This window comes from Physcomitrium patens, chromosome 11 (assembly GCF_059467195.1).
Source record: "Physcomitrium patens ecotype Gransden chromosome 11, ASM5946719v1, whole genome shotgun sequence".
Lineage (NCBI taxonomy): Eukaryota > Viridiplantae > Streptophyta > Bryopsida > Funariales > Funariaceae > Physcomitrium > Physcomitrium patens.
The window spans coordinates 1,303,758-1,375,846 of NC_143420.1; the positions used below are offsets into that span (position 1 = coordinate 1,303,758).

At 32.6% G+C, this 72,089-nt stretch overlaps 4 protein-coding genes and 1 long non-coding RNA gene across 8 annotated transcripts; 2 read left to right on the plus strand and 3 right to left on the minus strand.

The window, feature by feature from the left end:
- Positions 1 to 12,731: 12,731 nt before the first annotated feature.
- On the minus strand, positions 12,732 to 13,992 carry LOC112289015 (uncharacterized). 3 transcript variants are annotated; one of them, XR_016505362.1, is made up of 4 exons: positions 13,661 to 13,992; positions 13,450 to 13,528; positions 13,082 to 13,159; positions 12,732 to 12,957 (listed from the first exon to the last, which is right to left on the minus strand). It is a non-coding gene; the product is annotated as an uncharacterized LOC112289015 (long non-coding RNA). The 3 variants fall into 3 exon arrangements; XR_016505364.1 differs by having other exon boundaries at positions 13,679 to 13,867; XR_016505363.1 differs by having other exon boundaries at positions 13,460 to 13,729.
- A 425-nt stretch (positions 13,993 to 14,417) lies between these two features.
- On the minus strand, positions 14,418 to 15,179 carry LOC141044367 (uncharacterized). The gene has a single exon (XM_073537453.2). It carries the CDS (start codon positions 15,031 to 15,033, stop codon positions 14,473 to 14,475), a length of 561 nt encoding a protein of 186 aa, XP_073393554.1. The 5' UTR covers positions 15,034 to 15,179; the 3' UTR covers positions 14,418 to 14,472.
- Positions 15,180 to 17,224: 2,045 nt separating this feature from the next.
- LOC112288208 (protein MRG1) lies at positions 17,225 to 19,056 on the plus strand. Its single transcript, XM_024532175.3, has 2 exons — positions 17,225 to 17,637; positions 18,020 to 19,056. The coding sequence occupies exon 2, from the start codon at positions 18,051 to 18,053 to the stop codon at positions 18,960 to 18,962; it is 912 nt and encodes a 303-aa protein (XP_024387943.1). The 5' UTR covers positions 17,225 to 17,637; positions 18,020 to 18,050; the 3' UTR covers positions 18,963 to 19,056.
- LOC112288209 (uncharacterized) lies at positions 18,781 to 21,835 on the minus strand. 2 transcript variants are annotated; one of them, XM_024532177.3, is made up of 9 exons: positions 21,694 to 21,835; positions 21,129 to 21,255; positions 20,822 to 20,879; positions 20,594 to 20,681; positions 20,271 to 20,365; positions 20,079 to 20,151; positions 19,828 to 19,920; positions 19,611 to 19,697; positions 18,781 to 19,442 (listed from the first exon to the last, which is right to left on the minus strand). In XM_024532177.3, exons 2-9 carry the CDS (start codon positions 21,145 to 21,147, stop codon positions 19,278 to 19,280), a joined length of 678 nt encoding a protein of 225 aa, XP_024387945.1. In that variant the 5' UTR covers positions 21,148 to 21,255; positions 21,694 to 21,835; the 3' UTR covers positions 18,781 to 19,277. The 2 variants fall into 2 exon arrangements, with proteins under 2 accessions (XP_024387945.1, XP_024387944.1); XM_024532176.3 differs by having other exon boundaries at positions 20,822 to 20,882.
- Positions 21,836 to 23,347: 1,512 nt separating this feature from the next.
- On the plus strand, positions 23,348 to 28,335 carry LOC112288694 (uncharacterized). Its single transcript, XM_024533165.3, has 4 exons — positions 23,348 to 24,338; positions 25,673 to 25,723; positions 25,877 to 27,444; positions 27,772 to 28,335. The coding sequence occupies exons 1-3, from the start codon at positions 23,688 to 23,690 to the stop codon at positions 26,519 to 26,521; spliced, it is 1,347 nt and encodes a 448-aa protein (XP_024388933.1). The 5' UTR covers positions 23,348 to 23,687; the 3' UTR covers positions 26,522 to 27,444; positions 27,772 to 28,335.
- Positions 28,336 to 72,089: the final 43,754 nt, after the last annotated feature.

A 72,089-nucleotide genomic window follows, 5' to 3' on the forward strand; every position in this document is an offset into this window, starting at 1 on the left:
CTTAGTTTATTTTCTTGTCATAATAGCTAGTAGATTAAAGATTGGTTAATAATTTTACCTTCTACGCTATAAAAATACTTTTAATGCTTTAAAAATACCATAAATAAGTAAAAATAGGACAAAAGAAATAAATATTTAGTATGGTTGATACTAGGATTAATTTGAGAGTAGGATTGGGCTAAAAAATCCCTAAAATAGGTTGAATTGATACTTGAGGGTCAACCACTTATCGAATAGGATCAAAATCAGACCTCTAGCCACTAAAATAGTTGCCAAAGGCAAAATAAAGGAGGCAATTGGAGATTGGCATATAAGATTGAAGAACTTACTTCAAGTTCATTTCAAAAACATAAGATTTGCTTTTATAGGATTTGAGATGACTTTGCAATTATTTTTCAAAGTTTGGATTTGTATTGGTAACTTTGGATATATATACATTACAATTAAAGTTAGCATTCTTTGTTAGTTTGTGCAATTGGTATCACATTTATAAGTTAAAATTTTATTCATACTTGATTGATTGATGTGCTAATTGTGCATAAGATTTTATACTAATCTAATAGTGGAATTGACAGATATCTAGTTTTTGATACAAGAAGATATCAAAAGTTAGAAGTTTAAAAACATATAGTATTTCTATGATATCTAAAGATCTACTAGTTGGAACAAGGTGAAATTTGGTATAGTATTAGAAGACTTCAAGATCAAGATATATACCAATTTTGAGTTGAGGTTAAAAGTTGGAGAAGGAGAAATTGCTATTAGAACATCTACATCAACTTTTGAGTTGATAGCTGAATAACATCAATGCAAGTTTTTTATACATTTTTTCATAATTTGATAAGTTGGATTGGATTGAAATTTTTTGAGCATATAGAAGACTTATAGTCTCATTTGTATACAAAATTTTGTATGAAGTGGATGGTCAAATTAAGAGTTACAACTTACTGAAGTTTATTAATTAGGATTAGGACTTGCAAAGAAAAATCAAAATTATCTAGTTATGAAAATAATAAGGCAATTGGAGTTTGTATATGAATGAAGTTATTTAAAAGAGATTTTTAAGTACTTTGTATTAGCTTAAAGTACTTCTAAATTCAAATTCAAATTGTAATCTTCTTATATGGCTGAAATCTATTTGGATTTTTTAAATACTTATAAAATACAACTTCATCTTCTACAACCGGATACCTAATATACTCTTAAATAAGAGAATACAAAAAAAAACAAAAAATAGAAATAAAAATGCTTGATGATGGTTTAGCCTATGCATTGATATATAGTAAAGATTAAAAAAAAAAAAAAAAAAAAAAAAAAAAAACTATGCAATTTTTGATTATGCCTCTTAATCATGAACAAAATCAACATATGTTAAAAAAAAGCCATTGCTAAGAATTATAGAAAATTTAAGGATTTTGGAAAAATACCACTTATAAAGTAAGATTATAGAGGTACAAAAGAAAGGATATTCTTGCAAGATATAAGTGCTTTTGATACAAGTTTTATGGATATTTTTTAATAATAAAGTATTATATATAAAAAAATTAATATTTAAAAATAAATAAATATATATATGTATATATATAATATTAAAATATATATATATAGATTAGAAATATTAAAAGATGATGAAAGAATTTTAGGTATTTATAAAAAAAAAAATAGATTGAAAGTTTCTTTGAGATTAATTACATCTATTGGATTAAAAGATGATGATAAGATTATAAAATTTTATTTAAAGAAGTTTTATTCTATACTTAAATCTTTTTAAGTACTAGAAGTTATTAAAGAGACCAAAGAAAGAAATAGAGATATTATAATAAGTGATAGGAAATATGGAAGAGCAATAAAAATTACTAAAAAGATTTTACGATAGTTTATGGGCATGGCATAGGAAAATTTGGGCTACTATTGCTAAACTTAAAGAAAAGTATTAATAGAAAAATATGTATTGTGATGTACTTCATTTGTAAAATTATGTGAAACTTGTCAAATATATTTTAATATACAACATCAAAATGGTCTACATCAAACATATCTTATAGCTATTCTTTTTAAATAGTTTATTGATTTGATAATTATGACAAGTGGATTATAGAAAATGAGATATTTATTCTTGGCTAGTGAAGATTTATTAGATCTTGTAAAATAAATAAATCTTTCAAGACAAGAAGATAAATTTGACTTAGAAAGTAAAAATATTGAAGAAAATTTGGATGAAGATATGAAGAGCATAATATTAATCAGACAAGATTTGGATTATTTGGCACATATAAGAGGATGCACAAATTCAAAAGAAGTAGATGTCATGTTGTAGCACAACTATATGTGAAAATATAAATAAAATTTATTTCTAATTAATACTCAACTATCTTGATGTAATAAAAATTGAAGACAATTAAGAAAGGCTTTATGAAAGTTTCTTAAATTATTTACTTATCTTAATATCTAGTAGATAAAAGATAGCTTTCAAATTTTTTTCTTAAGTTGTAGAAACTCTTTTACTATCTTAAAAAGGCCATAAATTAATAAAAATATAATAGATGAGGTAAAATAATTGATATGATTGATATAAAGATAAAAGTAAAGATAGGATTGTGCTTAAAAATATCTAGGATAGATTGGATTGATATCTAGAAAGGATTAATTACTAACTAGGATTGAAATCATACTTTAAAGCATAAAATTACATACCTACAGGGATTTTGAGATTTTATTACAAATAAGAATATGGCAATTGGAAAAAGACTACATAAGATTTTTTAGAATATTAGTTTTGACCAATTTTAGATTGTAATGACTTTATAAGAACTTTGCAAAGTTAGGATTATTTTAAATAACTCTAGATTTTATGAAATAAAATAGGATTTGTAATTTGGATAAATTTGTGAATTTTATAGAAAATCTAAAAGAAAATTTTTATAAAGTTATAAGTTTAGTTGTAGTAAATATATATTATAAATTTAATCTTAATCAAAAAATTGAATTAGAGATTATTGAAGCTCAAGTAGATTAAGGTCTTAGAAATTAGATTTTTAGGTCCAATAAGATTATCTAAGATTTGCAATATTTTCCTAATTGGATTAAGATGATTTTTATTAGAGTCAATAGTTGACTCAACTTTTAATACTTGTACAAAATTTGAAAGTAAGTTAGTGATTCAAGTAGAAGTTATTACTGCTGGAAGATCAATATTAAGATCAAAGATGGCTCATCAATATTAGAGTAGATTATGACATTTTTATTTCATTTTGTAAGTTCAATTTTTTTCAAATTTTTTGTGCTTATTGTTAACTAAGAGATTGATAGTTATGTAAAAATTTTAATAAGATTAATGGTAGAGTCAATAGATATTGAGGTTCTTAAATTATCTTAGAATTGATTTGAATTGGTTAGATTTTGGTTAAAATTTGTTTAGAAGTTGATTAGGATTTGATTTAAGATTTAGAATTTTATTACGATTTGGTTTAGGATTTAGAATTTGATTAGGATTTATTTAAATTTTAGAATATAGTTAAAATAGATTTAGAATTTTTTAAAAATAGAATTTTTTAAAAATAGAATTTTTTAAAAATAGAATTTTTTTAAGAATTTTTTATTTTCTTTTAGGATTTCTTTATTATTTTTTATAATTTTTTTTAAAAAATATTTTCATAATTTATTTAAATTTTTAATTAAATTTGATTAATATTTAATTATATTTGTTAAACTTTAATTACAATTGATGTATGATTCTATTAGAGTTGTTAGGAATTATTATTGAAAATTTCTTCTATCTTCCACAACCAAGTATCTGGCACATTTTCAAGCAAGACTTTATATAATCTGATACTGGATTGCATTTCCAGTACGATGGCTTCTAGCTTGTCATAAGACCTAAGTCATTTCAATTCAAAGTTTGAATCTCAAAAAAAATCTTCATAAAATTTATTTCATTAAAAATTTCTTTAATATCAAAAAGACAAGAATGATGTTTATAAATGTATACTTGATAAAAATGAAGGAAATAATTGATATTCTAAATGATATTGAAACTCCTCTTTCCAAATTAATTGTAAGCATTTTTCAAATTAATTTCAATCTTCTTTCAAACTACAATATCACTAACTAGATGATTTTAGGCAACAATGAACTATCAATCTACTTTAAACTCAAAAAACACCTTTTTAGTGAAAAACTACCAAAACGTATTCAAAAGTCTATTAAAAAAGATATATAATTTTTTTCTTTTCCATCAAAATAATTTTAAGCATTCTTATAGCTAATCTATGCTTTTTCAATCTATCAACTATTATGATGATGTCAACTATAGTCCAAACTATTCTTAACTATGTAGTAATCTATGTTTATAGGAATAATTTCCTTGTTGTACTCAATTTGATAAATGTTATGCTTCCCCTAGTCATTAATCTTGGAGTCCTTGCTTCTAACACTCCAAGCATTCTCCAAATTAATCCTCTTAAAGATAACATTTGTAATATGATGGAATAGCTTTTCTTTGTGGAATCCATGCTACTTTCTAATCAACAAGATAAACCTTTTTTAAGTCAAACTAATGTCATCAAAGTTTATTTCCATGATAACCAAATTATTTTTCATACTATTGATAGCAAAAATGTTATTACTATAATAGATGTTTATTTAGCTAAAATTAATATTATCAAATCCAATTCATCTTTCTCTTCTTAGTACTTAGATTTTGGTACTTTCCACCATATTACAAGCATCTCTAAGATTTTTTCCTTTCTTTATCTTAATATTGGTTCTTAAATAATGTCAATTGATGGATGTAATTATAGTGTCATTAATATTGGCAATGTGGCAATTTATATTTTCAATGACTTAATATAAATATTGATCACATTTTATATACATCAAGCATTAAAAAGAATCTACTTTTTGTTGGCTTATTAATATAGAAGGACCTTATTTTTGACTTTATACAATATTTTTATTTTATTAAAAATTCTCATGGTCTCTTCATTTTCCAAGCTGACTATCAAACCTCCAATGGACTCTATTGCCTTCATAGCACTATCCTTCTCAGTTGTTTCAAAGTTAATTCTTACTCACTAGACCCTTTTGCATCTCTTCTTTTGGCAAAGCATGTTACTTCATCACTTTTATCAATAATTATTCTTTGATGATAATCATTCATTTCATAAAAGAAAAAAATAATTCTTTTCATCAATTTTGTAAGTTCTATCATGTTGTAATATTATGTATATTTTTGCTTGAAAATACACCAAATACCTTAATGTAGAAGGTAAATAGAAATGTAAGAATAATTCTACTAAGTCTAATAGAATCTTAAATAACCTAAGTAGACCTTAATAATTATGTTTGAACTTTGACCAATCTAAAATAAATTTAAAAGGAGTTGTAAAAAAAATGCAAAGAAGTTTCAAACTAATCTTAAAGAAAAAATAATAAGAAATTTTAAAGAAATAATAAAAAATCTTTTTAAATACTAAAAATAGAAATTTTAATTAAAATTTTAATTAAACATTAATCAAATCTTAATCAAATCTTATATCAAACCTTATTGAAATCCTAATAAAATCCTAAATCCGAGACAAATCTTAGTCAAGTTCTAAATTCCAAGCAAATCTTAATCCTAACCAAATTCTAGATCAAATCCTAAGTTCTAACCAAACCATAGACAAATCTTAAACCAAATCCTATAGCAAATTGGAATCTCAACAAGTAATGATCAAATCGTTGATATCAACTCAAAATTTTTATACTTTTTAATATCTTAGTCAAAAACAAGTACAAAAAAGATGAAATCAATTATACTTATCAATTGAAAAAAATACAAGATAGTCCAATTGGATGTTAGGCGGCTTTCTATTGTAATCTAAATGCTAAATATATAATATTAATATATCCTTCTTGAACCATTGAATTGCTTCTAAATTTAATTTAAGTTATTAAAAATAAAGTCTAATATCTATACAAAAAAAATCACTTCAATCTAATTGACAAATAGCTAAAGATCTTAGAAACACTCACTGATCTTTAAACTCTAGTTTTTGAGACTTCAAACCATAAAAACCTTCACACACTTTAATCTAACTATTCAATTTACCTCAAAATCTACATACATATTTATGACTAGCATATAAATACATTGCTCAAAATTCACATGTATATACACCATAGAACTTAAAAATCGTCAAATTTATAAATATATTTTTATTACTCAAAATCTAAACCAATCAAGAACATCACTAACTTTGAAAATTCTTCAAAAATTTAATATTAATTTTATTGACATGGAATTAATGCCAAAAAATATTTTTTTAAGTCTATTTTCAAATACCATTATTTAATCTTTAAAAGAACCTTGGAATCACTATAGATGCATGGTTTTGTGCCTTGAGATCTAATTTCAATCCAAGTTCACAATCAATCCTCTTTGGGTATGAATTCTTGGCTTCTTAAGATAAATTTTACTAAAATCTACTCTTAATTCCTTCTTATATAAGCCTATATTATTTAATTTTTTAATCTACTTTATTTTTTTTTATTTATGGTCCTACAAAGTAAGTAGAAGTCTATTTTATAAAAGGCAGTATTAGCATCTTTTAGTTTTACTATCTTTTTGACTATTGTCTATATTTTTAAAATAATTTTTTATAATATTTTAAAATAAGATCTTCTATAATATAATATTTTCTTCTCTCTTTTCTTCATTAGTTGTATTATATCACAATAATATGATTGAGTCATAATGTGGCACCAAGCTTTATACTCTCTACATTGAATATCTATCTATTGACTTTCATGACTATTATACTAAACATGGCATCTGCCAGGAATTCATCCAACCACAATAATATTGCCAAATATTATAATTATACTTTATAAGATATAACTAGATATTTTATCTTCAAATGCAATCTTTTAATCTTTCTGTAGGCCAAGGTAGTCTAAACTACTTGTCTCTTTCTTAATTGGTGTACTATAAATGCTTATCTACATATAACACTTATAGAATATTTTACTAGTATCAAATCTAATATTTTCCACCTTTGAGTCTTTGGAACCATTATCTATGTAGTAGACACTATTATGGCTTAGTACAAATTTATCCTTTATTTAAAATATTATACTATTTTGGCCCCAATGATCACATCAAAGGTACTCAATACTTTGATCCATTTAACCATTACATCATTATTTCTAAGTATGTCTAATTTTTAAATAAAAATATATCTTGTGTATTTTTTGTCAATCTTTTCTTACTTATGCTCGACTTTTTTTTTTGGATATTTTTCATTCATATACACCACCATCAAATTTCTCTCAATATTCTACTTCATCTTTCCATCTAATCATGTCATTTTTAAACCATCCACCAAGATTATAACTTAGTGGACCTAGAGGACCTCACTAAAATTTTATTGGAGTTATTGAAGAAAGTGGCAAATCTCTATCCTACTAGCAAGCTACCTCCAATCTCTATTAGATCCAAGCTATATTCAAGAAATATATTACAATCATGGCTAATTAAATATAAGACATTATACTTCCATCTAGTGGTATCCAACCCATCACTATCTACTTGATATACAAGCTCAAGCCCAGATTTCATAGTGAACCAACTCAATACAAGTTACAAATTGTAGCATGTAACTTCTAATATATATATGATATCAACTTTCAAAAAACTTTTGTTCCAACCAGTTGATGGAAATCTATATAAATTATTATTATCATTGCTATTTATTACAATTTGCTTATTTACCATATGGATGTTTCTACAATATTTTTTAATGGTTGGCTAAAAAAAACAATCTTCATAAAGCAGCCATAAAGATGTATCTACTTCAATACAAAATACCTTATTTGCCACCTAAATTGCTGACTATATGGTCTCCATCACAATTTCCAAACTTAATATAATAGAATCAATGCCAACTTATAATACTAGGAATTCTACAATATTAATGTATGTTCTAACATCTACCTCCAAGATTGTACCATGTCTCTCTTCCTTCAAATATTATACATCAACAACTTCTATATCATTGGTTCTAACCTCCATAGCATCCTTGATCTAAAAAGCACAAATCCAATAACTATACAAAATATCTAACCTTCATTTATTACAATGTTTCTTTGGCATCTAATTCAAATAGATCTCTTGTGGTATTCTATTCTATCAAATAAGCTATGTACAGAAGTTCTTTGTAGAATAGTACGTGAATTCTACTTCCATTCATATATTTTTATCTGACTTTGTCAAATTTTATAAAGATATTTATTCACCATAGGTTGATTTAGGGCGATTTTAGTGCCTCATTCGTGAGTTAAATTATTTGCTTAAAATCTACTAGGACATCAAATTTGCAATTTCTTTTCTTAGTTGATTCATGTATTGTTTCCAATAAATTCACTTGTAAAAAATTCTTAATGTCCTCTATTATTTTTTATGATATCTTTCTATTGGTCTTTGGTATTTAAAAATAAAAATAAAAAAAACTACACTCTTGGAATTCTTAAATATAAACTATGTTGGAAATCTCAATGATTGTATATCTATTGACACTTTCATATTTTTCTTCAGTAGCTCATCTATCTTATGATACAATAAAAAAGCAAAATATTATCTCACACTCTTCTTGTGAATCCAAATACAAGGTACTAACAAAGATAACTTATGAATCAACATGGCTATAATAACTTATATATGAACTAAAATTTGGAAACAATACATCTACAAATATCAAGTGCAACAATCAAAGTTTTATTGAAGTAATCAAAAATTTAATCTTTCACAATAAAATAAAGAATTTAAAAATAGATTTATACTTTACAAAATAAAAAACAAAAGAAAGAAAAATTCAAGTATAATTTTAAAATTTTATTAATCAAATTATAAATATATTGACAAAAGTCTTTGGAAGAACCAAGTTCAAAAAATATAGAAACAAAATCAATTTCAGAATCCTTAAAAAAAATTAAAATCTCTTTTCAACTTATTAAATAGTTTATAATTAGTTTTTAGATTTTAAATAATTATAAGCCTTTTTCTTACTTCTAAAGCTCTTATATTGAGATTACCTCAATAACTAATTACTTCACATTGACATTTTTTCCGAGTTGAAAAGATTCCAGAGTGTCTACCTACTCAAATAGCATAGTAATGTTGAACCTTTGCTGAAGAAGTCACCTTTTGCATTCCACCAACTAAAAAAGATGCAGCTAAAGATAAATAATTATTTGTATATTTAGTCAAAGGCTATATTGGCTCTAAACTCTCTAGGTTATATTCTCAAAAAATCACCCAATCCATCACCAAAACTAATTTTACAATACATCAATACACAATCAAGAGAATCAATTAAAATAACATTAAAATAACTTATGTATGTTTTCATTCCAATCACTTGATTAGCTTTTAAAAAATCAATTGGATATTCAATAATTTACTAATAATAAATCTTGAAGTTGACAAGCTTGGTCCATTATCACTAAGTAGAAGAAGAGTTGCAAGTAAAAGGAAGTATTCGCAGCTACTCTTATCTTTAGGATTAGCACCCTTCTTTGATATTGTTCCTAATATAAAAACATTGTTCCCTATTGATCTTAAAAGTTTCCATTATAGTACTTAGTTTATATATTTTTCTTTGATCATTAAACTTATAACTCATTCTAATCAATGGATTCAATGTTCTTTTATGCATAGTGCTTTGCACAAAACTTTTATGTATCCAAATTTCTTCAATAGAGACTATGTTTATGTCCTTGAGGTGCTCCATCACTTTCTACATATTGAGCTTAATTTATAAAATAGGCTTTTCTGGTCATTATAATAATTTTGAAGCTCATAATATGTATAGAATATTCTACATCTAATTTTTAGTAATTCTATTCTTAACATCAATACTTAAGAAAGATGAACTTTCTCACATAAATTTTTTTGTGTATTTCTTACTATTTTTCTTTCATATTTTCAATGTTTGGTTTCTTCTATTCACTTCTAGGCTTGTCTTTTCAAGAGACTATTGGAGTTGTGCTCATTTCAAGGAACTTCAATAAGATTACAGTTTGTCAAGACTAGTCTACTAATAAAAAACCTCCTAAAATTAATATTGAGGATAAAGAAGAGATAAAAAAAATAAAAAAATAAAAAAATAAAAAACTTCCACAAGAGCAAGTCAACTCAATAAATGGAAAGGAGGTTAAGGACCTTGTGTATTATTCAAGTTTATTATTTCCTTAGATAAATAAAAATAAAGTTAAATAGAAAAATACAACTTGTAATAATAAACAAATGATTTGAATAAATTTTATTGAAATTTATTCTTAAGTTCTTTAATTTAAAGTAAATATTGACATAAACTCATGTATCATAATTGAATTGTATGAAGAAAGGAAATTCTAAGGTTCTCAACAATAGCTTTTTGAAGCAATCATACTCTTTCATTATACCTCTTTTCTTGATGTCACTCTTTTCTCTTATTCAACATCTATTCTTTCAAAGTTTTTTGACTCTGTAAATTAAGATATTTGTAATTCAAAGTCTCATAAGACATTTTATAAGAAGAACTTGCATTCATTAGTATAAAACCAGTTTTTAATCCCTCTAATAAAGCTTTAGATGAGATAAGTGTGCCTTCTAAGGACTAATTGCCATGTGAAGATTGAATAGTTGGATGTAACACAAAATTAGTTAACTGATCAATTAAGGCCTCTTTCCATGCTCAATAGGTGCTTAATATTGTTCTTAGACTTTGTTTGTACCTAATAATCTCTCCAAGTCCACCCATTTTCAAAATTTGTACTTCGATGAAGTAAAGCACTTTATGATCTTTTATAGGAAGTCATTAAAAGACCTTTTTAGTAAATAGGTAAGTAACCTTTCATAAGATCTCATAAAAAGATCTAATACTTTAATATTTTAAGTCAAATATCCACCAATATATTATTTGATTGCTCTACTTATATTTTTTGATCCCTAAAGTTAGTCAAGAACAAATTGCCAACCTATTGTTAAAATTGATGATGTATTAGATAATTGGAGGAGGATTTTATATTCTAGCTTCAATTTTGCCTATAGATCAAGCATAAAAGAAAAAGCTAAGTTTGGAATCCAAGACAAATCATTGCTCCCTTCATTGCAATGTGATGTACTTGCAACCGCAAACATGCAAAGCAAAGGTTTGTTTTACTTTTAAGAAAAAATTGTAGCAATGTGTGGAGATCTTCTTCTTCTTTATGTACAAGATGAGTCAACATGTTCCGCTTAAAATGACATTTGGTCTTAAATAAGGTAGTGTTTTAATGACATGACATTTGGCTAGTAGTAAAGAGTATAAATTCTTTGCTAAAATTAATCTACATATATATTTAATAAATAAACAAAGAATTGATTTTTTAATAAAATCATTTTTTATTTTTAAGATCTTAATATATTTAAAGTAAATTTAATAATAATCATAAGTATGATTTTTACTAAAGTTTAAAAATAAATATGTTTATATTTTTGTCATATAATTTTGATTTTATTGTCATAATTTTTTTTAATTTTTAAATATTATAGTAAATATTTATTTTAACTATAAGAAATTGAATTAGATTATGTGTTCTTTCATTTATAATACATTAGAAAGCATCAATATAATACAACACAATTACAAAGATTTAAAATATTATATATATATATATATTCTAAATTTTATAGAAAACTATTCTAAAAAAATAACATTAAAGATTATAACTTTTTTTTATATAAACTTTAATAAGTTGTTTTCTTTAAGCAAGCCTACTTCCTAAAATAGCCTATATGTTTGGTTGCCTAACAACACAAGTTCAAATATATGGTTCTTTGTGAAGTATTTTATTCTATCTCTAATATATTTCTTTTGTGCATCAAATGTAGAAATGATTTAAGCCATCTTTTCTCTATTTAAATTTAAATTTACATAATTTTATTTTTGTGTAGACATTAGATACTTAAAAAATAATAATAATAAAATTAAGGTGTTAATATTTTACATTCTATTTTAATAAAAATATAAATAACTTAAGTATATAATAAAAATTTATCAAGTTTTTATAACTAGATAAATTTTTAAATATATATATATATATATATATATATATATATATATATTGTCATATCTATTTTTTTAATTTGAAATTTGAAATTCTTGGATTTAATAGATAAAAGTATATCAACAATAGATTTTATTTTTATCACTATAGATTATTTTTAATTATTTTTATATAAATTAATCTTTTAAAACTTATATACATACATGTATACAATGATCCCTGTGTAACTTAACAAGCTTAGTGGACAAAAACATTATCACCTAATAAGATAGCATGAAATGAATTTCCAAGGTCTTAGATTTTGGTGCAATAGTATTGTAATGTATCTTATACTGGCTAGATGGTTTACACAACTTCATAAATTGTAAAAATTGTATCATATATCAACTAATAAATTGACCTAAGCATTTAATAAATTTACCCACCTATCATCCTTAGTTGCAAATCCAACCATTTCTTTACTGGTTTTCAACTAATGCGAATCCAATAATAGAGATTTTTTTGATGATGGTTAGGATGGGTGGATCGATTTAATAAATGTGCGTGTCAATTTAACAATTCCCTAACAATATTGAGTTACTGTTATGAAATGGACCTGATGGAGGCAAAAAAATATTATGCAATAGAGGTTATTGAGTTTCTGGAGAGTGAGGTACAAAGGGTTTACTGTATATGTACACGTTAAATATTATTGATAATTTAAAACTGGGCATTTGATAATAAGAATCCTAGATAAAAAGCATATTGGACAGATTACGGAAAGAAAACAGGAGAATCGAAGGACGTTCATGGATACATACTCTATCTTAGACATGGTTGCTCGTGAAATGTCAACAGAGTCTCTGTCGCCAACTTGTACATGTACTTGCTTTTCATGCAACTAAAAGACTGCATATAAGCGTACCAAAGCATCATTAGATCGATCTAATATATGATGTACATAATCTTCAACGGCTCCGCAACTTCCACCAACATCGCAATTTAACACGAGGACGAAATCGACAGCAGTTACCTGTGGTGGATCCAAAGAGATTCCCTTCCATTCTTTTGCCCTACTTCAATGAGCTCGAGATTGCTTGCGTCTCCACGACTAAAACAACAAATACATCCACACATTCACAAGTCAAGTTTTGAGGAACGTGCAATTATTTCCAGCTGAAATCATACCAGAATTCCATATTTTCTACGAACATGGGTACGAGCAAGAGCCTCTAATCCCAGCATGGATGTTTCTCTAAATCCAAGGCATCGATGCTTTGATCCGGTACTTTGCCGTTCAAGAAAAATTATTCACGGAATCTAAGATTTTGGAATACTTCTCCATGAACCATTCTCTCCCCAACTCTTGTAAGTGAAAATTAACGTCCTGCTCTCTTGTACCGTGTAGTACCCCGTGTGCATGTCATTTTCAGGAGCGTAGTGCCTTGGACCACCTTCATCCTCGTCGTCCTCATCCGTCCTGTCCATGCCAAAGTCCACCTTCAAGATCATCCTCCGATGCACGAATTCATGCATTTCTAATTTGATGCCTTCTGCACAAGGTTGAGCTCAAAATCCACATTTGATCGATTGATGTGCTTGAAGAATGGACCTAGAGAAGTCAACGAACCAGTACAACTCTTGCCAAGCAAGAGTTTATGCGGGTTCATCCGCCGGACGACCCCGGTAAGCCCAGTCTAGGTCCCCTTTCGTCTGAGGGCTGGAACACTCGGCGCGTCAAGATTCCAGGAGAAGTCCGTGCACCGTGAAATCAACCATTCGAACGTGCAATTTCAGAGGATTGCCAGAACTAGCCGCTGGAGGAAAATGCTTCCTGGGGCTTTGTTAAGGACATCCGGGGACAAGAAGGCCTCTGCAAACTCTTCCATTGCCATTTTCAAAGCGGATGTCAACAATGCTGAGTCACTCATCAGTCGTTGCAAGAAGACCAAACTTGTCGTCTATGTTGGACCCTTGCAGAAAGTAGTAGAAACTGCGTGGAAGCTGGCCTGGATTACCTCGGCGTCACAAGGGAGCTTATGGGGCTTTTGCATCAGGAGAAGGTTATGCGGTCAGGTTAGTCACACATCCCGCTATCTAAGCATAACGGCTTTGTAATTCTGAAAATGACCATACACTTCCAACACATTAACGTTCTCGTCTGTAAAAGTAACCTTATTCATATGGCTACGATTTTACTGCAACACAACACATTAGCAAGAAACTGCGGATGTTCAGTGGGTTGGAAGGTCAGAACAACTACCCATGGTTACAAAGATATTCTTTCGGACCTTCTCATTTAATCGCCCACTCATAACACCGAATCCAGACACAAAACGGAGTCATAAAGTCAACTGGACATGGACTGCTTGGCTGGAAAATGCACAAAGTTTATTTACAAGCTCAAACAATTCACCCTAGGTCTCACAAACGTGGAAGACTTCTCGACGCATGATACTCAAACTGGTCCACAACTTGCCGAAGTGCTTTCAGCTGAGCTGCCAGGTTTCCCACGGACTTCATCTCTTCATTCAATCGCAAGCAAGCGTTGATAAACCTCTGCCCCTTGGCAGCAGCATCAATGGACGCATCCTGAAGCAGCCCTGCCGCCTCGCTGTGACACTTCATGTGATCGACTGAACTCCCCGTAACCTCGGACAGCGCAGACTGGAGCGACGAAAACAATCCCACGAGACTGCCCGCTACTGCCTTGGCATCATCTTCAACGGCCTTTACCAACTTCACGGCCGTGGCTATGTCACTCATTCGACCCTCTCGTCTCTCACTAGATTCTACATGCGGATTCTCGCTGCTGCTTCCAGGGTGCACATGCCTCGGAATCCGCTCTTCCGTGGAGCCTTCCTCGGCGTGCTGGTCATCGTGTTCTTCCTCCAAAACTCCACTCGCTTCATCGGGTGCGATTTCGGGACTTATCTCTGGTTGCGATCGGACCTTTCCCACGTCCTCACCTATATGACCTTGCATTGCGCGATGCTACGTGAAGCTCAGACCTCATCCCAGATCAACTCATCACTGAAATGAAATCTGCAAACCACACCGAAACTCGTGAAGAAAAAAAACGACCGTGGTCGCGGAGCTTGTTGGCCCTTGAAACCCTAACGCAACGCCAGAATCGTCTTGGGCAGGGCTCGCTCACAAGACAATCTACTTTCGCAATAAAGGTTGCTTTTTCAAAAAGTATGTTACTTTCTCTTTCTGCCTAAACTTCTCTCATTCTTTCAAACTTTGAGTTACGGATGATTATTATTAGGGTAAAAATATTTTCATAGTAAATGTATTTTACAGTAATTATTATCTTCAAAATTTGAGTGCAATCTTACCAAACAAGTGCAAACCTTTCAACTAGAGAAGTAGAGAAGTGCAACTATATGGAAGTTCAAACAAAACGTTGAGGTTATTACTTTGTAATAAGTTGATTTCAGAGAAAATAAAAAAAAATGTAAATAAATATAAAGGTGGAATGTAGTGGTGAATGTATGCATATACATTCCTCTACTTTTGCACCATTAACAAACTTACCCCTTAAAATCTATACATCTTTAATTACTTTGTAGAATTTTATAGAAACCAAACATGTACATTACTTCTAGTTGTTAATCCTGACAACATTTTGACTTTTCAGATGCGATAATCTCAAAATATGTATTCTAAGTAAATTTTTTATTTATGTTGATTTTTTATTTTTTCATTTGAGAGCTTATTGTTTATTTTTATTATTTATTTTAGAACTAATATTTCTATGATCACTTGAATCATGAAATTGTTTAGATTTGTGTCAACTGTTTACATTATTAAAATTTGATGGTTTTGATGTAAATTTTTATTCAAAGTTGAGAAAAGTTGCCAATTGTAAAAAGTAAAGTTAGGCTGCAAAAAGAAAAAAGACGTATATATATATATATATATATATATATATATATTACCCAAATATTTACAATATTTATGTTTGAATTCTCACAAAGTATTATTTAAAAGCAATGTGTGTGTATATATATATATATATATATATATATATGTAAAGAGAGAGAATAGTAGAAAAGCAACACCTTATTAGTAATTAACATTGTTGAAAGCAATTCCCGTACAATTTAAGATTTTGTAAACATATTTTAATTTAAATCAATCTGGTAACATTTAACTTGCCTGTATTTGGCTTTATCACACAAGTATACTGTAGTTTTGTATTTCTTTCCTTCTTTTTGTATGTTTTGAAAAATTGCACATAAATCTTGCTTTTTTACATTGTCAATTTTTATCTTTACAATCTCAAATTAATACTTTAATGGACTGGAAGTTGTATTATAAGAGAAGGAGTAATAAGTGTTATTTGATGTTTTGATACCATTTAAGCTGACATATACAATTGTCAAAGAAAAGAAGTATTTTTTTTTTTTTGGCATCTTATTTTACATTGTTCACATAGTTCATTGAATGATAATGTTCGAGTCATTCAGTGCACAATGTAATTGTCATCCAAACGTTCTTATATTAAACTATAATAAAAATTAAGCTACTTGTCGAACTTTCTTTAAATGCACTTGAATTTTGTACTTTATGAATAATGAATGGTTGTCATTTTTAAATTTCCAAAACATTCGCCATAAATTAAATATAGAAGTAGTCCTTAATTTTTTTTTATGCCTTCAATGCATTGGTTGGCAATTGTTCTATGTGGTAACATATTTTAGAATAAATTAAATTTATCTATGTTAAAAATGTCGTCTTAATTGTTTTATACAATCAATTCATTTAATTTAAACAATTTCATTAAAAAAGATAGGAAGAAAAAAACAAAAAAATAAAAAAATAAAAAAATGAAGGTTTTTTGAAAAGCTCTAAAATAATTTCACAACTTCAAGGATGAATGAGATATCAAAATGCCATCAATGAATATACAAATAAAAATATATACTTATTTTTTTAGTATAGTTATTTATCTAAATTTTTGATTTCATTATAAGAAGAGAGTCACTTACCATGTATTATCTTGGGGCTTGGTAAAGTGCGGACTCCAATTAAGAATTGTGGTTATGTGGCCCTCAAGGAATTGTTAATCTGGTTTAGGGTAATCGAATTGCTGAGGTCAGAGTTTATGTAAAGGCCTGATTAGGATAAATGGTTCATGGATGATAGCCATGGTTTGGGAACAAGAGGACAAACGGACAAACGACGAACAATTTTCGCACCCAGACTCGGAGAATAATCAAATCTCCTGCCGTTAGGGTTTCGCTGCTGCTTGCCCCACTCGGAATCCATTCTGAGTATTGCCGCTGTCGGATTGGATCGTGGTACGTGACGCCTCATGGTTTCTGGTTCCGTGCGTTCTCTGGTTCCCTGCGTGTCAGCATATCCATCGAGCTCTAGACCGTTCGTTTTGGTGCAATACTGCGACTATTGTGCTCGTTTTAGCTGCCGTAGAATTCCCGTGAATGCTTTTGGATGACAAATCGAATCGGGCTGCTTGGTCTGTTACCTTGAGGGGTGCACGTAGTTGCTGTTTGTGGCGTAACATCGAAAGATTGCTGTATCCAGCGAACTGTGTGTTGCGGTGGTCCGGGTTCCGAACAGGTCAGCTCTGGTGTTTTTGTTACTCTTGTCTTCCAGTGTCTTTGAAGTTTCTAGCCTTTTCTGATTCACATGACAGTGCACAGGATGTGTTTGTGGTTTAATGAAATTGATGACGCCGTTTGCTTTGTGTAATCTCGTCCCTCGGGTTTTAGACTAGGTTCTCCTATGTTTGGCATTCTAACATTGATCTTCTGCGTAGCTCATCGAACACATTTGCATTATATATATAAAGATTTTGATCTTTCCGTTTTAGCATTGATCCTTCCGTCTCCCATGTAGTAACCCTGTCTAGTCTATCAAGAATATAATTCTCTGGTTAGTTTTAGTCGTTTCCTGAATGTGTCCGTTTCTTTAACTTTTGAAGTGTTGGACTCCACCGCAGCGAAAATTTTGATGCAAAGTCAGCGTGAGGAATGGGAAGTTCGTCGGATGTGTTGACGGATGAAGCTGAAGACAGTGGGGATGAGAATGTCGATACCGGTCAGTTCAAGGAAGGCGAGAAAGTTTTAGCCTATCATGGCCCTCTTATCTACGATACAAAAATTCAGAAAGCTGAGTTTCGGAAGAAGGAATGGAAATACTTCGTGCATTACCTGGGATGGAGTAAGAACTGGGACGAGTGGGTTGGTGCGGACAGATTGATGAAGCCAACGGAGGAAAATCTTGAAAAGCAGAAAAAACTCTTCAAAAATCAGACAGGGGATAAGCTATCGAAAGGCCGAGTGCCTGCGGGGAAGCAGAAAAGCGCCGCTGAGAAAGACGAATCTAAAACCGAGAACAAGCCATCCGTCGGACGAGGGAAGAAAAGGAAATCTGATCCAGTTTCTGAAGCGAAAAGTCCCGAGGAGCCTGATCACGCTTTGAAGATACCTTTGCCTGGCACCTTGAAAAGACAGCTGGTGGAAGACTGGGAATTCGTTACTCAAATGGGGAAGCTGGTAAAGTTACCTCGATTTCCATCTGTTCAAGATATCTTCAAAAAATACACAGACTTCAAGACAAAGAGAGATGGTGTAGTGGAGGACTCGTTAGTTGAGGTTCTGAATGGTTTGAGAAGCTACTTCGACAAATCTCTTCCGGCGATGTTATTATACCCCCAGGAACGAGCCCAGTACGCTAGTGCAGTGCCACATGGAAGCGACATTAGTCCCAGCAGCATATACGGGGCAGAACACCTGCTTCGGTTATTTGTTAAGTTGTCCGAGTTGCTTGTGTATACAAACATGGAGCATGAAGCATTGACCCAGCTGCAACATAAATTGGCGGATTTTCTGAAGTTTCTCCAACGGAATCAGAGCAACTTCTTTCTTACCAGTTATGGTTGAGATGCAGTTGTAGATATGATATTATTTTCATTGGATTGTTTAGGGCCTCATTGTATTTTAATTAGATCAAAAATGGTCTTCATTGTTTTGTACAGCTACTGGGTCCCAAATTATTGATGGTGCTTTTCCGACTCCATCTCATTTTGATCTTTATGCAACACCGAATTTTCTTTTCGCCTGGAGAGTAGTATAATTCAGAGCAATTGTTTTACACCGAAAACCGCTATTCTCAGGACGGTTGTCAGTTTACCCAGTCAGTGCACTTATTTCAGTATCGTGAGATTAGTATTAACGCTGTTCAGCAAGGAGTGGTTGTTAAGCCTCCGCCTGAAATGGGAACTGGGGCTTGCGAAGTGCATGCGCTGCATTTTGCACTTCTTGTGCTACTTGTTTGTAAATAGCGGATTGACCTGAGGGCTTATGGCTGGCGTGTGAAACGTACACATTCCATACCAAGCCTATGACATTGCTACATAATACCTGCGAGTTTGTCAGGGTCAATGAAGATTGGATTACGGAATATGAATGTGACAAGAAAAAGCGAAGGCATAATGTATGACGGGCATTTACATAGAATCGATACAACTCATATGTCTTCTAGTTTAAGTGCGTAAGATTTGGTGGATGATGAGGGTACAAGGAGGATACCTGCAAAACTGGAGGGACAAACATGAAGTTGCAGAACTGCGAGGGAAGCCATAATTTCCAATTTGCAATCAGTGCGGGTTTCCAGTCCTGTGCAACGGACATTCTGAAACTTTAAGCAGTGTTGAAAGGCATGGAGCTGTAGGTAAACATGATATATGCGTAGACGGTCCGTTCCTTTTCAAAAACAGTATGTTACTTAAAGCTAAGATTACCATACTTTCGAAAGCTTGTCTTGGATTTTGTCAACATGTCCTTCCACCAGCAACAAATAGGCGAACGTTACAGCGATGAAAATCGGAGCAAAGATGAACTGTGCACTCAAATGTTTCTTCATTAGCATCGCAGCCTGATGTTGCCTTTCCGTAGGCTCGGACACAACTGTGTAGCAGCTATATCTACAGTTGTGCAATGTGATCTCACTCGGCTTTCACAAGATATCTGCAAGTCCGAGTTAGAAAGTAGAAATACCTGGTCCAAAACTAGTCGAATTGCCACACCTTTTGGGCCAGAAGCTTTCACTACTCTGTTGAGGAAACTATACCTGTAGCAGCATTAAAATAGGCTTGTTCATCATTGTCCAAGCAAACTGAACTTAAAGAAACATCCTAGATTGCAGGAGCGGAAGTTTTCTCGTAAGCAAGGAATTCAAAGGCGTCGTACCAGTAATGGAGTGTTGGTCCCACAATGAAAAGCCCAAAGGTGGTCATCGACGCCACCCGTCTATAATCCAAACCACCCGATTTTTCTACATACAGCTGCCAAAAAATATTCGTTACAACGTATCCATGACTCCCATTAGAGTCCTAAACCAATTACTGCACGAAAAGATTAGCTCAGGCACAACAGAGTTTTGCAAATTCGAATCGCATAAAGATTCTGGGAAACGTCTCAACGTTGAACATGAATGAAAATCTTTGATCACCATTCTCTCGCAAGTATCAACTGTTGAAGGTGTCGTCACCATCTTCATCAACGAGGTATACCTGAGTGAAAATGTCTCCAACACAGTTGAGAATGCCGAGGGTGATAGCCTTTGTCTTGATAGGGTGTTCTATTAGAACTTTGGTATACCTGAAATGATTTACACCATGATTGTTACATTCAGCACAGATCATCGAAGGAGGTAGGCAAAAGCTCAAATGTCTCTTCTCATGTGTTCAAATTTGAAACGAAATTAACGCAAGGGCAGTTGTGAAGCATTGATATAATACCAGTTTCTCGATGCAGAGCCAATTTCGACTCCAGGGGGGGTTGCAGCCCCCTGGTTTGCTGCTATTGAGGTTCCATACCACAAGAAGAAATTGAAATTTCGTTACAGAATAATTGAACGGCTACTTCAATAGCTAATATGACTCAAGATACTCAAAATTGGTTATTAACATTTCAATAACCACAACCGTTAACACAAGATTTCGATCAAAACTCTGAAATTCATCATCACAATCGCTTATACTGAGTGTTTGACTCACTTTAATTTGCAATAAAAAATCAAAGACTGAAGTTCGGCCTAAAATGTACCAGATATTCTCCTTCTCATGGTTGTCTATGCCACACACCTTGAAGAATTAATCCAAACCAGTATACCCGTAATTCGTGGAACTTGAGTTTCAAAATCGAACTGATATTTAGAGCCACATACTAAGATCTGCAGCATGAAAGACAAACTTCGTTTTCAGAATTCATGTATGAAATTTCAGTCGACGTAACCTTCTGAATAGGCATAGTGCAAATCATCCGCATGGTACAAATTATCGCTGTTTCCTTGCCGTTTTCAACATTCTTTTGTCCATAAATTTCGAGTGCAGATGCGTTAATGGAATTAAACACATCAATAACCTAATTATTTCCAAAAACAATTTGCACACATTCAAAGAATTGCTGTCATGTGAACGACATCAAACATCTTACTATCATGTGAACCTATTCCATCGAGCCATGATCATCTAAATCTACGTTCGTCTTCAGAGGTCTGCAGGGTTCTTGTAACAAGCATAAACATCACATGGTCATGAACCAACACCAAATCCCCTATCCAACCCCAGCATTACAAGGATTAGCAGCTTTCAACTGCAAATTTCCTCACCCATTCGACGCTTTCTGAGTCGAACCAGTTTCCGTTCAGAGCTCCATATTGCAGGAACACTCTGCAACTTCACTGTAGAGAATTATGTTGCTCACTCCAAGCCGCAATCTCATATCAGCATACCATCCGAGTGCGAAGATCCAATGTGCTCCATCCAACAATTGGCCTCCATAACCTGCTTCTGCTCATGTGCGATTTCCCTGCTGAGAATCTCTCACCAACCTTTTCAAACGCAGTGCGATGAGAATCATGGGCTAAGGGCTGGAATGCAGTAGGAAGCGTCGATCTTGTGCAGGAAGAATCGAGGTTCTTTGGAGCTCGGTTGCCATTGACAATGGCGCTCCTTCATCAACTTCTTCCTGGTGGTTGATGGATGGCACCGCATTGCGTCACACTCTCATCCCATTAGGATAGCAACGACTTCATCTGCTTATTCATCCAATGAGGGGATGAATAGGAACTATTCAAAGCATGCCTACGCGAAGATTTGTCTCGGATTTTTTATTCGATTATAATACTACTTTTTTCAACAGTATAATACTGTTTTTTTAGACCTCCAAGTAAACAATTGAAGCTGTCGTATAAACGTATGAATATTTCCTATGATTGTAACGCATGAATACAAATAAATTCTCGGAATATTCGTCATTGATAAATATTTTCTTTGGACTGATGAGAATGTGTTGCAGTTTAAAGTATATAAGTATATGAGCGTGGCTCAAACATCACTACAAATTTACTAAACTTGCAATAAAGAAGTAGAAACATGTTTTTAATAAAAAAAAAAGTTGTGAAATCACAGAAGTATGACACATCGATGAAACTACCACGTTTTTTTTTTTTTATAAATTTGTGTTCTATTAAAAATATATAAGTATAGTGTGGACGTAAAACAGAAACCGTAGCTTACGATAAATTTATAAGTTTAGTTATTTTTTGAACATAAAAAAGTAAAATAATTTAATTCACAAAACTTTATATTATACATCAAGTATATTTTTTATTTTATTTTTTCTGTTAAAATTTGTCACCAGAATCATCAACATAAATTTAGCATGTCTCATGTAATACATTGTTTACTTTATAAATACCATCTATATTCAAATATGAGCAATAAATTCATGTCAAGTTTCCAAGATATTTTCAGCAATACCAAATGCGTGACCAGCAAAAATACTGCTGTTTTAGAAAGTGCAATTGGAGCTAAGTGAAAGGATGATCGATACAATCAATACAATTAAAAGGTTTAAAAGCTATTTGAAATCTCACGTACCAAACCACCAACTTACCATTTTCCATATTCTAGGGTCTTCCATGATCTAAACGTCTACTATACAACAAAGAGTATATTTACATTTCTTCTTTCCGAAACACAACTTTTGATACTAGTCCGCAGCGTCTAGAAGCCAATAAATAGTAATTCAAGAAGCAGAAGCGGATGAACAGAGAGGGCGTTCCGTCCAAATGGATGGTTTTCATTCAAACACCGAGCTATCGTCAACTTGGTTGCAAGCCCACAAACGCGGGGTCACCACGTGCCAGTTCGCAAGCTTCCAGTGTGTTCCCACGACCTCCACGGGTTTTACAAAGCCAGCGGGCAAGCATAGGGAATACCCTTGCGTCAGCGAAGAACAGCCATTCGATATGTTCGTCGGAGGATCGAGCGGTGGGTGCCGACCTTCTCTTGAGTGGCGTGAGGAGGCGTGGAGGTGGGTGGCGAAGAAGGGTGAGAAAGGGAGCGAGAGAGAGAAGAAGGGTAGAGAGCGGGAGCAGAGTTGCATCCATCCAAGCATATCATCGTTGTGTTGTGGAGCAGAGAGCTACGGACGGAGTTGGGAGGGGGTTAGGAAGGAAGGAAAGGGAGTTCATCGCATCCAGCAGGGAGCAACTGTTGAACAGAACCAGGGAGGGAAGGAATTGGAGACAGCCATCCCTCACTCGCGGGTGCAGGCAACGCAACGACGACGAGGGTGGAGCCATCATCGTTCCACGAGATGATGCTGCAACAGCGTCAACACCAACAGCAGCATCCAGGAGATGGCGGGGGAGCGGGCGCTATGGACGCCATGGCCTGCGACGACCACCATGTGGTGGTCAGCAGGATGGACCTGGCACCGCAGGTGCAAGGGCTGAGGATGCTGGACGAGCAGCAGGAGCACGAACATCAACGGATTTTGTACGGGGAGAAGGGGCTTGGGGACCATACCCATGATGAGATGGGCAAGGGGCAGCATCCGGGGCACGTTGTGGTGTATGGCGACCGGGGGCATGAGAATGGACATGAACACGCACATGCGTACGCGGTGGAAATGGGGAACGGGAAGCACGGCGTGGTGGATGATATGGATGCGAAGCTAGGGGGCTTGAGCGCCGCCATGCTCCGAGTGGATACCGAGATGGAGGGCCGTGAGCGGCAGATAAGCGATGGTGACGTCGGGACGGCGAATAGCCCGCAGGTTGGGTCGCAGATTGGAAAGCTCCGAGGTCGGTCGTCACGCGACCCGGCTATTGAGTGGAGTGAGAACGCCACGACGGTTTTGTTGCAGGCGTTTGGGGAGAAGTACCGCGCTCTTGATCGCGGGAATTTTACAAGCAAGATTTGGGCCGACATTGCGGCGAGGGTGAACAGCCGCGGCTCGCTTACGGTAACTGATGGTTTCAATTTTGTAACGTTCTTGATGTGTGTGCCTGTGCAAGTTTGGTTTCATTGTGGTGGATCGCTTTTTTAAATTTTTTGGAAATATAAAAAAAATTAAAAATTAAAAAATCGGTCATGGAGGGTTGGGATGGAAAGAAAAGGCTGGTAATTGATTCCGACTGCGGCGTAGAATGCATGGGGAGAAACTGTATTATGGGGGAGCTCAAAATAGACTCATTTGGAAAAAATACGATTGAGGGGTAGTATGAAGAAAGCCGAAAGTTTCTTTAGGTTTGTACGTAACTAGTGGTTTTTGATTGGTTTGGCTCAGGAAGTTGATGTTTGCAATGTCTCAAGCAAGGTTTTAGCGGGAATCCTGGGGCTATAAAGTCGTAGGTGATTTTATATTTTTTTATTAACATTCTTGAACCTTTTCCTTGTTTTTAATTTTAAAATGAATGTTCTTTTTAATTATTGTAGAGAATAAAATGTGCAAGAGAGAGTGAGTGACTAGTGAGTGAGTTGTTCTTAGCATGGCTCGACCTTTGGAATGACTTGATTGTTCGAGGGTTGTAACTTCAATCATGAATAGTTTTCCAGAAGCAGGACTCAGTGCTAAAGTTTTTTTAGATCTAAACCTTTTGTCCCCTCTCTTAACTTTGCAAAGTTTAAATTTCTTTGATCTAAAATTTGAATAGATATTTCTTTTTCATCTAAAATGAAGCTGCATCTCGATCAAAGAGTGCAGTGGATTGTGTTCGGTCCCGGTGACAATTATGTAAGCTGCTTTCAATTCACCTACCATGTTTTGAGAGTCAACGTCTGCTTCTATATAATTTTGCTTTCTCATATGACACTCTTATGAACTTGACTGCTGAGAGTGCTAGCTTGTATCATTAGTAAGCTAGTTGCTGTATGTTTCTTCACAAAAGTATGCTATTTCTACTGTTTCTGTTCTTACCGTCCCACGTTGGCCGGTAAGTAGACAAAATATTTTGTGGAGAAGAAAGACAGTGGATGCCAGGGTAGAATTTTGTTGAGCATTATATTATTCACTCGTCACAGCAGGTGATTCTCACAAGGGACAATTCAACCTGATTTCTGATAATGAGTTTTTGTCCTGCAGTCATTCAGTGTCAGTTTTCTAATCCTAGGACTGGGAGGAGGTACAATAGAATACGAGCTCATTGAACACTGATAAACGTTGGCGCTGGAGTGTATATGGAGATCTGCATCTATTCCCTTGGATTACTCCATTGTTTCATGCTGAAAGTATAGATACGGTATAAACAACTTTGCTTGCTCTCACATGTTTGATGTGCTTGACTGTCGATGGTGTAGGGCAATTTAGCGGACGGCATACCAAAGACACAGGAGCAGTGTCGCATCAAGGTGGTTGAACTTACTATGCTTGCATAACGTATTGATTGGTGCTCCTGTTATTAATGTCGTCCAGTCTCTACACGGATAGGTTTCGTACTGTGTAATGACTACTAATAATGACGAAGGTCTAGGTAGTAGACTAATGATCTATGCATAACGCAGGTTGATAATCTAAAGAAACGTTACAAAGTGGAGAGAGAGAAGAAACGTGTTTCGGGTTCGGGGGCGTCAAAGTGGATATTTTTTGATATGATGGATGAGTTGATTGGAGCAAATCCAAGGCATATGCGTAGCGGTGGTGGGCTCGGAGGAGCAGATTCGCCTTTGGGTTTGGAACATGGTGGCACACCTCTAGGCATTCGAACATCCGTTGAGGATGGGGACAGGATGTACTACTTAGAGAGTGCAGGCGGTGACGGCGATCAAACATCAGAAACGATCCCTAAAATTTCGCCGATTCAGGGACGAAGGAAAAGGAAAAGAGCGTTGGAAGACTTGGAAAGAGAGAACGTGAATGCTCCAGCTCTGATGGCCTTGTTCGGGGATTACAATATTCCAACAAGTATCATCGATGCGATGCTGCAGGAAGACATGGACGAGTACACTCTGATTAATTCTAGAGATATCATGGTGTTACTGGACCAGCTGCGAAGCAAGCACCGGCTGCACATTAAGCTTGGGCCTGCGGAAAGGATCAAACAAGCCATCGAGGCTGCAAAAGAGAAGAAGAATAGCCTGGCCTTAGTTCTTCAGCATCAGCAACAACAACAGCAGCAGCAGCAGCAGCAGCAGCAGCAGCAGCAATAAGTGCGGACTAAATGGATGCTGCTTGTAAGAGAAGGTGACGGTAGAGTGCGGTTTGTGTTGCTGAGTGGTAACTTGGGGAGCGGCTAGGCATCCGTCTTGTTATTGTAGTTTTTCTTTGGGGACGGTTCTGACGGAGCGGAGCTGCGTAGAAGCGGTTGGTGACCGAAGGCAATTTTGCCTGACATAGATGGACGGCATGGGTGGTGGTAGAGTTTGGACGAGGAAAGTGTGGGTGCATATCATAGAGTGGACGTTCAGGAGCATCGAGAGCTCGACTGGAAGTGATGGTGGATCGGTAGAGCAGGGAATGAGAGGTTCCACAAGCGTACGGAGACAGGGAGTGCCGCGTTGTTGCAATGCACGGTCGATGTAGGTGGATGGGTTGGAGTCGATCCATGCCGAATCAGCTTCAGTTTTGATGGCCAAAATTTATTTTTATTTTTATTTTTCCCTTTTTTGGGTGCAACAATGAGTTTGTCGGGAGTAGGACCACTTATTTTTTCGAGTTTCTTTTAGATTGTAAAGGAAGCTGACTTGAGTAGGGCGGGATCAGCATTATGTACCATTCGTGGTTGTGTCACTGGACGCTTTCTCTATGTTTTGTGTGAAGGGAGGGAAATCTGGACGCGCCTTATTCATGTATAGATGGAAACTATAAAGGTGGGACAGTGCGAGAGAGTACACAAGGAGGATGAAAATACTTGATGGCGCTCAGTTGTATCGTATCGACAGTTTTGATGCCGCGGTCTTGTTCAGTGTAGATGTTACACTTTCCATCTGGGAGCTGCTTGGCGGTGTTTGGAACATCCATCAGTAGCTTGAGATGGGAGTTTTTCACTTTGCAGCTAAGTTATTTCCGTTTGACCTCAACACGTCATGGGTACAGTGGTGATAACCGAGCTTCCACCTTCACGATGGTCAAGGTACATTGCGTTACCTTCTTGTCCCTGGTCAACTGGCATGGTGCGGTTAGATTAACAGTGGATTCCAGAGGCCTGAACAAGACTACCGCGTGTGGTGGGGAGAGACAGTCAAGTTGAACTAGGATTAAAATCGTCCGGAAGTTAGATGCAACCTGTTATGGCGACTGTAACAGGGACACTAATGCATGCAAGTTCGGTTTTATTACTGGGATATGAGCTTGAGTTATAGACGAAAGGAGTGTAGTAGATTGTGATGTTGAGTGATACTTTTTAATATGATATGAATTTTTTTCCCCTCTTAATCAAACTGAATATGCTGTGTTGCAGGAAATATCGCTGTCGATTCAACTCCGAGTAAAAATCTGGTGGGCGCACGTTCTGCTGTGCCATTCGGTATACGTGGACTTTCAAAAGGATTTGGTGCATGTTACGTAGGCGGATTGTGTTTGCATTGTGTAGAACTACACTGCAGTTAAGTTGGCCGAGTGTTCAATCAATTTAAGCTTTGGCACTTCTAGGATTTCCTCCAACAGGTTAATGAAGGGATCTACGTCCTGGCTTTACTGACAGAAATCGAGATACACTATTCATTATGTTCAGCAGAAAGAAAAAATGTTAAAAAACTCCAGTGTATTGCAGTTCCAGGATTTTCGGAAGGAGATCCATTTCTGACTGGATTCTCCCGTACTTAGTTTCATCGATCCTGATGTCATGCTTGGATGCAAAACATCATGTTCGGGTCCAAAATGATAGTGTTTGAATACTTTTTAAACCTATGAAGGCCTCTGGTTGCGATTCTGGGGGATCATGTGACAATGAAATTATCAGATTAGGTAAGGTTTCCTTGCTTGATCCATAACTCATTATAATCAGACTACTTTGTTGTCAAGACATGAGATAGTTTTCCATTGCTTTGATGATTGAGCTTTGTGGATTCACCCTGAGCAATCGACTTAGCATAACAGCATATACCTTGTGAAAATCGTGCTTGAACCTTGTATGAGCCTCCTAGTCTCATGATGTCAAATCGTGAGCTTTAGGACTGCAAAATTGCCTAGGAAATATTGAATTGCTATCCACATAGACCCACCAGGCCATACCTTCTCCTCTAACCATTTGCCTTTGCATCTAACTCTTTTGTATAATTAGCTCATAATTAATTGTCATCTTGGACTTTTTCATTGACGAGATTTTGAAAGGAATTGGGATCACTTTAGAATTTGAGAGTGCCATAGGGTTATTCAAAGATTTGGATTAATATTCTTTAGTAATTGTGTAATTGGATATTATCTAAGATATCTTGAGATACATAATTTAATAAATTTTGTTTTTGAAAAATTTAGGTTTGAAAACCAAACATGAAATATTCAGGGGTGTCTCATAGCATCTGATAAAAACGTGTCAATGTTTAATTTATTGGAGAATGACACCAAGGAAAAAGAAGAAAGATATTTTTGGTTTAAGGAGAAAACAATAAGATAACATCATTTGTGGGTAAAGCACCTCCACTTCTCTGATACTCTTTTAAGAAACTGTTGGGATGGTTTTCTTTAGGTGAACATCCCATTGTACAAGATTAAGGAGTGTCAACTAATCACAATTTTATGAATTGTTGATTTGTTGGATCTTTGACCTAAATCTTTCATCTAGCCTTTTCTCTTGACATTGACACCTAAAATTGTTGAAGGAAAAAAGGAAAACCAATATATATATATATATATATATATATATACTTCTAATTCAAATGGGTTTTGCAAATTAATTTGTAACCAATTACTAGAGTTTCAAAAAACCCTTTAACAAATATATATATATATATATATATATATATATAAAACAAAACAATAATATCTATGCAAGGTTTATCAAGCATTGTAAAAATTTGACCAATAGAATTTGAATTACCAATCATTTTAGAGCTCTTTTGCAAACTTCAATACAATATGGTATTTTCTTGTAGTTTAAGGTTGTTTTTTTTAATGAATGCATGTATTTCACAATTATTTTTTAGATATTCAAAATGAGTTATATATGTTAATTTTTTTTATATGTTAAATTTAACATATAAAATTAATAAAAGTATTTTTTTATATTTTATTTAATAAGATTATTTTTTAAAATATTTTATTTAAATTAATATTTTATATTAAATTAATAAAAGTATTTTTTATATGCTAAATTCTTTGTTCAAAATACTTTTATTAATTATATATATATAATTTTATATGTTAATTATTTTTGTTAAATTTAACATATAAAATTAATAGAAGTATTTTTTATATTTTATTTCTTTTCAATATATCATATTACTATTTTATTATTATTATTATTATTATTATTATTATTATTATTATTATTATTATTATTAATTTTTTTAAAAATTCACAATATCTTAAATTGAGTGTGCAAAAATCAAATTTTTAATAAATCATACATATATATATATAATTGTTGAATTTAATGTTTTTTTAAAATTAAATTCATTAATTATGTCTCATACTATATTGAATATAAGTAGAGGACAAAGATGTGAAACTAATTTATTATGAAATCAATATATGTATATATAGATAATACATATTTGTAATAATAATTTATATTTAGAAAAAATACAAATACATCAGACAAAGGAATTTATAAATTTTATTAATACAACTTATTATTACTAATATTTTTTTAATTAAATTTTAATATTTAATATTTAATATTTTTTTAGAAATCAATGTAATTTATAAAATAATTAAATAATATTTTTTTCTCATGTATAAAAAAAAACTTATAACTTATACAATATACAATAAAAATATAACCAAAAGCTATAAATAAATCATGTTCATAGTTTTTTATTTTTATTTTAGCTTTTTCTATAAGAGTTTTAATTTTTCTTTTATCTATATGAAATATATAAGCAAGGAAGTATTAACTAGGATTCACATATGATTTATGTTGAGTTTTGAAAAGATATTTGTAGATAAAAAATATTCTGGAATTCACAAAAAAATTCTTGTGTGTTTATATATTAATATTAAAGAAACATATATGCATTGGTAGAGTGTCATCATGTCTTATCTTAGATATAGTGTTATTATTACTTATTTTTTTTTATTATTAATATATAAATATAAATATAAATATATTTATTGATTTCATAATAAATTAGTTTTACATCTTTGTCCTCAACTATAAAAAATACTAAATTTCATATAATAACACTATATCAATGTAAATCATATGTGAATCTAAAATAAATATAAAAATAATATAAAAACAAAGATAAAATAAAAATAAAAATCTATAAACATGATTTATTTATAGCTTTTGGTTATATTTTTATTGTATATTGTATAAGTTTTTTTTTTATACATGAGAAAAAACATATTATTTAATTATTTTATAAATGACATTGATTTCTAAAAAAATGAAAAATAAAAAATAATAGTAATAATAAGTTGTATTTATAAAATTTATAAATTCCTTTGTCTGATGTATTTGTATTGTTTCTAAATATAAAATATTATTACAAATATGTATTATATATATATATATATATATATATGTATATATATATATATAAATTTCATAATAAATTAGTTTCACATCTTTGTCCCCTACTTATATTCAATATAGTATGAGACATAATTAATGAATTTAATTAAAAAACACATTAAAATAAAAAATTATATATATATATATATGTATATATATATATATATGTATATATATATATATATGTATATATATATATATATATATATATATATATATATATCTGATTTATTAAAAATTTGATTTTTGCACATATGATAAAATATGAGAACTCTTAAAGAAAACTCGAGTAATAAATTTTGAATAATTAGATATAATGTCTTTTTAAAACAAAACATAAATCTACCTTAGAATACTTATAACAAATGTTTTATCTGTTTTTTTGCAAAATTTTCTTTTGCAATATGCTAAAAATTAAAGAAAACAATAAAAAAAAAACTATGATTATAAATATATGATCATTTTATATATCTATATATCTTTTAGGAGAACAACCACAAATTTTATCATGTCATAGATAAAAATAGCACCAAAATTAATTTTATTCTTTCAAGGTTTTAATTTTAATTTTTATTAATTCATAAATTATTTATTTATCTGTAAATTTTTTAATTTTTTAAGAAAAAAAAAAATCTATTAGTTAGTCTTATCCACTATATTAGATTATGATTTGTAGTTGGATCAAAATTATTTACTTCAAAAAATAATAGAAGTTTAAAAACCATCTACTCATAAATATATAAGAGCATACTTTAAATAGATAAAATAATAGTAAACTAGATACATTTCAAATATATAGAAGTCTAAATTAAAAATATATTGCACATAATACAAAAACTTAAAAATCAATAAAAAAATGTTTTTATATTTATTATTATTTTTTGTACTTTAATACTACAAATGGGTGACAATTGCAAGAATTCAAGTCGCATTCAATTATAACTTCTTTTTTTCACAATTTATATATTAAAATTATATGTCTATGTTGTGCTATTTTGTTTATAAATTATGTGACAACTAAGAATATAGAATAAGACAAAGACACTTCTATCAGCTAAAATTTTTAATATCTTTGAATTTTTAAGGATGCAAGAACAAAAAAGTAAGAGATTAAGTATTATAAGAAGAATTAGACTTAATACGTGAAAAGAATTAAGACAATGTTTAAATTGCTCATTATTACTGGCAAGATTGAAGTACTATTTATGTTGTCTTTTTGTTTATACTATATCAAATATATCCTAGAGAAGTTTCTAGGGGACTTTGGAAGCTCTTAGTGATTATGGAAGGTTCAAAAAAAAATTTGGAAAATTCAAAAGATGTCTTAGATTGTGATTTTATTGTGTAAAGAATTTTTTTAAATAAATAAAATTATTATATTATTTCTTGATATTTAAAAAAATTATTTAATATAATTTTATCTTTTTATTTTTTAAAAGATTATTAGAAGGTATTTGTGAAAGATTTATAGAGCATAGATGTAGTTTTAATTTTTTTTTATTAAATAGATAAGTTTATTCAACTAACAACTGTGTTTCTATTAATTTTGTATTAATAATAATTTTAAAAATAATTTAGTGTAATTATAGATATTTATATTATTTATTGAAGAAGGTTTCTCAACCACTATGTTTGTAACTATCATCTTATAACCTAATCAAAGCTAAAGGATCTTTTAAAAAATTTCTAAGCTATAGTTGTTTGTAACAAGATCATTTTCAATATTTAAAAAAATCTTGCTTTACTTCAAGGATATCTATAAGATGGTAAAGGATGTAACAACTATTATAATTTATCCAATAATTATTGTTGTTGATTTAACAATTAAAACAAATGAAATTGAGATTGAGTGTCTTGAGACTCTATAAAAATAAAAATAAAAATCTAGCTTGACATAGGAATATCAAAAATCTATGTCTAAAGAATGTTAGCTTTCAAAAAAATTAAAAAACCAATAATTCTCATTGAATAATTTATTCTATTTTTCTAGATTATGACTTAGTAAAAAAGACTTTGTATTAAAAATACTTTATTGTTGTTATTTAAAATAATATTATTAAATAAGAACAATAACATTATTAGTGCATTAATATAATGCACTAATAATATTTATATATTTACATAATATTTACATATTTACAACAAATATATAAATATTAATTAATTTTTTATTTATTTATTAGTATAATAATGTAATAGAATAATAATTTTTATATTTTTTGGTTGGTTCAATATGTAATCTTATGTATAAAATATCTTCAAATATAAAATTAAAAATATTAATAATTATTTAAATTAAATATAATAAAAATATATTTAAAAATAATATTATTAAAATACATGGCTTTTGATAGGTTTATGTAAATATATAAAATAAAATATATTTATGCATTGAATAGAAACTTAAAATAATATTTTACCAAATTAACCTCATTGGTAATTGTAAATAAACACAATCTCTAATTCTTTTAGTTTTCAATAGAAAATTTATTTATTTATAGATCTTATGTATTCCATTACTTCAAATTCTAATAAAATTTTCTAATAAAATTTTTCACAATCATTGTATCACTTTCAGTTCCTAGTGAATAATATATAAGCTCATTTTGGTTGACACCAAGAAAATTAACCAAAGCTTTTGTGGTTGGACTTCTAAAATCCTCGGTCGATATATCACTAGTAGTTACCCCTGCTGAGATGAGACCATATCCTGCGCAGGTTATGCACATTTGCAGCTCGGAGAGGTTTCGTGCTGAGTGGTGAATTGAGTGTCCACTTGATTTGTTTGCGAAGAGTTCTGTGGATAATTCCTCGCTTGCAGAAAAATTGGCTGTACAAAGCCCTCTTGGGGATCAGAGCTATGTCTGCAATTAGCCGCGGTAATTTCGAAGGAAATGAAAGCCGGTTCTAGGGAAGTATGTTCTTGATCGCCACTGTTCCCCAAGGCGGACCAGAGATTTTAATCTTGAGGACATATGTGTTCATGGCTCTTTAACCATTTCAGAGAGGTTAGATGTTTTTGTGTTCGACCGCTCTTGCTTTTGACATGAACTCTGTCAATTATGACGTTCTTTCAGTAGCTAAATGTCCTTTGATGGTGTGAGCGGTCGCTTATAGATTATTCATTAGTTCTTGTGATTGTTTGTGTGTTGCATTCTATTTTCCTCAATGATGTCCATTCGTTTTTCTCGATGATGGAGACATGTAGATAGTTTGCATTTGAGGAAGTTGACTTACCGATGGAAGAGTTTGAGTTCAATACTCTCAAACCGGGCGAAGAGAGATCGTTGGACAGATACATGAGTTTTCACTCCAGGTGACGACGCTGTATATCCATGCATGAATTATGAGTGGCATTTCTTCACGAAAGCGAGGATTGAGATTTACACTTGCTTCCATGTTGAACACTTAATGGTAGATTATCAACTCTAATGCTGGACATAGTCATCTCAAAGTGAGAGATGCAGCTTTAGAACTTTGAAGACAAAGGTGGAAGAAAGATAGCTCTCCGACCCGAGCCTACACCTTCTTTGGCCCGCCTTGTTCTGGAACAAAGGTCAGTTTACTTTGTTCTATCTTCACTTCTTTTATTTTCTCCTTTTGACACAAGACGGGGTATACCCGATGCTTTAGATTAATCACACAGAAGTTCTAAGACATCCAAGGTCCTCACATTCTATCTTTGCTTCCATTGTGACTTCTCTCCCTCCCTCATGTATTTGAGCCCTCATAGCCATGTGGACCTGGAGGGGTTGAGCTACCTTTGACAAACATGAATCTCTTGCGTAGCAGGAGAGCTCAGTCATTCCCTTGAAGTTTGCTATTGGTCAGTGCTGGCGATATGAGAAAATGACTTGAGGTCGTAGGACAGAGTACTATTAGCAGAATATGGACATCGTTGGTGTTCTTGGAGTTGAGTTAAGTAGCATGAATCCCATTGAATGATTGTTATGGAAGTGTAATGATCCTTTTTGGTATGTTTCCGTAAGTAGGTTGATTGTGCCGAATATGAATAAACTGAGCCTGAGCTCTTTTCAGCCATTGTAATGTTTTTCACTAGACATGGCTTCACATCTAATGACATTGGAATAATGTGTTGAACCAAGGTGTGTGTAGGTGGCTGATTGATTTTTCATTTTGATTAACCTATTATTCTTTTTATGTTTTTTTTATTTTATTTTTATATTATTTCATTTGTAGGATCAGTTCAAAAACTAACTACTTTTCTAATATGAGATTTAGCTTGAAGTTTCTAATCACTGATTGTAACATCTCACACGTCAAAGTCAAATTATAAATTGAGGAGTAGTAACACAATGTTGAGCCAAAGCAACACATCCTAGTACCAGTATTGTTGATATAAAAAGACAATGGATTGGGATTAGGCATCCTGATAAACAGAGAAGTTTTATTAGTTGAAGGCTCTCATACGTTGAGAGAGACCATTTTGAGCACCAACACTCCTCATGTTTTCTTTTACTATCCTTAGTCATGAAATATTTTAGTATCCTTAGGTGGTGGATTCTTGTGCTTTCAACAGATTGCATGTAGAGAGTGGTGAATGATGTTGTGAGATCAATGTTGAATAAGTCCTTGCTGTAGGGCGGAGAAAAAAAAAGGGGTTGAGCAAGAAACCTAAAAAAGAATTGATGTATGAGAAATTAATAGATGCAAGTTTGAATTGCAACATTGTCATAGATCCAATTTTTCTTTTAAATTTAGTAAAATAAAAAAAAAATTATTGACATGAAGTAGTTTGCTTATAGTGGGCATTAGCAAGATGCCTAATATTTCTTTTAGTTCAATTAGTTTTTCAAATCCTAAAGATTTGGTCAAGATATTTGCTACTTGATCATGTCTTGAAATGTATTAAACATCAATATATCCTTGTGTTTATAGATCTTGAATAAAGTGATAATGAATATCAATGTGCTTTATATTTTGGTGCATAATTGAGTTCTAAATTATTTTTATGCTTAAATAATTGTTGCTAAAACTCTTAGTAAATTAAGCAATTGATATGCCCAATGTACCATTCTTTAGAAGTACTTAATATTGCTTATAGTATTAGAGGTGACTTTATATTCAACCTTGGCCATGGATTGTAATACCATTCATCTTTGTCTAGCGACTTTGTAATCTTAGCAAGGAAAATCTTTAGATCTTCATGTTTACTATTTCAATCTTCTTTTATTGTATTCACATCTTTTTCATGTTTTACATGTTTCTTATTAAGACAATATTTTTTGTCCAAACCAATTCTAGCAATATAGCATCTTTTATTATAACAATAGTATATAGACCTAAGTCGCAAACCTTCTTATTATTTATCAACACCTTTTTAAAAGTCAAATATTAATTCTTCATAACTTTTTATTTTTAAAATTATATAACTAGTACATCTAAGTCTTTTTTTTCTAAGTTGTAAGATCATTTATATCAACTAAAACTTTTAAAAGTTTATCTTTCATGGATATATCAATGATTGGATAGGCATTAATCTTTATCAATTAAAGTTTTTTTTTTGCTCAATTATATCTTTTTAATGAAAAAAATATAAATTATTTATATATTTTTCTTAATTATTTTCTACAAACCTTCTTTTATTAATAAAACTTTCATCTTAATTTTTTATATGTAAAATTTAGTATTTTTTTTCCCAATTTATTTGCTTTATCAACTTGAATATTTTTTCTCTCAAATTGTTCATTCATTATTAGATATAGACTTCCTTCTAACCTCCCTTCATGTAAGAACTCCAAAATATATTCTTTTGCTAAATCAATCTCTCTTGTTGTGGACATTTAAAAAACTAAGGATCAAAAACTAACTCAATTGTATTCTTCTAAATATATAAGAAAGCAATTGCTTATCCTTGACTTGTTAGATCTAATACTAACCTTGCTATGATATTATGTAATTTCTAATTGGTGATTGTAATATCTCTTATGTCAAACTATATATTAAGGAGTAATTACAAAAGGTTGAGTAAAAGTGACATCTTTTTATTACTAATATTATTAATATAAAGATATTGAAAGGATTTAAATTTAGCATGTCAATAAATCAAGAAGTTGTATTAGTCAAAATTTCTCCTAATTTAAGATAAATTGTTATCAGCACCAACATAGACAAGGTTTTATGAAATAATTGTCTTATTAAAAAATTCTATTTTAAAATAGAAAGAATATAGGCTATAGATTAGTTCGAATAGTGGTTGAGTTCCTTCTTAAAGATTGATGGAACAATCATAAAGACAATGCTTTGAAAGAATATTTCCATTTTTTTTTTCAAAAACATCTTCATAATCTTAGTATTAGTATAGAATGCTATTTGAAAATATTTTTTCTATCAAAAATAAGTATGGTATCTGTAACAAAATTTGGCCCTTCTTTTGTAACATGCATGAAAGTTCTTCCATCTACCAAAAATGATTTAGATATATCGGTCATATAGATTTCTACTTGCCTAGCAAAATTTTCGATTAAACTATGAAAAAAATCAAGGTTATGAAAAAACTAGTCTGTTTGAGGATTATACTTTTTTAGCCATGATAATCCTAAAATAATTGAATTAGAAAGAAATCTAATTATATTAAATATTATTAAACAATTATGACCACTAGTTGCTACTTTTAAAGGAATAATTTCATATGTAACATATCTAGAAGATAATAAATGACCATCTATTATTTTAACATACATAAGTTTGATTTTTTTAACTAAGAATATATCTTCTTTTTTGACAAAGTCTTTGTTTATAAATCATGTTAAAGCTCTTGAATCTAAGAAGGCTAAAACTTTGTGATTTTTTGGTTCTAAACAAAATTCTATTATAAAACATGGTGAGAGATTTAAAAAAAAAATAGGGCCTTTATTAGGAATTATAAAAGATTTCAACTCCATGGTTCCTATTATAGCTAAAGAAATTCGTTTTTTGACACATCATCTACTTTGGCAACAATATTCTTCATTTTATAATTATATATTTTTTTTGAATAATATTAAGCAATGTGCTTGGATTTCCATAATATAAGCACAAACCTTCTTGACAATGACAAGTTTTTTTTTTTCTCAATAAGAAATTTAAAACGTAATGTGTTAATTTGCATAGGCTTTGGTCTAGACAAGTAAGCTTTTAAAAACTTAGAAGGTGTTATTATGGCTTGATTTACACTTCTTCAACCAAATCTTTGTTCTTGGCATCTTTCAAAGAGTCATTATCATAAGTAATGGCTTCATCAATAAATTGCTTTAAAGAATGTACTTTTGATATTGTCAACAATAAAATCTTTGACATTATTTTTTAATCTATATTAAAAATAATTGATAAGAGGTTTGTAATTCTAATCTATGTGATAAGAAAGATTTTAGAATTCAATAGTATATATGGTAGTTGAATGTGATCTATATCATAGCAATATGAGCTTGGTCTTTACTACCTTTTTTTGATTACTTTTTCTAAATTTAGCCATAAATACTTCCAAGAATAAATTCAAATCATAGAACAATCATGAATTTTTTTTATCAATAGTGTAAATAAAAAAAGAGAAATTTTCAATAAAAGTATGCTTAAAAATCCAATTTGAGTAAATCTGTTGAAATATTGGAAAAGATGCAATCTTAAATTTAGCTTAATTTATTGTAAAAATCTTCAAAATTTTAATTTTTTCCATCAAACTTCTTGGACATACTAATCTTTTCTTCTCTTATACTTATAGAAGCGAGACTTCTTAAATTTGATTGTGAGGTTGATCTACTTGCTTCTTTCAACTACACAGCTTCTTGGAATAGACTTTGGACTTCTTCCATATGTTTAGGAATAATAACTCTATTATTTATATTAAAAATATGTAAGATTTCTATTCTTAGAGTATTAAAAAGCTCATGAAGATCTATAATAGTTATACATCTATTTTTACTTCTATTAAGAATAGCATTCATAATCTTTTCTTTTATAAAAAATTTAAATAAATTCAAAAGATTAAATTAAAAGAAGGTAATCCGCAACCTCTAATATCAAATAAAAATTTCTATAAAGAAGAATAATCCATTTTAAAAAAAAAAATCAGTGTTAGAAAATTAAATATTTGTTTGAAGGTAAGTAGTTCATAATCTTCAAAACACAACAATAGAAGTAGGATAATCTATTCACTTCTAAAACAAGATAAGAATAATAAGTTAGCACTCTTCTCAAACTATCAAGGATATGAATCTTAAAGAAAAAAATCTTCAATATCTTCTTGTGTTACTTAAAAAGATTAAAAAATCATCCAAAGATGATAATATATTAAACTAGAATAACTATTAATAAACATAAAAGACTAAAAAGTCTTAAAATAAGACTTAAAAATAAAAAAGCCATTGACAAGAGTGAAGAAGGCTTTACTCTTGCTCATATATATATATATATATATATATATATATATATATAATTTAACTAGGAGCTATATGACAATGTTTTATAAGACCACCAACATGTGTTGACTTTATTAGACACATGTTTTAATTTATAAGGTAATTTTTCTATATGTGCACCACATAATTAATTTTTTCTATAATCTACCAACATATGTAACATACAATTAACTTATTGATTAAGTTTTTAAGCTATCAATCAACTACAAATACATGTAAAGTCAAAATCGAGTATATAAAGCTTTTACGATGCTTTTCTAAAAGATATTATAAAATTAATTTATATTTACTTAATTTTATCTAATTATATAGGTAATTATTAGATTAAATATGTATATCTATGATATAAATTCAATAATGTTTTTTTAAAGAAATTGAAAGCCAAACCAAGAAAAAAATTGATTGCTTGTTGTAGCCATAGTCCTCAAAACTTCTATCTATAAATTAGCTTGGATCTCCCTTGTCACAAATTTTTTTTTCTTGCATGAAATAGCTTATAGAAAGTCTAAAAATAAAATCTAAATTTTTTCAAAATTTCAAAATAAAAACAAAAAAATCTAATAAAGAGCATCAAAAAATCCATATCAAATTTAAATCTCAGTGTCCAAAAATCTAGCAACCATCCATCTATAACTTCACATGGATCTTCTTTATTATAATTCTATTTCTTATATACTAAATTTTTTTAGAAAGCTAAATACAAGATCAAGCTTTTTTCAAAATCTCTAAATAAAAAGATAAAAATACAGCAAATGGTATGAAAAATCCCAAACCAAACTTGAATCTTACTGCCTAAAAACTCCACAAAGGATAATGATGATGCAAATTATTAAGTAATTTCTTTCATCTTTCAATGTAATAAGTATATTCCAAAGCTATCTTTTTATTTGTCAATAAATAATTTGTCTCTTAATGAGAATCCTTATTCTAAACTTAATTGCAAACTAACTATTCTCCTTGTCATCTTGTCCAATAATCCATCCAATAGTTATGGAACTTGTATCAACTATGACTATTACAAATCTTCTATAATTATAATCTATTTGTCTTAACACTAGTAATGATTTCAAAACCACCTTTAATCCATCCATGGCCAACTCTTATTCCTCACCTTATGCAAACTTCTTTTCTTTTTTCAATAACCAATACAAAGGCTCCACAATATGAATATAATAGAGAATCCATATATGATAAAATACACAAGCATCCAAAAATCTTCTTATCTTGGTGGTGTTCCTTCATCTTTATTATGGCATTTATCTTATCTAAGTTTTATTTCTTTTTATAGCTTTTTTATAAATAATTTTATCTCTTTAAGTCAAATCTTTAGCCTCTTCTTTGCAATCCTTAATTGAAACATCATTTAAAAAGCATATAGTCTTCTCAAGTATAAATTCTTTTAAAATTTGATTTATTGCATTTTGTATATGAAACACCAAATTAATTGTACCTTATTGAAATAGGACTAGATTAATTCAAAATTCTAAGATATTTCCAATATATAACAATATAAGGCCTCTTCACAAAATAAAATAAAACAGATCAAAACAAAATTGAATGGAATTAAATAGAATAGGACATGAAAGACAAAACTGAGCAAACAAAAATAGAACAAAACATAACTGAACAGAAAGATATAGAACCAAACTTTACTAAGAAGAAGGGTCCAAAACCATATGTGATCTGATGCCTCAAAAGGCCCTGGCTAGTGCTATTTCTACCTTATCTTACCACCCGAGACTTTCTAGAATGTTCTTAGGTGGTGGATTCCACCTAGATAACTGCTTTAAATTTTTTTTCTAAAAGATTTTATAGTAGATCTCACTTAGATAACCACCTTAAATCCTTTCTAGAATATTCTATGATAGATTCTATCTGATCTACTAACCTAACTCCAATTCTAGAAACTTCCATGGTTCTAATTATCCATATAATTATCTTATTTATAACTTATTACAATTAATCCTCTTTCAGTAATGTAAAACGTCCTTGTTTTGTTCCCGATGGTATCTCCAAATCGTCTCTTGGTAATAGGCAAGATTTTGTGCAGGTTCCCATGTTGCATCATGAATGGGATAACCTTTTCAAAGAACTTTGTACTAAAATTGTAGATGTCTATTGCCACAACTTCTACCTTTTTTCTAATTTGTCCTTGAAGTTTGGTCTCCATGATAAACTATTTGACATAGTATATTGTTGCCTTTGTTTGTACTTAAGCTAGATATCAAAAAGTTATAAGTATTCTTTTCAATTATGATGTGATAATTTCATATTTTTTAGATGTAAATGATAAAGTAAGAGTTGATGGTGAATCCGAATAACCATTGGTTTCTCCAATAGATAGTATTGCCACATCTTTGTGGCGTATATAATTGCTAATTGCTTTCGATCACATGCAAAGTAATTACGCTCTATCCTTCTAATTTTGTGTGATTTATATACCACAGTTTGAAGGTTTCTACCAAAGTCTTGTTGAAAGACCACTCCAATAGCAAATTCGGATGTATCAATATCAAGCATACAAGGAAGATTAAGATCATACGATTACAATATTAGAGCAGTAATGAAAGCCTCCTTCAATTTATTAAAGGCATTTTGCTGCTCCAATTTCCATTCAAATTAGGCACCCTTTGCTAATAGGTTTGACAATGATGTAGTAATGTAAGCAAATTGCCAAATAAAATGATGATAGTATCTAGCAAGGCCTAAAAATGAGCAAACTTCAGAAGCATCCTTGGAGGTTGGCCAATCCTCCAATGCTTTACTTTATCTTATTCCATATGCACATCTTTGGAGGACACCACATGTTCCAAAAAGGTGACCTCCGACTTCTAAAGTTCACATTTTTATTGCTTACAATAAAAACAACTATCTTACAATCGATATTACACCTCTCATAGGTATTGCTCATGCTCTTCAAAAGTATTACTATATATGAGTATATTATCAATGAAGATGACTACATACTTATGAAAAAGATTTCAAAATAATTTGTTCATGTGACCCATGAAAGAAGCTAGAGCATTGGTGAGGCCAAAAGATAAAACTAACCATTCAAAATATCTATAGCATGTAAAAAATACCATCTTTTTTACATCCTCTCTTGTAATAGGTATTTATAAATATCTGCTCCAAAGATCTAATTTACTAAAGATGGTCGCACATCAAAGTTAATATGATTGCTCGTTTTACTTATTCCGAAAGAAACCTCCCAGAATAAACCCGTATAAGGGGATTCGAACATGGGGAATGACTAGTTGCTTAAGCGTTCACGTTAGGGTCATACAATCAATTACCTCTTGAATGTATCGTCTCTATTTTCAATATCTGAACATACAAGGAAACTATAATCTCCTCCTTCACCTTATCGATCTCTTCCTTATAACAATTCAGTCATACTAATAACTGCTATTTCCACCAATATATTCACCCTCATAATCTCTAATTGTAATACCGCGCCCTCACAGCTTTCAGCATACAATTACTCTCATTCCAATCACTGAAATTCTTTACACAGAATTGCCATTCACATTACAATGTTTCACACAAACACAGACCCATTCTCTCTGTTGAACTACAATCAAATTTCAGCATTCAATCTTTCTTCTTCTCAAACAATACCAATCACATTTCCATTCCATAATTCACTTAACAATATTCAGAAACTCTCAATCCTCTTATTCAAAGAAAATAATAAATAAAAGAAAAGAGGTAGCACCAAGCTTACTCCGGCTCACACTATCACAGCAATGGCCCTAGGCTCATGACTATCACAGTCTGGCCCTTGGCTTACGACTCTCACAGTCTGGCCCTCAGCTCATGACTATCACAGTCTGGCACCTTAATTAACTTCTACAACTCCTATATACTTTCCCTTGATTCTCCAGATTCTAATCGTAATTCTATAATTAACCACTTTTAAGAACTAAATCACTCATCTGTTGTCGTACTGTAATTACTTACAGTATGTAAAAATTAGTGAAAACATGTAATATGTTTATAAGTCTTAATGTGAGTTAGAATAGTTAGTATGTTAATTTAAAATAAATTGAAATAAGAAAAATTATTTGGAAGTTAATCTAGTTTGATCATAGAGTTTATATTATATAGGATTTAGATAGTTAGTATAAAGATTAAGGGAAGGGAGGAGTTAAAAGATGAAAATATAACTAGAAGGAGGCTTATTGAGAAGGATGAAAGTAAGGCATGGTTGGATGAAGGCAAGGGGTGAAGAACTTCATCCCTATTGGTCGAATACCAAGCCCAATGGGCTTTGAGGAGGCTGCCCGAGGCCATATTAGGAATTAGGGTTCCTCTTTCGAGGCCATTCGAGCTTTTGAGGCTAGGGTCAGAAGGTTTAGGATTTTGGGTATAATTTGGGTGAAGATTTTGTGTGATTTTGAGTTTTTATGGAAAAGATATGAATGTTCAAAGATAAGGTGTCAATTTCGTACCTACTGTCACTTTTTTTGGGCATCACATACGAATACGGAGAGCAACAGAAGATCGGCGACTGGATTTGAAGGGAGCATTTTCTTGGCTACAAATTCTACTTACTGTATAGTGAATTCTAAGATTGGGTGAAGGAGTTATGAGGCGTTGAAGACAGCACTTGTAATTTGAAGGCAGTAAGTATATCGTTTTGTTGCTAGTTATGGGTGAAGCCATATCTTGAGTTTCTGGACGAATTTTTGGCTCAAAATTTCCAAAAGTGTGTGTAATTGGGTTAAAAAGCTTTAGATCAAAGTTTCATAGTATTTGAATAATTACTTTGTGAGATATGAAGGAAGTTGTACACGGGTGTAAAAAATCTAAGGTTTGAAGCTACAGTTAGGGTTTTCAAGATATCATAAGATTCAAGACGAATTTACGGTTGAATTTTAGTGTGGTAGTTGCTAAAGATATATCAGTATTCCATGTAAAATTTGGAGTTGTTTAGACGGTTAGATCGTAAGTTATGAGCTGTTGAACTTCGGGAAAAATTCCTCATAAGGATATATAAGTTTTTTATAACACCTTATCAAGTATTTTGGTGTTCTTTGGATTTTAAGGCTTGTATATTGATGTAATTGCTCCAAAGGAGAGGAGTTTATATATATAAAATTTTTATCCTTATATTTCAAACTTGATTGAGTATTTAGTGATAGCTAGAAGCCCAGCGCTTTCTTGAGGCAAACTCTCTCTACCCCGACATCGTCCTCCTAAATTTTCTATTATATAGACTATTAATATATTTTACCAATATCTTTCAAAAATAAATTAATATCTATTCTACATAGCCCCACTCCTATCTGTGCAGCATCCTTGCAAACACTCAATTGATACCTATCGAAAAATTATTTAACAAATCTCCACAAAAATTACGATCCCTCTGGCCTATCTAATTAATCAATTGCTGCAGTATCTGTTATTGGTTCCACCAATTCCGGTTCTAACTGCAAATCTTCGTCCTCCTCCAATCCTTCCATCGGCTCCTGCCTCAACTGAGTTGAAAGGTCTTTATTATACTTACCCAGTTCACGGACTTGAGCTTCCAATTTCAAGATCTAGACATTTCGAAGTTCCAATTGTTGCTGCTGACTCATCCATTTTGGAATATCTTCAATCGACACTTGTGACCTGCTCTTCACTATTATGTCTTAATTAAAACTACTACTCTTGAAAATACAAGAAATACAAGAAAATGGCACTCTAACCAACCCAAAATAATACCACAGAATGACTTTAACTGATGCCCCACTCCTATTCTTTTACTACTTGGTGATAATGGCAACATGTTACCCATACTGTCCATTGTCGTATTACGTGCTTTCCTACTCAAGAACGCGCCGGGCGTCTAGCTGTAGAAGGTAGTATGGAGATTCGCCAATAATCAAGCAGTCTATCAGTTTTTGACTGCAGGAATATAAACGATTGCAAGAATACACCGTAAATCTATACGGATGCCCTTCGACTGCTTGTCGAAGTCCCTTTTGCCCTAGCCGGTAGGTCTCTAGACGTTACAGAGAACCCCGAACAACCCAATCTGTTAATCTTTGATATCGCTTTGTACTTACAATCTTGTATCCACTGACTGTCTTGTTAGATTAACCCAATAAATTTCATTCACTCCACATACTCAATCCTATAGACACCTTTTTAATCCTTCAATCACATACGTAACTCGATTTCACAAAACAGTCAGGAGTGATCACACCCACTTCATTAAAAATCCCGATTCACCATTACAACATTGACTTCAGCAATAATTGCCTCAGTCTTCCCAAAACTCTATGAAGAAGAAAAATCCAATTCTCCGTCTTTTCTTCCCCTACCCGAAGCATGAAGCTCTTCTCCAATCTCCTTAATCTCCAAAAACCTCCAATGAAAACCGAACTAGTAACCTTAAAAAAAGCTTGAAGCTAGCTCCTTGATCTAAAAACCCCCCCCCTTCTTTGATCTGAAAAAAAAACCCCCCAAAAACTTATTCCTCCCCCTAACCTTATCCTTTGAATTTCTTTAATCTTCCATCTTGGATCCGGAACTGGCTCCCGCCGTCAGAGCTTAGATCCGAAATTGACTCTCGCCATCAAAGTTTTCTCTTCCGTTTTTACCTTTAAGAGATCCATTTACCGAAAATAACGTTCCCTGAAACAGAGAATAGGACAGCCTAAAACAAAATCGAACCCCGTAATCGGGACCGCATTGAGTCGCTCGACCAATTTAGGTCTCATATTGGATAAGAGTCTAGTAGTAAGACCCGGATTTTTTCGTAATCAGACTGCATTGGGTTGCCCGACCAATGCAGGTCTCATATTGGATAAGATGCCCGTAGTAACCTCGATGTTCCCGTAATTACTCTGCATTGGGTTGCCCGACCAATACAGGTCTCGTATTGGATAAGAGGACCCGGAGTAAGACCTGGATTTTCCCGTAATTAGACTGCATTGGGTCGCCCGACCAATACAGGTCTCATATTGGGTAAGAGGACCCGGATTGGATTCTTGAAATTAGATCCAATTGGCTCTTCGAACCAGGCTCACCCGTCGCGTGAATTGGTCCTTTCCCTTCCTGCTGACTCCCGTTATTGGAATCGAACGGAGCATTTCAGTATGCCCCGGCTGACTAAAACGGGGTGACTGAACCTGACCACTCAATATTTGCACTGGAGTTGGTCGTTGCTCTCAATATTTGAGATAACTGAATATTAATAAAATTCTCCTTTCTTTTTATTTTCACGGTATACTCGTGTTACAACACGACATCCACCCCCTCTGAACCTGTGCATCCTCCGGTATGCACCAATTTACCCAATTGCGGTTTGATTCAGAATATATCCTCTACGTCTTTGTCCTGTTCGTCTTCGTCACCTTCATTATCCAAATCACTTTCATCTTCTTGCTGCTGAATTTCTATACCTTCATTATGGTCTTCCATATTCATCTCTGCGTGTCTTCGTTTAAATATTTTTATTCGCTTCCCTGTAATTGGTATTTTCAATTTTGTACCATCTAACTCCCGTAACGAGTAAGTCGCATTATCATGAACTGTTGTTACCACATATGGTCCAAACCAACGTTTTAAAAATTTTTACAAAGTACTATGTTGATTATTTAGACTATTGTCATAAACAAGTACCCAGTCACCTTCCTCGATTGCTTTTGATCTCAATCGATGTTGCTTATCGAATCGCGCCTTGTTTTGTAACCTAGCTCTTTTTAACCTTTCCAATGCTATCTAGACATCTTCCGTTCTTTGCTCCAATTGTCGAATCCTAATAGCCAAAAGTTCTTCTCTTGTCAATCCATCTTCCCATGGTAGCATACTCCAAGTAAGTACCTTTTCTTCAATTGGCATAATTGGTTTTTGACCTGTCATAAGTTCTACTGGCATATATCCTTTCACCGAACTATGTGTTGTTCGATCAACCCATAATGCAAATGACAAAAGCCGTGGCCACTCTTTAACTTTCCCATTACAAGCTTTAACCAATGCTTTTACAATCGCTGGGTGACCGCGTTCGCTTTTTGCATTCCCTTCTGGATTATAAGCAGTAGTCAGTGATAGTTTAACTCCACATCTTTCAAAGAACTAACGAGCTTCTTGTGCATTTAATTCTCCACGATCTGCAGTGATTTTTCCCACGCATCCGTAGCGGCAAATGACATCTTCAAGCAAAAACCTACAAATCCCCTCTGTAGATTTTGTCCTCAATGCTCTTCCTTCTACTTGATTTGATAAATCTTCTCGAGCTAAAACCAAATATCTCATCTGCCATAACCCAACTGGCATAATAACCAAATCAACAACCCATTTAAAATGAATAGCCAGAGGATACGTAGGATGAAGACCATCTCGATGTCGGATATTAGAATACGATTGACAGATTTCACATGACTCTACAAATGAGAGCACATCTCGATACATATTTTTCCACCAATATCGTTCCTTGAGTTTAGCAAAAGTAGCCCAGATTCCTCTATGCCCTGTCCATAAACTATCATGAAACTCCTTTAATAATTTTAGCCTTTCTTCCTTTTTGCCTATCACTCGCTGTGGCATCCCAATTCCTTTCTTCGGTCTCTTCCATAAGAATCCATCTCGAAGTAAAAATCCATATACTTTTTTTCTTATTTGTTTGAATTTTTTTGTAGACCAATTTCCCTGCTTAGTCAAGGTATTCAAGTAATGACCAATATCCAATAATTCTCCTTCATAAGACTCTTCAAGAAATAGCTTGTCTTCTCTGTTGAGATTTGATATTGAATGGAATTTCAATCCGACGTCATCAATGTCTTCAACCATTTTGTCCTCCCTCTCGTATCTTGCTCGAGATAGCATGTCTGCTACTAAATTGTCTTTCCCAGTAATATGCTTAAATTCTGGATTTAGTGATTTAATATAAGCAATCCATCTCAACATCGCAATATTTGGCGTCGAATAGTTAATAATCATTCCAAGCAATGGCAAGCAATCTGTTTCAATTACTACTACTGCCTCAATCAAATAATCCTTTTCAGCTTTCATAGCCGAAACGACTCCCCAAAGTTCTCTTTTGACTTGCGAATATGCACGCTAACGAATACTTAAAAATTTAGCCCCTAATCGAACTGCAAATTTATCCCCACTGGAATCATTTTGACCCACAGCCCATCCAATGGCAATTGGACTAGCGTCCACAGTAAGAATCACTAGTCTATTGTACTTATAATCAACCTTCCTTAATATTGGAGGTGACATCAATAATTTCTTCAATCTTTGCATTGCCTGAATATGCCTTTCTTCCCATTTAAATCGGTAACCCTTGCGTAATAGTTCATATAATGGATCCACTATGTGAGTAAAATGAGGGATCCAGATTCGATAAAATATACATGCACCCAAAAACCTGCGAACCTCTGTTAAAAAATCACACTCCTCTTTCATCCTTCCAATTGCATCAACTTTAGTCGGATCTAGTTTTCTTCTATAAGATCCACATAAATATAACAATTACAACCTCTCGTACTCCAAATACGAACTTCATACCCGATAATGTAAGATGAACTTCTCCAAGCCGAGTTAAAATCTTTTCACAATCTTGTATATGATCAACAACATATTTGCGACACCCCTTCGTATCTAAAGTTTCATCCTTGTCTCCTTCTCTGCACCCTTTTATAGGAACATCATTCAGAAAAGGCATAGTCTTTTCCGGAATAAAATCTCTCAATACCTTATTCATCCCATTCATCATATGCGCAACTGAGTTGGTCGCGCCTTGAGGAAGAGTGCACATTCTAACCAATCCAAGCAGTGTCCTCATCGTTATCATATCTCTACTTCCTTCGGCAAGTTGAAATTGATCATAACCTGAATATAAATCACCCATTGAGTAGATCGCCCTTCCAGCAAACGCCTCAACAAATTCATCCACAATAGGTCCAATTCCTGCATTCCTGATAGTTACTGCATTCACCGGTTGCATATCTTGAATAAACCGTAGTGACCCATTCTTCTTAGGTACCGTAAACCATCGACTAGAATACGGCACAAATGAAGGTTCCAATATTTTCATCTTTATCTTTTCCTTTAATAGTTCAACCAATTTAGGTAAATGTGCCCTCGGTACTGGAATCGGTCTTAGATTCCAAGGTACATGCGGTACAGTGAAGATAACCATAGGTGTTATAATATTTGGATCCACACATCCAATTTCATGAGATTCGAAGGCAAACGATCTACCTTGTTTAGCCAACATCTTTTTGAAGCAAGTAATTTCCTCCGGCAATAAAGAACCATCAGAACCAATCTTCAATTCTTCAAAAGTCTCTTTAGTAAACTGATGTCCAATACTCACTGGATCTCTTAAACTTGCTTTTTTTGATGCTTCTCCCATTTGTTCTTTAGAATCTTTGGTAATGGTCTGGCAACAGGCTTTAACTTCTTATCTGCCGTTTTATATCTCGTCTCTACAGTGACTTCTGGTGCTTGAAAAGATTCAAGCATGGTATAAACCTCTCTTGAATGAATTTCAACAACCTTATCATTATCCTCTAATCCAATAGATGTAATCAATTCCAATGAATCTTCTAGTCCATTTTCTTCATAAACACCTAAAACCCTCTCATCATCTTGTAATGTACCTAACTTGCGTAATTGTCCTTCAATATCATATGATCTTTTTCTTTCCTTTCTTTTAAAATCATCAATTTTTTTATACATAATATTTCCATTCTCCAATATACCAATAAAACTCGCATCAAAGGCACCTTCATCTCGCGAGAGTACCTCCTCTTTTGTACCTCCATAATCTCGCTTTACAGTGGTACCTCCCCAAAATCCTTAAATCCTTCAACAATCTTTGGCAATGGTTTCTCCCTCAACCTATCTCGATTCCGTTCATGGTTAGGAGGTACTGTTAGAAATTGTACAACTTTCCTTCCATCCTCGCTACGTACCCTTGCATAAGCAGAACCATCGTCCAGTACTTTTGTTTCCATCCGTGTTGCCGTAATATAAGGTTGTCCTAAAATCAACGGATAAGACGTTGTATCTTGAACAAAGAAATGTTGCTCCGTCGCAACATCTCCAATCCGAATTTTGACATCTGGACAAGCTCCATATAATACGCCCCGTGTGTTATTAGCTGCTCGAATTGCCCATCCATGTTCCATATCAATTGGCCATTTTTGCTTCTTATAAAGATCTTTAGACATGAGATTTATTTCAGAACCATGGTCGACTAAAGCAACTATTGGTTCTTCTATATCTCCTACTTTCACTAATACCTCAGTAGTTGCCCTTGCCCAATGCTTTCGAGTATAATGGCTCAAAGTTTCCATTTCCTTGTCACTAGAATCTTCGAAACGTACTCATTGATTATATCCATTCTTTTCATTTGTTGGTTGCTTGTAACCCATATCAACCTCTTCTTCATCTTTATATATTCTTGCATCAATAGCATGACTCATTCCAATTTCGCCCATTAATTGCCTCTTTCGCTTAATGCTGTCAATGATGACATCATGAAACTCCCTCTTTGCAATTCCCAAGACTTCTTTCAAAGTGAATTCCACCTTAGCGTTTAATATACGTTCTTCCAGCACCCCTTTCAAATCTGTTACCGCTTCAATGTCAGAAAGTAGCTTATAAGCAATTGATTTGCCTTTATCTTTTGTCTCCTTTGTTTTTTCTCCCAATGATGCTGAGGTATCCTTTACAGGCAATTCTTGTGAAGCTGCCTCCCGAGCCTTGTCTCCTCGAGTTTGCCTCTTAGAAGAATTTCCTGCTCTAGTATCATCAAAATTTCCTCGTCTCTTTTCTTCCATCAAAGCTTCATGTTGACTCTTAGCAATATATGCATGAACTGAAAGAGACTCAACAAGATCCTCCCAACCTATTCTACCTTGTATTGTAGCTATAGTTCTCAATAACGCTTCTCGAGGTAATTTCCCTTCTTGCATTGTAGAAACGGCAGAAGCCCAAAACTCACTAGTTTTCGTACTTCCACCAATTTCATCATCTACTCTAGCACCATAACTTGCACTTTCTCGTGCTGCTGTTTCATGCTCTTTTAGGTAATCTTGAACCAATGCTCTCATTCCTCCCTTGCCAAAATTGGTTTGAAGAAGATCTTCTCTATTTTTTAATGCTATCTTCCCATCTTTCCAGCAAATAATTCCCTGCCGTATCATATTATTAAATTCATTGCAATCTTTTCTAGTGTGTGAAGCATCATCACACCAAATGTATCTTTGTACATATCCTTGTTTTGAAATATTCTTCGAATTATTTATAGAAGTATTCTCTTCAAGTCTTGCCAATTTGATTTGAAGATCTCGCATTCCTCATATAATTTCTTCCATCCCCATATCTGCTTTCTTTGACAAGGATGTCGAAGGTTGAACTGTAGGCATTGTTGGTGGTGTTGTACGTACTAGAGCTTTGGGTGCTTGTACTGTTTTCGGAATATTGCTCCTATCCTTCCTCCTTTCTTTTTTTGTAAGCAACCCCACCGCATCTTCAACGTTCTTCCACTTCATTGTCAATCCTTCATCTTCTTCTTTGTCTTCAAGAAGGGGTTCTAATTTCTCTTGCAATTCTCCATCAACAGCTTGAAGAAATAGATCAACTTTGTTCGGCTCCAATGTCAATTTTCTACCTTCAATAATTGAGAGTACTGCCTCTCAAATTTCCTTAGTAGCTCTGTTGCTTGCAAATTCTTATTGGGCCGTTCAATCCATCCCAGAAACAGCTTCTTAGTAACGCGAACAGCATCTTCCAAGAAATATTCGTCTTTCAATGCATGTGAAAAATCCTCCCATGAATTCTCATAACGATCCGTAATCGATGTAATGTGGTCTCTTATCTCTGGTATCGTGGCAAGTCCAAATAGTGCAACCATTTTCTTCTTAGAAACCCGATTTAATTCCATTTCACGAACATAACATCTTAAATATCTTGAAATATTCCTCCCATCAAATTGATCAATTTTATTGACCACTGCTTGCAATGCTTTGGTTGCCAAGGCTTCCTTTCGATCATTGCTTTGCTGGTACTGCATTGACAATGAGAAGGCTTGAAACATACTAGCAATAGACGGATCCATAAGCATACCTTGACCTTTAGAAGACTCCCCACCAGAAACTCCTCCCGAAAATCCTTCAAAATTTTTATTTTCGTTTTTCATAAAATAAAGATAAAATCAACCAAAATCCAATACCTTCTACCTCAAGCTTTAATTTCGGGTTCACCACTTTTGTCGTATTACATGCTTTCCTGCTCGAGAACACGCCGGGCGTCTAGCTGTAGAAGGTAGTATGGAGATTTGCTAATAATCAAGCAGTCTATCAGTTTTTGACTGCTGGAATATAAACGATTGCAAGAATACACCGTAAATCTATACGGATGCCCTTCAACTGCTTGTCGAAGTCCCTTTTGTCCCAGCCGGTAGGTCTCTAGACGTTACAGAGAACCCCAAACAACTCAATCTGTTAATCTCTGATACCGCTTTGTACTTACAATCTTGTATCCACTCACTATCTTGTTAGATTAACCCAATAAATTTCATTCACTCCACATACTCAATCCTATAGACACCTTTTTAATCCTTCAATCACATACGTAACTCTATTTCACATAACAGTCAGGAGTGATCACACCCACTTCATTAAAAATCCCGATTCACCATTACAACATTGACTTCAGCAATAATTGCCTCAGTCTTCTCAAAACTCTATGAAGAAGAAAAATCCAATTCTCCGTCTTTTCTTCCCCTACCCGAAGCATGAAGCTCTTCTCCAATCTCCTTAATCTCCAAAAACCTCCAATGAAAACCGAACTAGTAACCTTGAAAAAAGCTTGAAGCTAGCTCCTTGATCCAAAACCCCCCCCCCCCTCTCTGATCTGAAAAAAAACCCTCCAAAAACTTATTCCCCCCCCTAACCTTATCCTTTGAATTTTTTTAATCTTTCGTCTTGGATCCGGAATTGGCTCCCGCCGTCAGAGCTTAGATCCGAAATTGGCTCTCGCCATCAAAGTTTTCTCTTCCGTTTTTACCTTTAAGAGATCCATTTACCAAAAATAACGTTCCCTGAAACAGAGAATAGGACAGCCTAAAACAAAATCGAACCCCGTAATCGGGACCGCATTGAGTCGCTCGACCAATTCAGGTCTCATATTGGATAAGAGTCTAGTAGTAAGACCCAGATTTTCTTGTAATCAAACTACATTGGGTTGCTCGACCAATGCAGGTCTCATATTGGGTAAGATGCTCGTAGTAACCTCGATGTTCCCGTAATTACTCTGCATTGGGTTGCCTGACCAATACAGGTCTCATATTGGATAAGAGGACCCGGATTGGATTCTCAAAATTAGATCCAATTGGCTCTTCGAATCAGGCTCACCCGTCGCGTGAATTGGTCTTTTCCCTTCCTGCTGACTCCCGTTATTGGAATCGAACGGAGCATTTCAGTATGCCCCGGCTGACTGTAACGGGGTGACTGAACCTGGCCACTCAGTATTTGCACTGGAGTTGGTCGTTGCTCTCAATATTCGAGGTAACTGAACATTAATAAAATTCCCCTTTCTTTTTATTTTCACGGTATACTCGTGTTACAACAAGACACCGTGAAAGGTAATAGAAAGTAATCTTTCTTGGTGGCTGCATTTAACTTTCAAAAATCTTGACATATCCTGATTTTTCCATTCTTCTTCAGTACCATCACGATTAGCAACACCCATGCACTATGCGGAACAGGATAAATAAAATCCATGTCGAGAAGTTTATCCAATTTCTCTTTCACTAAAAGGAAATATTTTTAGCTTAAGCCGGTGTTGTCTTTGACAAACTGGCATAACACCCTCCTCCAGAATAATCTGGTGCTCACACACGTCAACTGGAATCCCTTTCAAATTTGCATACCACCACGCAAAGGCAGATTTGTGATGGACAAAAAATTATTTCCAAGCATCCAATTCTGTACCTATAATATCAGCATATATTTTAATTAGCTGTGGCATTACGTTGGTCCTAGATTAATAGATTGACACACAGGGTCTTCAACAACCTCTGATTTAATTATCTTCTCCTGATCTGAATATCTTGTATTATCCGACATATGGAAATCACCAAAATCTGATTCCAATGTGCTGACTCTATTGACTACAAAATTGTTCATCCATTTGGCAATAGCATGATCCAAGTTAGTCGCATTCTCCTGATGCAGTAAATATTCGTCGGGACTTCCACATTGGTAGACTCTTGTCTTTACTCTTGAAGTGTTTTGTCCTACCCCAAATTGTGGTGAATCTATAGCATTGTTATCTGCCTCAATCGATTGACTCTCGTTGTCTGATGTAAATTCTGATTCTTGCAATTGAGATTTTCCATGATATTGTACCGGGTACATTTGTAGAACAATTTGGTCCTGACCTTTTTCAATTATCAATGTGCTTTGGCGCTAATCGTTCTTAGCTTTGGCTTGATAAAGCCAAGGTCTGTCCAATAAAATGGGATACGATAACGTACAACTCTATAATCAGAATACAATATAATCGATTTTGTATATCAATTCCATGATTACAATAGCAATATTGCGTAAGATTCCCATTGGCTTTACCCGACTATGATCTGTCATTCACAAGACCAATGTCGTAGGTAGCAATTACTTTAGATCCAAGTCCTCCATTGTATCCGCATTTATTAAATTCACACTGGAGCCATCATCGACTTATATCCCTGGAATTAAAATGCCATCGATTGATACATCGATTGTTGGTGCTCCTGGATCTGGGTTTAAGCTAACTTTATGAATTTCTTTAGTGTGGGATCTTCGTCATATTAACGCTGAATTCAATGTACATCGACATTCCAGTGCTACAGCCAAAAGTTACTTCATTATAATTGAAGGCTGAATAATATCCAAATCCTTCAGAATGTCGTAGGGTTCCATATTGAGAGTAATTTCCAATACTCTTTTGCGTTTCATTGGTTTTGATTTTATTCCATGAGGTAAGATATTCTTCCACCCTGGACTCGAAATTGGAACAGTAGCCGGGGCTTTCTTGAAATTCTCGCCCTCGAGAAGTTCTTTCAATAGATAGGACGTTTCTTGGAACTATGTAGAGATTGGAACTGCTTGGAACAGAATTGAAGCCTCCGTAATTAGGACCTCATTGGGTTCTACCATTGAGTCAAGTCTCATACTGGGTACAAAGCCCGTAACAAGACTTGGATTAGATGGTCCCGACAAATTGGTACGTGGAACTAAATTGGGTTCCTCAGTCTATTGAAGTCTCAATATTGGGATAAATCCCAATACTGATATTGGTTTATTTAGCCCCATAGATGGCGCTACTTAGTCTCTTGCAATTGGTTCATCCAAGTCTTGAATTAGATTCTTGTCTTTTTGTTGGCCTTTGGTATAGACTGTATTCACCACCTCGATACGATGTATTGGTGAGTCTCATTGAACAGGGCCTTTGTCCTCCACCGGTTGGCTTGTTTACATTTGTTGGTCCCGATTATTATAATTAAAGGGCGCATTACACTACTGATAAGTGTGACCAAATTGCTTACAATTTTCACATATTGGAGCATAGTCATCACTAGCCTTTGGATTAGGACATTCACTTGCATAATGTCTAATTTGTCTGCACCGATAGCAATGTAGTGGTCTCCTGCCAACTCCTTCAGGGATATTGGGTGTCTCTATGGGTATATAATGGCTAGGTCTGTTCCATGTTAGATGAGTAAAGGATCCTAGTTGATCCATTATTACTATACAGTCTGGAATTGGCTTCGTCATGGGTGGATATTGATGGTATCCTAGTTGGTTCATCACTAATTCGTGAGTATTGGATACACCTTTTTGGTGAAATTTAGAATTTAAAAAATTGGAATAATTCCTGTTTTGTTTATTTGCTCGATTTTCATTCTAGCCAAACCTATTTCCCGTTTGTACTTGATTGACGTCCCACTGGATTGGTTGAGTCATTATCTGGTTACTGAGTTGTTGTTGCTTACGTAAATTCCAACAGTTGGTGGTAATGTGCTTGCCTCCATAAAAGGTACATTGTACAGTCATTTGAGGAGGTGAAGGACATTTTGTTACTAAATGACCTTGTTCCTTACAATTGTTGAACTAGACATTGGGACGCATATTAGTTGGTTTATGCCTTTTTTCTTTATCCTTGGCAAGATTCATAGCCAATTCATCTATTTTTTTCGTCAACGTTAACAGCAATGACTCATTGGGATCTCTTGATACCAATGCATTTGGCAATTCCTTTATAGGTATTGGTTTTTGATATGTAGAATAAGGCACATACGAGTGTGATGATGATGGTAGTACAGCTTGCAATGGAACAGAATCTACTATTTCCTGTGGAATTGTACCATAATCATTTCTTCCCGGATAACTTTCCGATGCGTCATTCCAATTTGTCACTTGATAACCTTCTTGAGATGGAATCATTGTAGCTCCAATTATTAAGTTTTGATCATAGTGACATTCCTCCCATACTTTCGCTCGCTCAAGAGATGATGCAATAGTGGCTGATTGGACCTCCTTTACAAACATCTTCAATTTTGGTGGGTGTAGTCTATTAACTAATATGGACAACACAAACGATTCCGACATTTGGTTATTTAGCCATTTTCGAAGTATATCTGCTACACGACCATAATATGACTGTACCGCTTCCCTTGATACTATTCTGCTAGTCATTAATTTTTCACTAAGACGTTCTTCAAAACCAATTGGTCAAAAATGGGCTAAAAGTGTATTTTTTAATGCCTCCCAATTGATAAATTGTCCCACAGGTTGGCGGTTATACCAATCAAATGCTGTGTTTTTCAATGTTGCTGGCAGCCATCTTAACTAAATATCTTCTATTCTTCTATTATTGGCTACACATGCCGTCAAGAATTGAGACAAATGTTGATCTGGATCTGCATTTGGTAAACCTCGAAAAGTAAGTAGTGGCACGACACTAGTCATTTGATCGCCTACTGCATCCATTTGTACTATAATTGAAATGGTTGGTCTTCTTGACGCCATTGAATTTCTTGTTCCGCTAAACTCCGTTTTAAAATAATCTTTGCTTTTCCTTATTCTAATTTTCGAGCTCTCAGTGCTCCTTGATTTACTGTTATTTTCTACAATTAATTTTATTAGTTGAATTGTAGGTGAAAATGTTGGATTTTGAAATACAATATAGTTATCTTTATTGGCGACCAATTTGTGCCAATCTGAAGAGCCACTATTGCTCGTTTCAGTGGTACCCCCTACTAAAAAAATATCCAATGGAGTACCAAATTCTTCTATGCCTCCTTCTCTTTCAGTTAATGGCCTCAAGATTTCTACTAGAATGTTAATAAAATTTCTCGTGAGTGTTCTTGGCAGTTTTTCTAACAGTACATACGACTGCAGAATTAACAGTCTGTCTGGTTCTTGATATGTTTGGATGCGACGACAAGCTTGCAACCATGATTTAATCCAATTTTGTCGATGCTTCTTTTTAAGATTACATTCTTGCTCCTCTCTAAGCAAGTTCCTTCCATACGCTCTCCCTATCTTTCTCTCAACTGATTTATTTTCCTCGATGCAATACTCTCGTTCTTATTAACCATAATCTTGCTTCAAATACTACTAAAATCGTCTTCCATTGCCAATTTTCTCACACGTTTGGTAATTAATTCCTAACACGCAAAGCTATTATCACTCCCCGGCAACGGCGCCAAAATGTGATTGCTGGTTTTACTTATTCCAGAAGAAACCTCCCAGAATAAACTTGTATAGGGAGATTCGAACAGGGGAAATGACTAATTGCTTAAGCATTCATATTAAGGTCACACAATCAATTACTTCTTGAATGTATCGTCTCTATTTCTAATATCTGAACATACAAGGAAACTATAATCTCCTCCTTCACCTTATCGCTCTCTTCCTTACAACAATTCAGTCATACCAATAACTGCTATTTCTACCAATATATTCACCCTCATAATCTCCAACTCTAATACTGCGCCCTCATAGCTTTCAGCATACAATTACCCTCGTTCGAATCACTGGAATTCTTCACACAGAACTGCCATTCACATTACAATGTTTCATACAAATACAGACCCATTCTCTTTGCTGAATTATAATCAGATTTCAGCATTCAATCTTTCTTCTTCTCAAATAATACCAATCACATTTCCATTCCATAATTCACTTCACAATATTTAGAAACTCTCAATCCTCTTATTCAAAAAAAATAATAAACAAAAGAAAAGAGGTAGCACCAAGTTTACCCCGACTCACGCTATCACAGCAATGGCCCTAGGCTCATGACTATCACAATCTAACCCTTGGCTTACGACTCTCACAATCTGGCCCTCGACTTACGACTCTTACAGTCTAGCCCTCGGCTCATGACTATCACAATTTGGCACCTTAATTAACTTCTACAATTCCTATATACTTTCCCTTGATTCTCTAGATTCTAACCATAATTCTATAATTAACCATTTTTAACAACTAAATCATTCATCCGTCTTCCTGAATTTCTTATTATATGGACTATTAATATATTTTACCAATATCTTTCAAAAATGAATTAATATCTATTCTATAGTTAATTTAGAAGATCATCCACATATAGAAGTAAATATGTATTTTTAACAGTCTGCTTATTAAGACCTCGATAGTCAATGCAAAAGTAAAGTCCACCATCTTTCTTAGGTGCAAAGAATACAAATGCTCTTTATGGTGATGTGCTTTCTCAAATGAGGCTTTTTTTCAAGAGTTTTTCTAATATTTTTTATAGCTATTTAAATTCTTTTGGTGTTAGGCGATAAATTAATCAACTTGTTGGTTTGGCTCTAGGCAATAGTTCTATTTGGAAGATGGTACGTCAATTAAAAGGTGCGCTACTAGGTAGGTTAATTGGAAAGACATCCTAATATTCTTATATGAATTACTCTACATGTTTTACTTCTTTGGATGTCTTTTCCACCATTGACGCAAGATTTGGAACCACCATGTATATTGATTATTCATGCTATAGTTGCTTCTTTATAAAGGTTGTTCCTATAAGTCTTTAATTGCAAATTGCCTTTCTTCTTCAATTGATGTGGAAGTGCAAACAATCACCTTGTATCTTCCATCTTTAAAAGAGATTGTCCTTGCTATCCAATCAACTTACTTATTTTCCATCTCCAACCATGGCATACCAAAGATAACATCACACCTTAGCTTTATTACCTTGAATCTCTCTCTTAAGACATAGGGGTTTGTCAATCTCAAGGTTTCTTCTTCACACGTCTCACTCAATACGTTCTCTCAATCATCTTGAAGGTATATACTTCTTTCTTTGATTTCTTTGGTTTTAATTCCAAGCCAGTCAATAATTTTAGTTGAGATGCAATTTTCTATAGAACCATGATCTAAAAGCACTCAACATGCTTGTCCTCTCAATAGTCCTATTAGAAGTACCAGTCGATTCTTTTTATAGTTATCTAAGGCTATGCCATTTGTCTCTAAGAGATAATAGCTACTTCTAATATTAGTTCCTAACTCCTTTATTAGAGAGTCCTATTTTTCTTCCTGACTCAATATCGACTTGATGAATTTCAAGACTATGAACTTACCTTGTCTTGCTGATACTTGGACTTTAACGTTTTAGATAATCTCTAAACTAATGGCCTAGCTCTTGGCAATAGAAACACAATCCTTTTTGTACCAATATTTATCATCTTTGTGGTATTAATGATCCTTGTAAGGCATTAATCTCCATTGGCATTGATTATTATGTTGTAATATTAGATAGCAGTATAAGACTTCGTATTACAGGTCATGCTCTATAATTTTTGAATTCTAAAATATCAACCCTCTTTGCAATCCAAATTTCATCTTCAAATGTTTGTGGATCTCTTAGCTCCACCTCTTTTAGACTCCAGGTTTCAAATCTTTGAAAAACCGATCCATCATCTCTGCCTCCAAAACATTACTAATTTAAAGACATAAAGACTTGAATTCAAAAAAATGAATTTGCACTAACCTAGCTTGTGTAAGATTTGTCAACTGATCATGTGCTATCTTCTTTGTATTGATGGACCAAAATTGATTCCTAAACTCGATCTCAAATCCTTCTCAGTGACAAAATCCACCTTGAGCTCCATAACTTTGAACTTGATGTTGCCAATAAATGGCTATCACATCTCTCAAATAGTTGGCTGTATATATAATTCATTCAATGTTATTTGCCCTAGATAGTTGGAGGTATTGTTGCATATTCAAGAGCCATTGATAGACATCTTCTTATTTTGAAGTTCTAGAGTATGTACTAGGTTTATTCAATTTCAAACTAGCAGATGTTAACTCTCTTGTCCTTGAGACTTTTATTTGTCCTTGCAAAGTAGCTATCTGGCTTAAAAAGTGTTGTATTTGAGCCTTCATCTGGGATTGCTTTGCCATATCTTTCATATTATAATTTCTCTGCTGGACTCCACTATTATAATACCTTCTCACCTCCCAATTGACTTTTTAAGAGTGGCTTGTGATAGCCTCAATACAGTATCCAATGTCACCACAACAACTGACTTTAGACTAAATGATGACTATTGATAGGCTACCAAAAGTAAAAAATCTAACACTTACTCTAATACCAATGAAACAAGATTAGACTAATTCAAAAATCCAAGATCCTTCCAATCCAAAACAACATAAGGCCTCCTCACAAAATAACACAAAACAGATTAGAACAAAATTAAATGAAATTAAATAGAATAGGACATGAAAGATAAAATTGAGCAAATAGAAACAGATTAGAACAAATATGAACAAAAAGATGTAGAACCAAACTTTATTAAGAAAAAAAGGTCTAAAGCCATACTTGACCAAATGCCTCAAAAGGCCCTGACAAGTCCTATTTCTACCTTGTCTTACCACCCTAGACTTTCTAAAATGTTCTTAGATGGTAGGTCCTATCTAAATAATCACTTTAAATTCTTCTTTTAGAAGGTTCTATGATAGGCTCCACCTAGATAACTACCTTAAATCTTTTTTAGAATGTTCTATAGTAGGTCCTATCTAGTTCACTAACCTAACTATAATTCTAGAAACTTCCATGGTCCTAATTATTTATATAATTATCTTATCTACATCCTATTATACTTGTGGTAAAATACACATATGCATTAGATCCAAAAAAAATCATATAATTGCCTTGAGTGAAGCTCTATAATAACATTAGCTCCACTTCTATCTATATGCAAAGCCAATTCTTCTAAAACCTTTACATAATCATTTTTAAATTCTTCTTCTTCAATAATATTCAAAATGTAGTCATCACTTAAAATCACATCTATTTTTTAAAAAAAAATTATATTTCTTTATCCAACATTTATATACATGATAAAAGTCTTTAATTTTTTAAAATCTCAAAACCTCCAAAGTTGTCAAATCCAAAAATATACACTCAAAACTATCTACATTAGAGCGTATATGGATAGAAGACTCACTTGTATCCTTGTACCTCTATGCTACACGAGTGCTATCTAAAAATCCAAAAATTCTCCATTAATCTTCAAAAGAATTTTTTTCAATTGGTCTCTATTTTATTCATGATTTGATCTCATTGTAAAGAATTGCACTGACCTTTTTCTATCATAGCTCCTAATTCTTGCATAATAAAAGCCAACATCAAAAACTTTGGTTTCTATCCTTGTAGCCATCATGTAATATTGCCTTAAAATTAGCTAATAATTAGGAAAGTTTTATACAAAATATTTTTGTTCTACCTCTACATCTCCAATCTTTGACATAATTTTTAGAAATATTCCATTCTAATGATCTTGCTTATTATTTGTGGCCTTCAATACCTATCTATGGTTAATAACAATGAGCCATTTGTCTATCTCATAAACCTTTTGTGATATGATGTTGATTTCCAATCCATTATCAACAAGTATTAAGGTCTATTCTTTGACATCTCTTAGTTCCATTTGACCCTCTATAGTAGCCCTAGTCCAAAAAAGATGTGTAAATTGAACATTCATCTTCTCATCTTCAAACCTCCCATGAAAAGTATAATTAGATACATTTATCTTATGTTTATCCCATTTTCTACCTCTTTGTTGCTTCTTGATTTTCTTTGATACTTGCCTCTACCATGGCCTTGAATAGTCATCTCCTTCTTCTTTTCAAGTGGCATCTCTTCAAACTTAGGTGCACAAAGTTAAGAAAAGGCTTACTTTATCTCTTGATCTTCTTCCTTCATCAAATAGGAGTCTAATGCCTTGACCATAAATGCTTCCGCCATCATTTGCATCTTCTTTTTGATGATATCAATAATAAGCTCATAAAAGTCTTTCTTTGTTATGTCAAGTGCCTCCTTCAAGGTGAACTCAATTTTTTCATCAAGAATCCTCTCTTCCAAAATTTCCTTCATATCAATAGAGTTTTTAATATCTAATTATAGCTTATAGGAAAGACCTTTATTTTTAGGCTTGTTTGTACTCTTCTTCTTCTTGTCTTTTGATCCATTTTCTTCACCTCCAATTTTACTCTTTGGTTGAAATGAAGTCATTACTTGAGCTTATGAGTAAGAAGGCCGTTTTCTTCCTTAAATAGACTCTTTAAACCTTAGTGGCTTCTTTTTATTGGAAAACTCTATGACATCTCCTTGAAAGGATGTAGTCTTCTTTTCTTTTATAATGGCATCTTCATCCTTCAAATTATTATTGCTATTTAAGAAAGCTTTAATATTAATAGAATCCATTAATTTATTCTAATTTTTTTCCTTTTAATGGCTTTTGTTCTTTTAATTATAGTTTCTTTTAGTGGCTTCAAGGTAGCTATTGTGTTTCCGATCTCTACCTCAATGAGATAAGTCTTGGCCTTCTTTACATGCAAACCACTTATCCTTTATATATAGTCCTTTACAAGCTTCTTCATACTTCTTCTTCTAATATTGAGCTTCAAAGGTTTTTCCATACTAATAAGCCTCATTCTATCTTCTTTGAAGAAGATAATTCCACTTTTCAAGTCCTCATCATAATTAGAGCAATCTTTCTTCTCATACTTAATAGTATCATAATACATGCATCTCTTAAAAAATTCTTTTGATTCCTTTGATACACGTAAAGAGATAGCTCTTTGGCTCTTCTTTAATTTACTTATTTTTACTTCCAATCCTATCAAGCCTTTAACCAACTTTTCAAGGATGTCTTTTGGAAGAGTCTTATATATCTATCAGATTAGAATGAATGTCTTTAAATTTGATGGAGCAATTGATATCATAGGTGGTAGAACTTCATACCTCAAAATCTTTTTTCTCTCCTTCATGTATTTTTTCTTAGTCAATAATAGCACTACATCTTCTATTCTCCTACAATCATTACTTCAACTTCCTTTGATGGACTTGTCAACTAAAAGCACAAAGAGTATATCTTCTATTGCTTCATCTATTATTTACAAGAAGAGCTCAATCTTCCTTATACTTAATAAAAGTTTCTTTGAAGATGAGAGTTAAAAGATTTTTTTTCTCAAACTCTCTAAACAACTCGCTAGGGGCCATAAACCATCCTAGTTGTTGTTCAATTCACTCCAAAAATGACTTCTTCGACAGTCTATCAGAATCTTCATTATTAAATTTATCTCTAAATCATCTCCATGTAAATTCTTTATCTTCTCTTTAATTTTAAGAATATATACCAATTCAAAATTAATAATATAGTAAGACATAGAAACTTAATATACCTCCATCTCTTTGATATAAGCTCAAAAAAACTTAGTGATTTTCCTTCCATCAAATCTCTTATGCTTATTGACCATGCCTTGCAATGCCTTGTTTACATTCTTCTTGATTACTTGCTTGTATCTTTTGTTATCTCTCTATAAACATACTCAAAATCAAGAACAAATCATTGACACTTGCTCTTCTAGTGCTACTTGCATTAATTCTTCTAAAATCATCCATCATCTTCAAATCTCAAAATTCTCCTACATCTCTTTTAAAAATTTTGAACTCTTTTTCATGCTCCAAGCGTACATCTTAGTTCCATAACTCTATTATATTCTACTTATACTTCCAATTGCCTCTAAAAAAGCTCTCAATGCAAGCACTAAATTTATGTCAAGATGACAAGGTTTTTGAAAAAAATATAGACTCATTGATTATAAATGAGTTATAAAAAATAAAATATTATTCTAAACAAATTCAAATATAAAAAAATAGGCAGAAAACTGAGTACAAATTCTAAATTAATTCTTTTCTTCTACCAAGATAAATCCAACTCCTAATTCTAATCTCAAATTTAAACTATTTTTTACTAAAATACCTATAAATCACTTATTACTAATTCAATCTAGGCAAAGTTTAGCTCATTGAGCTTAATTTAAGCTATAAATTTTAAAATGTCAAAATTAAAAAAAAAAAATTAAAAAATTGAGGACCAAATTAAGAAAAAAAGTTAATTGCTTCTTATAGCCATAGCCCTCAAAACCTCTATCCACAAATTAGTTTGGTTCTTTCTTGTCATAACTCTTTTACTTGCATAAAATGGCTTCTTAAAAATCTAAAAATAAGATCTAGATTCTTTTAAAATTTTAAAATAAAAACAAAAAAAATCCAATAAATGGCATGAAAAAATTTGAATCAATCTTAAATCTTACTGCCCAAAAATTCTAGCAATCTTCTATCTATAAATTTTCATAGATCTCCCTCATCACAGCTGCATTTATTGTATGCTAAGACTTATTGAAAAGCTAACAATGAGATTTGACTTCTTTTAAAATCTCAAGATAAAAAAATAAAAATATAGCAAATGATATAAAAAATCTTAAACCAAGCTTGAATCTTGCCACTCAAAAATTCCAGCAATCTTCCATCTATACACACCTATTGAAGTAAAATCCCACTTGATACCACAAAAAATTCTCTCCTTTCTCCTTCCTTCTTTTTCCCCTCTTTCATCTTCTTTCAATATTCACCTTGAAATACTATAGAGCCAAATATGTATTCTAAAAGACAATACCTTCAAAGCTTAAATAATCCATTTAAGGCAATAATCTCATATTGTAAATTCCATTCAAATTTATAAATATATTAGTATTATATTCTTTTTTTTTTACAAATAAAACTAGTTATCTTCTTAATATCTTTGATGCACTTAAATTAAGTATACTAAGACAATGAGATATTATACAAAGTCTTAGATGTGTTTAAGAATGAGACAAAAGTAATCAATACATAGCAAATTAAAGATTCTATATTGTACTTATGATTGGTAATCCTTATAACTTTTATATTTATGCATTCAACCTTGTATTGAAGTAAAATACATAAATATAGGTAGATTATAATAACCTTCTAATCTAGTACAAATTTTATTTATCAATTACATATTTGATACAAGAATGCAATAAAATACATAACCAAAAAAAAATAAAATAATTAGACCACACTCTCATGCAATTACAACCTCATATTATTAGAGTACATAGAAAAATCAAAATAATTCAAGGAAGTAGCAATAAGGAGGCCCTATAGTATTGAATTCTTCATTGCTATTCAATACCCAAGAAACAACAGTCTCTTAGACATAGTTTTTGATAATAAGATCTATAGCCAACCTTATTAGCTCTCTGAGGAGTAGGAGCTAGAATCACCCTTATATAAGGAGCCTCTTATATAAAGATGATTCAAAAAAATTGGCTCAAACTGAAATAGTTAAGCATATAATACAAGACATTGCAACAGCAAAAATAATGAATAATTGTACAAAGAATGCAACTAAATTGCCAAGAAAAAATAAGCTAAATTAGGATCAAAAAGTAGTAAAAAATATACAACAAAATAGTATGTTTTTTATTACTCCAATTAGTCAAGCAATGCTTGATAATTTGTACCTTAATTCACAAGGTAATCCAATCTAAATGGATTAGATTGAAGAAATTTCAAGGTCTAAAGAAGTCGGCAGACACACCAATTTAGCAAATCCATCAAAGATGAGGTTATGGAATATAGCAATAGCTCCTTTTGACTTCAAAGAAATTCTATTAGATATAGATTTAAATAGAGGTCGTATCTTGAGATTAATGTCTTTGAGAGCACAATAAGATAATTTTTCTAAAGCAAATGAACTATCCCATAGAGAACATCAAAGACCAAATAAAGTATCAAGTATTTCTTCATTGAATTTAGACTATATTATTTTGAAAGATAATGCATACTCAAATTTTTTTGGTAATATTTTACCAATTAAATCTATTACCTAAGGCAAAGAAAAAATAAATATACATTAAGAACTCTCAATTTTTTATAGATCCAATTGAATAAAAAAAAAAAAAAAAAAAAAAAAAAAAAAAAAAAAAAACACTTCAAATTTGACACTTGCAAATGTTCTTATCTTTCTTTAGCAATCTTTGATGGTGTCAAGGAAAAGAACTTGATAAAAAAAAATAAACAAGTGAGACTTTTTTCAAAGAAAGATGACAAAATAGAAATGACTAAATAAGTATATTAAGAATGAAACTAGAATAGCTATTGCCAAAAGACAAGAAAAACTAAAGACCCTTGAAACTAAACTAGAAGCAAGAAAGGAGTTAACAAGAGTGAAGAGAGCTTCACTCTTGTCTCTATATATACTATCTAATTAGAGTCTATGTGGTGATGTTCTTTAGGACCTTCAATATGTGTTGACTTTGTAGGACACATGCCTCGACTTACAAGGCAAGTTTTCTATGTGTAGGCCACATAGTAGGCTTGGTCTTTAAGCTAACAACATGTGTGGCACATGGCCAACTTGTTGACCATGTTTCTAATCCAAAAAGTCAATTAAAGATACCTATAAAGTCAAAGCAGTATCTATAGAGCTTCTAAGAAGCTTCCATAGAAGATAGTATAGAATTAACTTACTTTTACTTACTTTTATTTATTTCTATCTATTTATACATGTAATTACTAGCTTACATGTATATGTCTGTGACATTACCCTCCCTCCTCCCTTCTAGGAATGAGTTCCACGAGGAGCGGTCATCATATATTGAAAAAATCTATGATGCGAGGAATTGTATTTGCTACATACTCTGATCTTTGTTCTCTTCAAAAGATGATTGATAGGGCCTCTCAACCATCAATAATGATCCATATCAAGGCGAAAAGACCACCCAATTATTTGATTGTTGTTGAGGCCTTCATAACTTCCTTCAAATAAAATATTTGAAATATTATCAAGAGTTGTTCCTACTTCTAGTAAAATCACCAAACATTGAGAGTCCCTTCCAAAGTCATGATATCAAAAGCGCTATATCTCGCCATCTATTCAAAGAAGAACATGTCATTCTTGAGGGTCTTCATCTCGAATGCATCATCTTAAAGGTTGTGACAATCGTAATATCTCGTCCAACAAGTCAACAAACAAAGGCTCTTGAGTCGAATCCATTGGTTGTTGATTCTCCATCTCTTCAGCGTCACAACTACAAAGAAGCTACAAACAAAGATTGAAAGTAGAATGTTATCTTACTTAGATCTTGTTTCTTTTGAAAGGATGATTTTCATGTTGATTTTGATAGATGCCGTCAATAAAAAGCCTCTACCACCTTTTTTGCATGTGTAAGATTCTTTACTGGCTTCCATATACATTCACTAATATCATATCTGTGCCAATGGATAAGATATTCTAATTTATTTCGGCATCGCCTAGAATCTAAGACTTCTTCCACTTCAAACTATTCATTATTGTCCACTTCTATATGAGGAAGTAGAGCTTGTCTTCTTCTTCGTATGTTCACTATCTTGTATGCTTCAAAAAGAGATATGTAGAATATTGGATGGATTTTTATTGACTCTGATAGGTGTAAACGATATGTAGTTGGATTAATTTATGTAGAAATAGAAAATAGTCTAAGCCTTCCATAATCCAACTTGTTACAAGGACAAGTGGTCTTGATATTGCGATGAAATAACCATACTTTATTACTCATGTGGAATGGTGGTTATTCCTTTCAATAGACATCTGCATTGACCTTTTGTTGTTTTTGAGCTTCTCTTAACTATGCCTTTATTCTTGCATGTAACTCTGACAAATGAATTACCAAATCTTTGGCCGCAAGATTATCAACTTTTAAAAAGTCAAAAGTATCAAGTCATGGATGATAACCATAATTGGAAAAGAAAGGTGTTTATTTTGTAGAAGAATGTATCGTATTTTTGTAACCAAACTCTGCTAATGGCAAAAGAATTATCCAATCATCTTATTGGTAGTTGATGGTACATCTTAAATACTACTCCAAAACTTGATTAACTCACTCCATTTGTCCATCAGTTTGAAGATGGAATGCCGAAGATAGTTTTATATCCACTTTTAGAATCTTAAAAAGACTCTACCAAAATCTTGATACAAATTGAATTCCCCTATCTAATATAATATCCTTGGGTAATCCATGATAATGATAAATATTGTCAAGAAAGAGCTTAGCTATTTCTTCACCTGTGATGAATTTTGTACAGGTACAAAATATGCCATCTTGATAAAACGATCTACTATCACAAATATAGAGTCATAAGAACTTAAGATTGAAAGATCCATGATGAAATCTATAGAAATAAAAGACTATGATTGTTCTAGAGTGAGTAATGGCTGAAGAAGTTCGTAAGGTCAATGACAAGGAGTTTTTGATCTTGAATAAACATCACAAGATTGTATAAAATTTTTCATTGCTTTCCACATCTGGGACCACTAAAAATCCCTGGATATTAGTTCTAAAGTTTTATTGTATCCAAAATGTCCTATTGCTAGAAAATCACGATGAGTTTAAAAAATACGTAATCGAGCTTCACCTTCTGGAACATATAGGTGTCCCTCAAAATATAGTAGATTGTTTTTGAATTCAAACTTAGAAGTATTATGAGATTTTGAGGAATTTTCCTTAATATCATGAATAAGAGGATCAGAAGTCATATTTGACTGAACTTACTTAATGAAAGTTAAATCAACAATTAGTACTAATTTTATTATTTAAAGATGAAGATGCTCTGGCTTCAAGAAAATTATCTGTTGTTGATCGAAAGCAGCATCTCCTTCCTTTGGTGTAAGGTAAGACTATCTAGAAAGTGCATCTGGCAAACCTTGTTGTTTTTCTGGTTGATAAGTGAACTTGAATTTGAATCTTGACAAAGATATATTCTAACAAGCTTGGCGACAATTCAAAACATGTACTAATATAAAATATTTAAGATTCTTATGATCCGTATACATGGTGACTAAGCTAACAGCATCTTTTAGATAATGGTACCATTCTTGAAAAGAATCTATGATTTAAAAAGTTCTTTGTCATGGAGCTTGTAGTTGATCTTGGCTACTAAAAATTTTTTGGAATGAAAAGCTATTGGAAGAATTTTATTATCTATTTCTATTTGTCACAATATGGTACTCTAAGGAAAGTCTAATGCGTCTGTTTCTATAAAAAATGGCTTAGAAAAATTGATGTGATAGAAGTTTGGTGCAGAAATACAGGCTGTCTTCAAAGCTTCAAATGCTACTTCTACTTTTTGATTCCATTGAAGTTTGTCTTTACAAGTCAAACGTGTAAGTGGAGCTACAACATGAAAAAAGACTTTAATGAAGATCCGATAGTAGATGGCAAATCCCAAAAAGTATTGGACATCTCTTACCATTTTGGAGATCTTTCAATCCATAATAATTTGAACTTTCTTAGAATCCATCATAAGTCCATCATTTGAAATGATGTATCCTAAGAAATTGACTTGAGTAGCGTGAAATACCCACTTTTCTATCTTGGCATAAAATTTTACATCTCTTATTTTTTGTAACACATGACAAACATGAAGTTTAAATTCTTCTCTATTCTTAAAATAGATTAAGATGTTGTCTAGGTAATAGAAAATAAAATCATCTAAAAACTCCCAAAAGATATCATTCATTACATATTAGAATGCTGCTGGTACATTTGAAAGTCCAAAAGGCATAACATTGTATTTGAAATGTCTATACCTTGTTCGAAATGTAATCTTCCATTCATCTCTTTCTTTGATGCGTACCAAATTGTATGCTCATCATAGATCTATTTTTATATAGATCTTAGCTTGATTCAATTGATCAAGGAGTCTAGATATCAAAGATAGTAGATACCTATTTTTTATGGTCATTTTGTTGAATCCTTCATAGTTGACACACATCCGCAATGATCCATCTTTTTTCTTCACAAATAAAATTGGAGACCCTGTTGGAGATTTGGAATGGTATATGAAGTTCTTTGCAAAATTTTCTTTAATATACTCCTTGAGATCAACCAACTCATTTTGTGATAAACTGTAGATTGGTCCAAATGGCGATTGTGCTCCTTCTTGAAGGTCAATTGAACAGTTACAAGAACAATGTTTCAAAGTTGTATTACGAGCTATCTTGCTTGAGATTGCACAGGGCATCTGGCTTTGGAAGATAAAACAATGTTTTGTAAGTATCCAAGTAGGCTAGTGGATTTCAACCATCTAAATACAAACTATTTTGGATTTCAATGTAAAAGCTTAATTCCATTACAAAGTACTTAGAAATACTATTTTTAATAAATTTAAGATATTATAAGCACAAAGTCTTTTATTATTTGTTAGTTTTTATTTTTATTTTTATTTTTATTTTTTATTTTTTTTTTATTTTTATTTTTATTTTTAATCCTAATCCTAGACAGCGAGCTTCGATAAGCTATAATTCTCAATATGATCATCCGATGGTTGTAAACTTCTACTACTAGTGTCTTTGCAAGCCTTCTAAATGCCCACAAATTTTCAATCCAATCTAATTTATAGGTTGCAAGAAAATGCCGTTAATCCACATTGATGTATCTTATCCGCCGCCTAAAAGTCCTCGACTTACCATGCCAAAAGTCACCTTATTCCAGCCAGTACATCTCTAGATATTACAGAAATCCTAAACAACTCCAATCTGCTAACTTCTCATACTTCTTTACACTAATAGTCAAATATCCTCTATTTGTTCCGTCAGATTAATACAAACTTTTGCATACACTTGACATACTCAACCCTCTAGACACCTCTAAATTTCAACCTTAGAAGTTTCTCTAATTTCACAAAATAGTCAAGAGTACCAACTGTTATTTTATTGCAAAAAATCCAATTCACCAATACAAACATTGACTTTCAGCAACGATTGCCAAAGTTCTTCCAAATCCTATGAAATCAAATTCTATACCTTTCGAAGGAGCTTGAAGCTAGCTCTCTAATCCCAAAATCTTGATCTGCGAATGCCCCTTTCCTTATCCTCTCCTCCCTTTTAATTCCCTATGGTCCCCTTTTCTCCCGCCCTAGACTCTGAATTAGAACAGCCGACGTTGCTTCTCCGGAATTCCTGTTTCTAAGAAGATCTTTCCACGGAAAGGACCTTTCCTCCAAAATGACATAGAGAATAAAACAGCTTGAAATAGAACCAAAGTCTCTATATTTGGGACCTCATTGAATTGCCCAACCAAGTCAGGTCTCATACTGGATAAGAAGTCCATACCAGGATCTGAATTGGATGTCTCCGTAATTGGGTCAAATTGGTCCTTCACATCAAACTCACCCAAATATTGAATTGGTCCTTTCTCCTTTTGCCGACTCCTAGTAAGAATGACTCGGACTCATTCCACCCAATTTATTAGAGAATCTTAAGAACCTTCATTTATCTCTTCAATTTTTCATTGGCTTTGGATC

Coding starts and splice junctions, on each gene's coding strand:
- LOC141044367 (XM_073537453.2), bottom strand. CDS start 15,033: ATGCAAGGTCATATAGGTGAGGACGTGGGAAAGGTCCGATCGCAACCA.
- LOC112288208 (XM_024532175.3), top strand. CDS start 18,051: ATGGGAAGTTCGTCGGATGTGTTGACGGATGAAGCTGAAGACAGTGGG.
- LOC112288209 (XM_024532176.3), bottom strand. Junction 20,366..20,593: donor TTGGAGACATTTTCACTCAG/GTATACCTCGTT, acceptor ATTTTTTGGCAG/CTGTATGTAGAAAAATCGGG. Junction 19,443..19,610: donor TTGTCCCTCCAGTTTTGCAG/GTATCCTCCTTG, acceptor ACAAACTCGCAG/GTATTATGTAGCAATGTCAT.
- LOC112288694 (XM_024533165.3), top strand. CDS start 23,688: ATGATGCTGCAACAGCGTCAACACCAACAGCAGCATCCAGGAGATGGC. Junction 24,339..25,672: donor ACAGCCGCGGCTCGCTTACG/GTAACTGATGGT, acceptor TCGATGGTGTAG/GGCAATTTAGCGGACGGCAT. Junction 25,724..25,876: donor AGGAGCAGTGTCGCATCAAG/GTGGTTGAACTT, acceptor TGCATAACGCAG/GTTGATAATCTAAAGAAACG.